This window comes from Pinus tabuliformis, chromosome J (assembly GCF_031772625.1).
Source record: "Pinus tabuliformis cultivar Carrire ecotype Pingquan chromosome J, CPIR1, whole genome shotgun sequence".
In the NCBI taxonomy this organism is placed as follows: Eukaryota; Viridiplantae; Streptophyta; class Pinopsida; order Pinales; family Pinaceae; genus Pinus; species Pinus tabuliformis.
Window position 1 is genome coordinate 1,217,498,650 of NC_142295.1, and position 72,089 is coordinate 1,217,570,738.

The window sequence follows — 72,089 nt, forward strand, 5'->3', positions numbered from 1 at the left end:
GCATAACCTGTTGAGTGTCAGTCAAATGTGTGATCAAGGGAATGAAGTCGTGTTTCGATCAAACGAATGTGTTGTTTGTGAGCTTGATACAAGAGAGACTGTGATCAAAGGTATAATAACTCTAAACAACTTATACGTACTCAAGGGAGGACAACAACAATGCTATCTAAGAAGAAATGATGAAAACTGGCTGTGGCATAGAAGATTGGGACATTTAAGCTTTTCTCAAATAAGAAAAGCATGTAGATTCAAGGTTGTTCATGATCTTCTTGATATCAGCATCCCAGAAAACACAATATGCAAACCATGTCAAATCGACAAGCAAACCAGAGTTCACTTCATGAAAAATAAGGGTCAGCTAGTCTGCCTCTTGGACTTGTCCATACTGATTTATGTGGACCATCAAGGAAAAAGTCACCTCGTGGAGAAGAATACTTTATTTTGTTCATTCATGATTTTTCCAGAATGTGTTGGGTAGGTCTTCTAAAGCATAAAGGTGAAGCTTTTGAAAAGTTCCAGGGCTTCAAAGCTTTGGTTGAAAATGAATTAGATCGAAAAATCAAATGCCTCAGATCTAATCTAGGAGGGGAATTTACCTCGGATGAATTCTTTGACTTTTGTGAACAACATGGAATAAAAAGGAAATTCTCCACCACAAGGACTCCTCAGCAAAATGGTGTGATAGAAAGAATGAATAGAATAGTTCAAAAAATGGCTCCAACTATGCTAGATGAATCTGGAACTCTTGCAACCTTCTAGGGTGAAGCTGCATTCGCTATCGTAACTATTCTCAACCAAGCAAATGTTCGGGTAAATAGCAATCAAACTCCACATGAAATTTGGTATGGCAAGACTCCTACTATAAAATAATTTAAAGTTTTTGGAAGAAAATGTTATATCAAAAGGACTGATGAAAAGATTGGTAAGTTTGAACCCAGAGCAGATGAAGGTATTCTTCGTGGTTATTCTTCTAGAAGTAAAGGATATAAATGTTATAATAAAAGACTTGGAAAAATTACTGAAAGCATTGATGTTGTAGTTGATGAAGCATGCAAGAATCCAAAACAGATAGAATCAACAAAAGATTATGACAATGAAGAAGATGGGGATTATTTTCCCACATCAAATCAAAATCATATTGAAGAAGAAACCAATGAAGAACCAAAAGAAGAAATAATGGTAGAAGAAAAGACTTTGTCCAGGTATGTTCAAAAATATCATCCAGAAACTCAAATTTTAGGGGAAAAAGAGGCAGATATATAGACAAGAATAACTATTACAGGGACCTCAAGCTATCTAGCATTAATATCCTCCACCGAACCTTAAAATGTAAGAAAACCATGCAAAGATGAATGTTGGGTCAAGGCCATGGATGAAGAAATTGAGCAAATTGAAAAAAATGATACCTGGGAATTAGTTCCTAGACCTCAAGATAAAAATATTATAGAAACTAAATGCATATTCGAAAACAAGCTGAATGAAAATGGAGAAGTCATTAGAAACAAGGCCAGACTTGTTTGTAAAGGGTATGCTCAACCAGAAGGTATAGATTTTCAAGAAACTTTTGCACCTGTTTCCAGAATTGAAGCCATAAGGATGTTTCTTGCTCTTTCTAGCTTTCAAAAATTCAGAGTATACCAAATGGATGTAAAATCGGCCTTCCTAAATGGAAATTTAGAAGAAGAAGTTTATATTGAACAACCAGAAGGATTCATTCTTGGAAATGATGCAAAACTTGTATTCAGACTCAAAAAGGACCTCTATGGTCTAAAACAGGCTCCAAGGGCCTGGTATTACTGCCTTGACAAATATATACACCAACAAGGTTTTACAAAAGGTTCACCAGATAGCAATCTATATACAAATATTGAAACTGATAAATTGCTAATTATGATTGTTTATGTTGATGATATCATTTTTGGTAGCAATGAAGAATCCATGAGTCAAAATTTTGTTTTAGTAATGCAGCAAGAATTTGAAATGTCCTTGCTTGGTGAACTTACCTATTTTCTCGGTCTACAAGTTCAATAAAATAAAGATGGTATTTTTCTTTCACAAACCAGATATCTCAAACAGATATTGAAAAGGTACGGAATGGAATATTCTGAACCTGTCTGTACCCCAATGGTAATATGATGCAATCTCAGCTCAAATGATGAATCAGTAGCAGTACATCAACCAACTTACAGATCCATGATTGGCAGTCTACTTTATCTAACTGGTACCCGACTTGACATCATGCATGCAGTAGGAATAGTTGGAAGATTCCAAGCAAATCCAAAGGAATCACACCTTCAAGCAGTCAAAAGAATTTTCAAATATCTTCAAGGAACTCAGGACTTTGGTTTATGGTATCCTAGGGATGCAGATCTTACTCTTCATGCATATACAGATGCATATTGTGTAGGAATTGTTGATGACAGAAAAAGCACTAGTGGTGGTACATTCTGTATGGGTTCTAGGTTAGTGTCTTGGTTTAGCAAGAAACAAAGTTCAATTGCTTTATCCATAGCTGAAGCAAAATATATGGCTTCTGCATCTTCCTGAGCACAACTATTTTGGATGATGCAAACCTTGCAAGACATTCAGATCACATATATTCCACCCATCTCCATTCTATGTGATAATACAAGCACCATCAGTATTTCAAAGAATCTAGTCATGCACTCCAAGACCAAGCAAATAGCCATCAAATAACATTTTCTACGTGAGCAAGTGCTTGAACAAAAGGTCAAATTGGAGTATGTTCCCTCCAAAGAACAGGTTGCTGATATATTCACTAAACCATTGCCCAGAGAAATATTTGAATATCTCATACAAAATCTGGGACTAGTTGTTGCATCATCCTATTGTTAAATCTAATTTTCCAAAGAAAGGTTGTTATACGTGAGTTTCATGAAGTATAGTCGTGTATACATGTGGGTTTCTATGGGTCAATGAGCGTATATGTTTTTCAGACAAGAAAAATAGTGGGGCAAGCTTTGATATGGGTTATCTATCTGATGTTGATGATTACAGTCTATTGATATGCTCTGTTCATTAATTTTTTCTCTAACTGACAAAGATGCCTTGATCATTGACTTCTTAATAATGCACAGGTAGCATAGGTTCAGGGGGAGCATTAGCCTTCAATCGCATGGTTGGCATTATGGTTGTTGAGTCCAGCTATGGCTTTAGATATTTATACTTTTTGTTTCTTAAAGTCATGTAAAAGTATAGGGTGTGATATGTCTTCTCATACATTTGAATGAGTCCTATTGGACAAATGATGTAATTTGTATCCCCACTTTGCATGGGATGGATGATGTAATTATATTTCTGTCATGTATAAACAATTGGTATATCCCCACTTGGTTGGGTGGATGAGTCAAATTTGGTATATCCCCACTTGGTTGGGTGGATGAGTCAAATTTTGTATATCCCCACTTGGTTGGGAGATGGATGTATGTATGCGTCATTGGTGATAGGAAGGGAATACTCACATAGTTGAGTTATAGAGTCATGTTATTCTTTTGGAGAATATTTTTGCAGACTCTGCTTATGTTCAGGGGGAGCATGGACAGTTTCAGTGCATCTTAGCATGTACAAAGAGGAGCTCAATAAGAGAATTCAGCATGTACTCAGGGGGAGCATGAACAGCATAGGGGAGAGAATATCTTGGTCTACCCTTTTCCCTTGATGTCAAAGGGGGAGAGTGTATCGGTTTTGCTATTGCCATCAAGTCTAAAGGGGGAGATTGTTGGCATTATGATACAGGTATCGTCCTTGATGACAACTCACTCAGATGAGAGTTCACAATGCAACAGATCAACAACAAAGGATTACATATCAGACTCCAAGGAATGAAGAAAGAGAGGTATACACCGGTTCACTTTGTCCAAGGCGCATATACACACGGTTTAACAGAAAAAAAAGTAGCGTATAATGTGTACACGCACTTTCACAGGAGAAAAAGCAGGTACATGTTGGAAAACCAAGTTTTGGTCCAATGTATTTAATCCAAGGTATTTTTGGTCCACGATAATTGGTCCGAGGCATTTGGTCCAAGGTATTGACCCTAAGTGGTTTTGGTCCAAAGCATTGAGAAAGGCATAAGAGTATATAAGGAGGAGAAGGTCATTAGGCCAATGTGTGCAAGCAATGAGATTCTAAGGAATACTTCTATCTGAAGTATATATTATGTTGCAGGGTTATGTTTGGGACTGGATCTGAAATATTCATGTTCACCTTGAGTTCAACGTTGGATCAAGAATCATGAGACTTGAAATGACTTATTCTTGAATGATCTGATATTGGTTGTGACCATATCTAATGTTTTGTGCATGTTCTATTTGTTATCTATCATGATCTAGGTTTGTCTGAAGTCTAGAATTGTAGCAAAATTCTGAGTCAAAATTTGTAGATCTATATGCAGGTTCATCTCGGCCAAAGCGCGTATACATGCAGGCTCGACTCTTCCAAGTAGTGTATACAAAAAGAAAAGCTTATGTTCAAATTTGACTGATCTATCTGACCAAATTCTATTATTTTACTGTTGTCTGTTAATTAAGTCCTCTTAGATCTGAACATAGAACTCTTGTATAAGGAAATTGAATCTGATTGATTAATTGATTAAGAAGGTTGGGTGATCCTTGTTGCTATCTGTTTTGAACTCTGTAATATGACAGTCGATCTTCAAAATGGCATTGATTGGTACAGTCTGTGGTTCAAAAGTGTATGATTTAGTATCTTTAGAGATATACGTAGGTTGGGTTAAAGGAGGTAACGTATACATGTAGGTTGGTTTCAACCAAGTAGCATATACACTCTAATGCATGGTTTTTGAGGTTACAGCTGGTTTTGGATGATGATGCAGGGTTCTGGGTTTAGCACAGAGTTCTAGTGTTAGTGATCTGATTGTTTAGATTAATTGAATATTGGTTGATGAAGTTTAAGTTTAAAAGGCTTTGATGGGTCCAGTGTGAAAATTTGATTAAATGTGGCCTTCAGTTTGTGGTGTTGTGATCCAGGAGTATCCAATCTGAAAATTCATGAAACATGGTCCCTGGTGGAAGAGTGGAGTTTTTTGTAGGCTAGCACCTACGTACTAGTAAACATATTGGCTAGTACAAGAGCTAGGGGGTTGTAGCTCCCTTCCAGTAGAAGCTGGAAAATGAGAGAAGGTTGTAACCTTCTGTAGGTAGAAGCCTGCATACTGGTATGAGTCTGCACTAGTGCAAGATTGTAAACATATTTTCTTATTATTAAAAAAAGACGGAGATGGCAGTAGCAGGTGGTTTTTACCCACACTAGGTTTCCACCTTAAATCTTGGTGTTCATGTGTGTTTCTTATGTGTGATGCTTTATTCTTATTTTTCTGCACTATCTAATAAATCTCTGATATACTAGTTAAAGCTCAACACATGATAAACTGTCTAAATCACAAGTTCTCTACAGATACGCTGGTTTCTTTAAGCACAATTGTGTGTACACGCTAGTTCACTTCACTGAAATAGGGTATATAAATCTATTTGGGAAATAAAATTATTAATCTAATAATACTGATTCACCCCCCTCTCAGTATTATTTCCAACATTTTTTAGAGTTGTAGGTTACATGCAAGGATCATTTCAGAAACCTCCCACCAAGTGTCGCTTTCCCTAGATTTATGGCATGCGCATCACAACCTCGATTTGATCAAAAATCATCAGTCGGACATTGCAAAGCTCATTGTTCACATCAACCTTGCAACTTTGACATCCCACATCACATCTAGGAGCTATCGGCACATTCAGCTCAGTTGTTTTTGGGTAAGCCCACCTTCCATGCCTTGTGTTGCATTTCTGGTGCATTTTGTGTTTCACTTCGTATGAATGTTGTTTGCATGATTTCTGTGAGTGTTTTCTGTCATTTTGATACGTACTAGCTTGTTCTAGCATTGTTTCAGTTTTCATTAACATCTCACTATTGTTACATGCATGCAACTGTTTTTCATGAACGATCGTCAATTCAGTGACTCTCCTCCCCAACATGCATGTTGTTCCATTTTCTGAATATTTCATTCACTATTTGCATGCATGATAATTCAGTATTTCTTACACTCAGTATCGCCATGCATTCACTTTCACATGTGCATTCAGTTGCCCGTCAGTGAGTCTGGGCAACCTTGGCCCGGACTCTACCTCACCAAAACAACATTGTTCAATCCTGGGAGGGAAGGTTTTGTCTTCCTCTCCAGAAATGTGCATTTCTTCCCAGGAGCTATTCTTTAGGCTTAATTTGCAGAAATCTGAGGGACAGTGATTGTTGGCCCAGGAAATTGTGAAAATGCAGTCAGTAAGCCTGCAACCATTGCCATTTGAGATTACGCATTGCACAATTCTAGTAGTCAGTAGCCAAACTCGACTTTGCATTGTGTGGTTCCAATAGTTAGTCAACCTCCTAGCAGCCCAAACTATACCTTGTGTAGTTTTGGCACTCACTCTCCTGACCTCTTGGCCGAAATTGCGCGACCTTCATGATCAGTCACACAAGTATGTTCCAAGTCAGTTCTTAAGTTCATTTTCATTCTCAACAAACATATTTCTTACTATGAGTGTTGCCATGTATCCAAGTATTGCAGGTGTTCATATGCCTCTTAGTAGCACAGGTATAACGGTTTCCATGAGAGGAGAGTCGAGGAGACTGTTCAGAGCAAACTTGGGGATGCAGTCGATCAAGTGTCTATGAGCTTGCCTACTCATGAAGACATCAAGTTATTCATAGGCAAGGACATCAGGATGTGATGGTAGCATCATCACAGCAAGAAGCATCATGAACAGTAGTTGAAGGCAGCATACCAGATGTGACAAACAAAGGAGGAAGGTTGTTGACAACACAGAGGTGGAACAAAGTTGCAGGCTCAAGCAGATCCACTTGTGGTGAAAGAAACTTTGGAGACTCAGGCTATGTGGTGACGACACAACATGAATATCATAGGAAGGTAGATAATAGAACAAAGAAGGAGTTGCATGTGTTGAAGTAGCAACTCAAGGAAGAACATGAGTTGCACAGACAAGTGAATGAGTTGTAGCAGGAACAGGAATAATAGGGGTTGCAACATGCACTCACGGATGAAACTGCACATGTACAAGTTATAGATCCATCCCAGTAGCTGGCACGGAGCAGACATGGTGAGCAGTGTTGCTTATCACATGCAAAGGAATGTAGAAACATGCATGTCATTATGTGCATGCTTACGATCCCACCCATTCAGTACACTCATCAAGGCGAAGACAAGAATCAAGTCCAACTGGATCTTAACATGTAGTTGATAGTTGATGCGCATGACCACCAGAACACATTGGAGGATCAACGCAGACACTATGCATCAGTGTGTTTCCAGTTCATTCACACCCCAGAAGACCATGCACATGTTAGCGGATGAGTTTGATGGAGGAACCATACCAATGCACCCGAATGCAACAGAGGAAAGAGTTCACTTCAGCAAGATGTCACCATGGAGCACATGCACACCATCTCAGACGACCAAGCTTGGCATCATCTCACCAACTTACCATCACAAGAATGTCAAAGAGTTGGTCTCACCACAACGAACTGAGTATCAGTGATGTCTTGCATGGATTGCTTTAGCCAGTTTGTCTCACATGAGCACATGTGCATTTTAATGTAACGTCTTGTCAAGTGGAAGTTCAAGTGTCGATAGTTGGATGTAACAATCATAGAGTAGATGAAGAGTCATGAGGGTAGATGAACTGTAATAAAGGGGAATGTCAAGGGTCACCCCACTCTTTTCTATATAACTCAATGTAAAGGCTTTTGGTCAGCCAAGCATCCAATAAGACTATCTTAGAGAAAGCTTAGACAGTGTTGTAACGACCCTTATCTTCTCCATTGTGCAAAGCTAGTACATCTCTTTGGAGGAGCATGCAATTGTGGTTGTAACGTTCCACTGTTGGAACTAGAGGTTGGACATGGATGTATTGTATGACTATAACTTACACTTCTTAATATAACAAAGCCAACACGTTTCACGAATATGTTGTATTGTATTCTCTTACGCATGCATGTATGGACTATTCTTTATAAGTATGTATGAATCTTTTTGAAATGTGTTGTTGGTTTAACCATCACTTTGGATTGCTCACTAACTTGCTTTCCATCTTGTGATGCATCTTCACTCGTGTGTTCACTTCCAAGTCAGGTACTATTACAGGTTTCCAAGGGGTGTACTTATCTCAACCCTTGTGTGTTAGAACCTCTCATGCACATTCTTGGCTCACTACAACTGTCACACCCTTGCTACCAACAAAGTTATCTTACTTGCCTCTATGCGAAATCACGGTCAAGGCATTACTGTACGACCCACTGTTGGGACTCCTACACAAAATAGTTTGAGGTATAATTCGGAATTCTTACCAGGGAGATCCCCTGACATGTTGGTGGGTCCAACATCATTGACATTTCTAGTGATAAAAGGAGGACCAGTTGACAAGTTGTGTCCTCTCATCCTGTTTTGAAACTTTTCATATCTTTCATGGATTCTTGCACTCTTCTCCCTCTGTGATGTTTTTCAAACCATGAAGATGTCACCATCATGAGGGAGTTTTTTTATCACTTGTCTGCTTACACATATGATGGTGAAGGCGAAGTGACCTGGCATGAGTATTTACATGACTTTCTTTCCATGCTTCATGAGGAAGATGGGTGTTCTAACGAACAGGCAGCTTGTTGCTTGCATACACACTTTGCGAATCTCCACGTCGATGGTTGTGTAGCATACTGGCTGACAATGTGCACTCACTTGAGCACTTATGTGATCTCATTGAAGACACTTTATATCATTTTGATCCAGACCATCTTGACCAAAAACTGTTACAGTAACGGAAGGCTTCGTATGAATCAATCAGTTTCAAGCTTTGAGGAGATAGATGAATTTTTTCTATATTTGGGACTGATTCAGGTATTGTGTTAAGAAAACTACTCATCCAAGGAAGATGTTTGAAATCAAGCCTTGCTCAACATTCTTCAGTGATGGAGTTGTGCAGTCTCAGACAGATGCGGTCACTGTCACGAGTGATTGTCTTCCATCTCCTCCTAAAATAGCTCCACCACTGCCAAGTGATGGTGAGGATCATGTTCACACACAAGTTGACCTATCACATCCTCCCAACATCACTTCTCTTAATTTTCATGCATATTTGGTTGTGATTCCATCGAGTTTTCATATGAATTTTATTCCACAACCTTCGTCTTTGCACTCAGTTGTTCCTCCAAATGATATTATCTTGTGTTCTTCCATTCTGGAATCTACACTTGTTGTGAATGAGGAACAAGCCACTAACGGAGTTGGTTTTGCACAGCTAACATGCATTTTCATTCATGAAGAGTATGAGTGGGAGCTTTAGCATCAACACTTAGTGAAGGATGACTCCCTTATATTCAAGCCTCCTCCATTCTTTCCTGACATTTTTGGTGAACCTACCATCCATGATTTTGCATGTGTATCTCCATCCATGGATGCACCGATTGTTGATCACTCACAGGACACACCAGATTTTGGTCCATCATTCGACAACAAAGAGGATGAGTTATTCATTGAAAATCCACTTAATCTATCATCTGCATTTCCTGGAGACACAGAGGATGAATTTGTTCTCTTTCCATCTACCCCTCTGTTTGATTCATCTGATCATGAGGATGCCAATGAAATTAGTGATTTTTTTAATCGTGGTTGTCATGATCCATTTACTTCCATATTTGATCATGATCATGACTCTATCGCAGTTGATCTTTTGAAGTCACCGATTTATGATGATCTATTTGATGATGAAGTTGAAACGCCCAAAACTGTCGAGGCACTTCAGCTTGAGATGACGGTTATGTCAGGTCCTCCCTCTCTTGGGGTTAGGGTCACTTCCGATCAGGAAATTGTTCAATCACCCAAGGCTCCTCATCACTCATTTGTATGCATTGAAGATCAATCTCACACACAGATCATTCTTCCTCCACTCGAACTACATGATCCAATCACTCATGCACTGGAGGAATCTTACATTGCAGGCACTCGTGCATGATGTAAGTTACCTTTGTTTCTTTCGTTTTCTTGCATGTCATAGTCAAAATGTGAATATGCTTCAAAGTTGCACATAGTGTCGCATAGCACCATGATAAGTCCATAGACTACTCGTCATGCACCTGTACTCACTTATGTCCTGTGGGATCTTTAAAACACAAAGTATGGTTGTCTTCATTCTTATATCTTTCTTGCTTGCTAGTTCACACAATTGGGTTGCTCGTAGACCAAGCCTTTACCAACATGGGCCAACTAATACGCTGATGGCTGCATTGGAAATATCACTTCACGTGATCAGTCCCATGCACCGTTAATGTAGGATTAGGAGTAGTGTTTGCTTTTAGTGGGTTTTCCTGCATGCTTGTTTGCTTACTTTGTTTTTTTGTTTGTTTGTCCACTTGGATTTTTGCTTACTCACTTTTCTTTCGCTTTTTCTTCTGCTCTTACCTTGCTTTCTTTCTTTGTTTTCTTTTTCGTTCGTAGCGTAGTTTGCATGAGACCATCTATGACTCTTGAAACAAGCTGGGTAAAGTACAAGAGGCCTTGTACAGCTATCACTACTTGGTTATCTTTCATCCTGCCTCTATATGAAGAACTTGTTACTTTTAGTCCATGATACATCGAAGGAAAATATGTACTGTTCGAAGTGAACCTTGGTGAAGACACAATGCTTGCATGCTAAATAGTATCATCTACTCTAGTCAGTTGTTTTTGGGTTAACCCTTGTCAGCTCAGTCAAGTAGAGTAAGGTGAGGGGGGAAACCTTAATAGGCACGCTCGAGGTATGATAAACTACTTCTTGCTAGAACAACCTCTTATGCTCTCAATAAGTCGGGATCACTCTTTCACCTCTGAAATGAATAAGTTCTACACACAATTACAAAAATAAAAAAATAAAAAATAAAAAAAGTGAAAAAAATTTGAAAAGATGAAAAATTAATAAGGCAAAAGAAGAGAAAGGCTTCCTATGTAGAGAGGTGATGCAAGTAACTCCATCAGGGTACTAACCAATCTCACTAGCAGTGGAACCATGCTTGTGTTCCTATGTGACTTCATCGGGGTAATGTCTAGGCCTACTGGCAATGGAGCAACACCAGATATGAAACTAAGACATTGACGACTATAATGCTTGTGCAACAATATACCCCTCGACACCAATTGAAGGGAATGTTTTGACTTGGCTTGGAATGTGTGTCCATCAACCAAGAGCTTGGTGAATGCTACATCTTAGAATCAAGCTAGTGTGAAACCAAGACAAGCTGAGAACTGAACAATACTTCCGAAGGTATTAGACTTTTTTTTCATGAACAAGGTCCATTCAGAAAGCTGGAGTTCTACCAGTGTGTCACCAAGTGTTGTAGCAGAAACAACCACCCTCCAAAATTTTTCCTTAGCTTCATTTTGGAGCCTCCCTACGAAACTTCATAGCAGCATGTCTTTCTTCGTTAAGTACACAAGATCTAGCGATTTTATTGTAGAAAGACAACCTATTGATCAAACCTTGATGCATTTCCCTCACAAGTTGTTTATCCGAACTTGGTTGAGAAGCAGGTTGAGAAAATCCTTCAAGAATTTACGCAAATCTGGAGGGAAACCAACCTTCCCTCCAAAAATTTCATAATCCTGAATGGCAACCTGCTGGGCCCTAGAATTGTGCAATTCTACTTAGAAATCTTCACCCAGAAAATTGTGCAATCCTTCCCAACTGGGCTGCTCAGCATAGAATTTGTGCAAATCTAGGCAGAAGTTAGCTGCTCTACCCAGAAATTGTGTAAATCGTTTGAGTAGATAGCACAGCTTCAAGCCAGAAATGCACATTTTCTCCCAGTAGTTGAGAAGCCTCTTCCATGTGTAGTGGAGTTGATTGGTTCCCTCCGGGACTAAGAAAAATAGACTTGCATGCATGGGCTGCTTCTCCCAAGGAAACATGCAAAGCCATCCCTTGTTTTAGGGATCTATTTTTGGTAGTTGAAGGTTACATGTAAGGATCATTTCAGAAACCTCACACCAAGTGTTGCTTTCCCTAGATTTGTGGCATGTGTGTCACAACCTCGATTTTATCAAAACTCATCAACTAGACACTACATAGATCATTATTAACATCAACCTTGTAGCTCTGACATCCCACATCGCATCTAGGAGCTGTCGGCACATTCAGCTCCATTGTTTTGGGGTAAGATACCTTCCATTTCTTATGTTTCATTTCTCATTCTTTTTGTGTTTCGCTTCATATGAATGTTGTCTGTTTGATTTCAGTGAGCACTTGCTATTGTTTTGATACATACTAGCTTGTACTAGCACTGTTTCAGCTTTCATTAACATCTCACTGTTGTCGCATGCATGAAACTTTTTTCATGAACGGTCATCAATTCGGTGACTTGCCTCAAGCACATGCATGTTGTTCCATTTTATCAATCTTTCATTCACCATTTTCATGCACGATCATTCACTATTTCTTACACTTAGTATCACCATGCATTCGCTTCCACATTCGTGTTCAGTTGCTCCTTTCTGAGCCTGGGCAGCCTTGACCCAGACTCTTCCTTCCCAAGATAGCGTTGCACAATACTGAAAGCGAAAGCTTCATATTCTTATCTCTCATCTGCACATTTCTTCCTAAGAGTTGTTCTCCATGCTTGCTTTACACAAATCTGAGCGATAGTGACTGTTGGCCTAGAAAATAATGCAATGTAGTCACTGAGCTTGTAATCGTTGCCAGCTGAGATTGCACATTGCATAATTCTAGCAATTAACAGCCAGACTGGACTATGCATTGCATAGTTCCAACAGCCATTCAACCTCCCAACAACCCAAACTTTGCCTTACATAGATTTGGCACTCACTCTCCCGACCTCTTGCTGAAATTGGGCAACCTTCATGATTAGTCACACACATATGTTACAAGTTAGTTCTCATGTTCATTTTGGTTTTTGACTGAAATATTGCTTTCCATGAGTGTTTCCATGTCTCCAGCTATTGCAGGTGTTCATCTACCTCTCAGCAGCACTTGTACAATGGTTTCCAGGAGATTAGAGTCGAAGACACCATTCAGAGCACACTTCGGGATGCAGTCGATCAAGTGTCTATGTGCTTGCCTACTCACAAAGACATCAAATTGTTCATAAGGAAGGACATCAAGATGTGATGGCAGTAGAATCATAGCAAGCAACATCATGAACAATAGCTGAAGGAAGCATACTGTATGCAACAAACATAAGAGGAAGGTTGTTGACAACGCAGAGGTGGAACAAAGTTGCAAGCTCAAGAAGATCCACTTGTAGTGAAAGCAACTTTGGAGACTCAGGCTATGAGGTGACGGTGTGACATGAATATAACACAAAAGAAAAGAATGAAACAAAGAAAGATTTGCATGTGTTGAAGAAGCAACTCAAGGAATAACATGAGCTGCATAGACAAGCGAATGTGTTTCAACAAGAATAGGAACAATAGGGTGCACAACATGCACTCATGGATGAAACTTTGCCCGTACGAGTAATAGATCCATCCCAGTAGCTGGCATGGAGTAGACATGGTGAGAAGTGTTTTTGATCACATGTAAGGGAATGCAGCATCATGCATGTCATTGTGTGCATGCTTGCATTCCCACCCATTCAACACACTCACCAACGCGAAGACAAGAAGCAAGTCCAACTCAAGCTAAACATCTATTTGAGAGTGGATGTGCATGACCACCAGCACACATTGGAGGATCAGAATGAACACTATGCATTAATGTGTTTCCAGTTCATCCACACCCAAGAAGACCATGCACATGTTAGTAGATGAGTTGGATGGAGGAGCCATACCAATGCACCTGAATACAACAGAGGCAAGAGTTCGCTTCAGCAAGATGTCATGTCCATGGAGAACATGCACACCATCACGGATGACCAAGCTTGGCATCAGCTGACCACCTTCACCATCACAAGCATGTCAAAGAGTTGGTCTCACTAGAACAGACCAAGTGTTAGTGATGTCTTGCATGGATTTCTCATGCCAGCTTGTCTCACATGAGCACATGTGCATTGTAATGTAACATCTTGTCGAGTGGAAGTTCAAGTGTTGATAGTTGCATGTAACAGTCATAGAGTCAAAGAAAAATACGTATTATTCAAAGTGAACCTTGATGAAAACACAACGCTTGCATGCTAGCTAGTATCACCTACTCTTGTCATTTGTTTTTGGGTTAACCCTTTTTAGCTCAGTCAAGTAGAGTAAGGTGAGGACGAAAACCTTAATAGACACATCAAAGGTGTAATAAAATACTTCTCTATTGGAATAACCTCTTCTACTCTCAATAATTTTTGATCCCTCTTCCACCTATGAAATGAATAAGTTCTATGCACAGTTAAGAATATAAAAAAATGAAAACTAAAAGTGAAAAAATTTCGAAAAAATGAAAAATGAATAAGGTGAAAGAAGAGAAAGACTTCATGTGCAGAGAGGTGATGCAAGTAACTCTGCTGGGTGCTGACCATGCTTGCTGGTAACGGAGCCATGCTTTTGTTCCTATGTGACTTCACTGGGGTACTATCCAAGCCTATTGGTAGCGAAACAATACCAGAGATGAAACTAAGACTCTGACAACTATAATGCTTGTGCATCAATATACCCCTCAACCCCAATCGAAACAAATGTTTTGACTTGGCTTGGAAGGTGTGTCAATCGACCAATAGCTTGGTAGATGCTACATCTTACAATCAAGCTAGTGTGAAACCAAGACAATATGAGAACTGAACAATACTTCTGGAGGTGTTAGACTTTCTTTTCACAAACAAGGTCCATTCAGAGAGCTAAAGTTCTACTAGTGTGTCACCAGTTTTTGTAGCAGCTACAACCACCCTCCAAATTTTTTTCCTTAGCTTCGTTTTGTAGCTTCTCTACCAACCTTCACAATAGCATGTCTTGCTTCATCAAGTACACAAGCTCCAGTGATTTTCTTGTAGAAATACAACCTATCGATCAAACCTTCATGCATTCCCATCATAGGCTATACATCCAGACTTGGTCTAGTAGTAGGCTGAGCAAGTCCTTCAATAATTTTTTCAAATCCGGAGGGCAAACAGCCTTCCCTCAAGAAATTGCACAATCTTGACTAGTAGTGGATTGGGCCCCATAATTGCGTAATTTTTCTGAGCAAGCTTCACCTAGAAAATTGCTAAATCCTTCCCAACTGGGATGCTCAACCCAAAATTTGCACAAATATGGGTAGCAGTCAGTTGCTCTGTCCAAAAATTGCACAAATATTCTGAACAACCATCCCAACTCCCAACTAGAAATGCACATTTTCTCCCAGAATTTGAGCAGCCTCTTGCATGTGCAGTTGAGTTGACTGGTTCCCTCAAAGACCAAGAAAAAATGACTTGCATGCATGGGCTTCTTCTCCCAAGGCAACATGAAAATGCATTGCTTGTTTCAGGGATCTATTTTTGGCAGTTGGAGGTTAATGCAAGGATCATTTCAGAAACATCCCACCAAGTGTCGCTTTTCCTAATTTGTGGCATGCGTGTCACAACATCGATTTTATCAAAACTCATCAACAAGATGTTGTAGAGCTCATTCTTCACACCAACCTTGTAGCTCTGACATCCCACATTGCATCTAGGAGTTGTCGACACATTCAATTCAGTTGTTTTGGGGTAAGCCTCCCTTCCATGTCTTGTGTTGCATTTCCTGTGCTTCTTGTATTTCGCTTCATATGAATGTTGTCTTCTTGATTTCAGTGAGTTCTTGCTATCGTTTTCATACATACTAGCTTATACTACCACCGTTCTGGTTTTCATTAACATCTCATTATTGTCGCATGCATGAAACTACTTTTCACAAATGATCGTCGATTTGGTGACTCGCCTCATCCACATGCATGTTGTTCCATTTTCTGAATCTTTCATTCACCATTTGCATGGCACATGATCATTCATTATTTCTTACACTTAGTATCGCTATGCATTCGCTTTCACATTCACGTTCAGTTTCCCGTTGGCTAGTCTGGGCAACCTTGGCCCAGACTCCGCCTCACCAAGACAACATTACGAAATCCTGGGAGGGAATGCTTTTCTTCCTCTCCAAAAATGTGCATTTATGCTGAGGATCTCTTCTCTAGGCTTGCTTTAGATAAATATTAGGGACAATGATTGTTGGCCCAGCAAATTACACAATGCAGTCACTGACCTTGCAACCATTTCCAGCTGAGATTGCGCATTGTGCAATTCCAGCAATCAACAACCATACTGGACTATGCATTGCACAGTTTGAGTAGTCAATCGGCCTACCAGTAGACCAGACTATGCCTTGCACATTTTTGGAGCTCAGTCTCCCGACCCCCCAGTGGAAATTGAGCAACCTTCTTGATCAATCACAAAGGTATGTTGCAAGCCAGTTCTCAAGTTCATTTTGGTTTTTGACTGATAGATTGCTTGCCATGGTAGTTTCCATTTCTCCTGGTATCATAGGTGTTCATCTACCTCTTAGCAGCACAGGTACAATATTTTCCAGGAGAGGAGAGTCAAAGACACCATTCAGAGCACACTTGGGGATGCAGTCCATCAAGTGTTTATGTGCTTGCCTGCTCACAAAGACATCAAGTTGTTCATAGGCAAAGACATCAAGATGTGATCACATCAGGATCACATCAAATAGCATCATGAACAACAACTGAAAGCACCATACTGGATGCAACGAACATAAGAGGAAGTTTGTTGACAACACAAAGGTGGAACAATGTTCCAAGCTCAAGCATATTCACGTGTGGTGAAAGCAACTTTGGAGACTCAGGGTATGAGGTGACGGCGCAACATGAAGACCATGCGAAGGAAGAAAATCAAATAGATAAGGATTTGCATGTGCTAAAGCAACAACTTAAGGAAGAAAATGAGCTGCACAGACAAGTGAATGAGCTGCAGCAGGAACAGGAACAACAAGGGGCGCAACATGCACTCACAGATGAAACTATGCCCATAAAAGTTATAGATCCATCCCAGCAGCTTGCATGGAGTAGACATGGTGAGCAGTGTTGTTGATTGCATGCAAGGGAATGTGGCATCATGCATGTCATTGCGCACAAGCTTGCGAAACCACCCATTCATCACACTAACCAAGGTGAAGACAAGAAGAAAGTCCAACTAGAGCTGAACATGTAGTTGACAGTTGATGTGCGTGACCACTAGCACACACTAGAGGATCAACATAGACGCTATGCATCAGTGTGTTGTCAGCTCATCCGCACCCAAGAAGACCAGGTAGATCTTAGCAAAAGAGTTGGATGGAGGAGACATACCAATGTAGCTGGTTGCAATAGAGGCAATAGTTTGCTTCAGTAAGATGTCACCATGGAGCACATGCACACCATCACAAATGACCAATCTTGGCATCACCTCACCACCTTCAGCATCACAATCATGTCAAAGGGTTGGTCTCACCACAATGGACCGAGTGTCAGTGATGTCTTGCATGGATTTCTCAATCCAGTTTGTCTCACATGAGCACATGTGCATTCTAATGTAATTTCTTGTCAAGTGTAAGTTCAAGTGTCAATAGTTGGATGTAACAACCATAGAGTAGATGAAGAGTCATGAGGGTAGATGAACTATCACAAAGGGGAATGTCAAGGGTCACCCCACCCTTTACTATAAACAAAACCTCATAACTCACTGTAAAGGCTTTTGGTCATCCAAGCTTCCAATAAGACTATCTTAGAGAGAGCTTGGACAATATTGTAATGAACCTTGGCTTCTCCAATATGTAGAGCTAGTACATTTCTTTGGAGGAGCACGTGGTTGTGGCTGTAATGTTCCACTATTTGAACTAGTGGTTGGAAATGGATTTATTGTATGACTGGAACTTACACTTCTTAATATATCAGAGCCAACACATTTCATGCATATGTTGTATTGTATTCTATGCTATTTGGTTTACTCTAAATGATATATGTATTGTTTTCTTACACATGCATGTATGGAATATTTTGTATAAGTATGTATGAATCATTTTGAAATATGTTGTTGGTTTAGCCATCACTTTAGATTGCTGGCTAACTTTCTTTCCATATTATGATGCATCTTCACTCGTGTGTTTCCTTCCAAGCCGTGTACTATTAAAAGTTTCCAAGGGGCGCACTCATCTCAACTCCCATGTGTTAGAACCTCTCATGCACCTTCCTTGGCTCACTACAGATGTCACACCCTTGCTACCAAAAAATTTATCTTACTTGCCTCTGTCTGAAATCGTAGTCAAGGCATCACTGTACAACTCACTCCTTGGACTCCTACACCAAAGGGTTTGAGGTCTAATTGGAACTTCTCACTAAGGAGATCCCCTAACATGTTGGAGGGTCCATCACTGCCAACCAGTTCTCAGTTTGTCTTGGTTCCCACACTTTCTTGATTGTAAGATGTAGCATTTCCCAAGCTCTTGGTTGATTGACACACATTCCAATCCAAGTCAACATAGCTGTTTCAATTGGGGTTCAAGGGTATATTGGTGCACAAGCAGTATAGTCATCAAAGTCTTAGTTTCATCTCTAGTGTTGCTCCACTGCGAGTAGGCCTGGACAATACCCTGGCAGAGTCACATAGGAACATAAGCATGGCTCCGCTGCCAATGATCCTAGTCAGTACCCTGGTGGAGTTACTTATATAAATGCTCTGCATAAGAAGCCTTTCTCTTCTTTTGCATTATTCATTTTCATTTTTTCGGACTATTTTCACTTTTCATTTTTGTCAGTGTTCATCTTCATAACTGTGCATAACACTTATTCATTTTAGAAGCGGAAGAGGGATGCCAACTTATTGAGAGCATAAGAGGTTTTTCCTATAGAGAAGTAGTTTATTATACCTCTAACGTGCCTATTAAGGTCTTTGCCCTCACCTTACTCTACTTGATTGGGCTGAAAAGGGTTTACCCAAAAACAACCGACTAGAGTAGGTGATACTAGTTAGCGTGCAAGCATTGTGTTTTCACCAAGGTTTACATCGAACAATACATATTTTCCATTGATGTATCATGGAATGAAGACAACAAGTTCTTACATAAGAGAGAAAACAATAGATAACCAAATGTTGATAGTTGCACAAGTCCTCTTGTTCTTTAGCCAGCTTGTACTTTAGTAAGAAAACAAGCAAGAAGACAAACAAACCAACATAGCAAGAAAAAAAGCATGCAAGAAAAAAGACTGAAAGCAAACACTACTCCCACTCCTAATCTAATGGTGCATAGGACATCTCATGTGAAGTGATACTTCCAATGCAGCCAACAGTGCATTGGTTGACCCATGTTTGTGAAGGCATGGTTCATGAGAAAGATACTTGTACAAACCACCAAACAAGAAAGATACGATAGTGAAGACAAACACACTCTGAGTTTAAAAGCATCCAAAAAACAAAAATGCGTGAAAGCGCATGACATGTACTCTGTGGACTTGCCATGGCATTGTGCTACACTGCATGCAGATGTCAAGTGTATGCATTCTCTTGAATTTGAAAAGCAAGCAAATGTGAGAAAGGTAGACCACTTACGTTGTGAATGTGTGATTTTTGTGTAAGATTCCTCCAAAGCATGAGCGATGGGATCATGTAGTTGGAGTGGAAGAAGTGAAATCTGGGTGTTTGGTTGATCTTCAATGCGAAGCAGAGAGTGATGAGGAGACTTGAATGTTTCAACAATTTCCTGAACGGAAGTGAAACCAACATCAGGACAACGAGGGCCTAACATAACCATCAGCTCAGGCTGAAGTGCCTTGACAACCTGGCGGGTTTCGATTTCATTGACAGAAAGATAATCGTAGATCAGTGTCTTGGACAAATTAACAATGCTTGAATCAACATCGTGATCGGATGAGGAAGTGGATAGATCACAACAACCAAGATTAGAAAATTCAAGATGTGTGTTGGCATCCTCATGATTTGATGAATCAGGCAGAGGGGTAGATGGGAAGCAAAGATGTTCAACCTCTATGTTTTCAAAAAAGATAGATGATAGATTGGACAGATTTTTTGAGGAAGATGTGTCCTCTCCACACTGTAATGATAGACTGACATCCAAGGTTACCTGTGAATGATCAAAAGTAGAAACATTCGGAAATGGATTTTCACAAGGAAAATTAGCAGTGGAAGAATCACAAGGGATGTTAGGATAAAGTGAATAAGGTGCAACTAGAGGGGAATCATCCTTCACCGTGGGTTCTTATTTAGATTCTCGCACACACTCATCATGAATGATGGTGTAGGTTGGTTGCATAACACCAACTCCGAAATGGGAGAAAACAAGATAGTAAAATCAGGAGGATCAACTGAGCGCAAGGATGGAGGTCAAGGGAACAAATCCACGTGACAACCAACAGGATTGCAAGCCAAATTTGTGCAGATATCAAGAGCAGGTGGGGTGGGAGGATATGACAGTTCAAAATATGTGTGCGCATGATCTCCCACACCACTCTACAGTGGTGGAGCTGTTTGATGAGGTGAAGGCGGACATTCACTTGTGACAACAACTATGCCTGCCTATGATTGCGTAGCTCCATCACCAAAGTGTTTTGAGCGGGGTTCAGATATGTGAAGAGGATACTCAAATCTTCCATTGAGAAATTCCCAATAAATATCATCTTCAAGGAATCGATATGCAAGATTACAAAAGCATGTGTAAAACTGATCAATGGATTCATCGGGTACTTTTCGTAATTTCAGAATTTCTTTGTTGACTGTTTTATGGTCAAAGTGATTGAAAGCATGGTCTATCTTTGCGGCCAGATGAGCAAGAGAATGAATATACTTTTTGGGCAGTGTGGCACACCATTTCATTGGGTGCCCTCAAAGCGTGTAGACGAACAACATGCATGTCATGTATTCTTCAAAGATTCCATTCCTTTTGCATGAGCCTACAATTCCGACCGCATGCCTAACCAAGGCTACGTGGCCTCCACCATGATATGTTTTATGAGACAAGTTATCAGAGAGCTTGTTTGAGATAATGAAATCATTTCCATAAGACATACACTCCAGAAGAGAAACTCGCTATTTAGTCATGATAGATATGTAGAGATTCAAAACATATGTGAGGACTCATCTTGTGATCTGGCCCTCCTTCTAGCACTAAAATGTTGATGGTGTTGGACCTGCCAACATGTAAGGGGATCTCCCTGGTAAGAAGTCCCAATTAGACCTCAGACTGTTTGGTGTAGGAGTCCTAGCAGTGGGTTGTACGGTAATGCCTTGACTGCGACTTCGCACAAAGGCAAGTAAGATGTTCCTATTGGTAGCAAGGTTGTGATAACTGCAGTAAGTTAAGGAAGGTGCATGAGAGGTTCTAACACACTGAGGGTAAGGTGAATGCACCACTTGAAAACTTGTAATATTACGTGGCTTGGGAGGGAAAACACAAGAAAAGATGCACCACAAGCTGGAAAGCATGTTAGAAAGCAATCCGAAGGGATGGTTAAACCAACAACACATTTCAGAAAGATCCATACATACTTATACAAAATAGTCCATACATGCATGCATAATAAAATAAATACATATATCATTTAGAGTAATCCATATAAAATAGAATACAATACAACATATGCATGAAATGTGTCGGCTCTATTATATTAAGAAGTGTAACTTCCAGTCATACAATACATCCATGTCTAATCGCTAGTTCCGATAGCGGAACATTACACCCACAACCACCTACTCCTCTAAAGAGATATACTAGATCTACACAATGGAGAAGCCAAGGCTCGTTATAATACTGTCAAAGCACTCTCCAAGATAGCCTTATCGAAAGCTTAGCTGACCAAAAGCCTTTACAATGAGTTATGAGGTTCTATTTATAGCAAAGGGTCAGGTGACCCTTGACATTCTACTCTGTGACAGTTCATCTACCCTCATGACTCTTCATCTACTTTATGATTGTTACATCCAACTATCGACACTTGAACTTCCACTTGACAAGAAGTTACATTATAGTGCACATGTTCTCATGTGAGACAAAATGGCTTGAGAAAGCCATTCAAGACATCACTGACACTCGGTACGTTGTGGTGAGACAAACTCTTTGACATGCTTGTGATGGTGAAGGTGGTGAGCTGATGCTAAGCTTGATCATCCGTGATGGTGTACATGTGCTCCATGGTGACATCTTGCTCAAGAAAAATCTTGACTCCATTGCATCTGGGTGCGTTGGTGTGGCTCCTCCATCCAACTCATCTTCTAACATGCACATGGTCTTCTAGGGTGTGGCCTAACCGACAACACATTGATGCGTAGTGTCCTTGTTGATCTTCCAGTGTGTGTTGGTGGTCACGTGCATTAGCTGTCAACTACATGTTCAGCTCCAGTTGGACCTGCTTCTTGCCTTTACCTCGGTGAGTGTGCTGAATGGGTGGGATGGCATGTGTGCACATGATGACATGCATGTTTCTGAATTCCCTTGCATTTGATCAACAACATTGCTCACCATGTCTTCTCTGTGCCAACTGCTGGGATGGATCTTTAAATTGTATGGGCGTAGTTGCATCCGTGTGTGCATGTTGCATGCACTGCTATACCTATTCTTGCTGCAACTCATTATCTTGTCTATGTAGCTCCTGTTCTTCCTTGGGTTTCTACTTGAGCACATGCTTCATGGGTAGGAAAATTCATAGACACTTGATCGAATGCATCCCAAAGTGTGCTTTGAATGGTGTATTAATCTCTACTCTCCTAGAAACCATTGTACCTCTGCTAATGAGAGGTAGATGAAAACCTACGATACCAGGAGACATGGGAACACTTATGGAAAGCAATCTATCAGTTGAAAACAAAAATGAACTTGAGAGTTGACTTGCAACATACTTGTGTGACTGATCATGAAGGTTGGGCGATTTCCATTGGGAGGTTAGAAGATTAACTGCCAAGACTATGCAAGGCATAGTCTGGGTTGCTAGGAGGCTGACCGGCTGCTGGAACTATGTAATGTACAGTCCAGTCTAGCTATTGACTGTTGGAATTGCGCAATCTAAACTAGCAATGGTTGTAGGCTCAGTGACTAAGTTGCACAATTTTTTGGACCAGTAGTCACTGTCCCTAAGAATTGCACAATGCAATACTGGAGGATAGTCACTAGGTAGAAATATGCATTTCCTAAGAGGAAGCTTATATTAAGGAGCTGAAGGGGTCACTGAGCAGCTTTTCTACATCAACCAAAGGAGACCTCCTGGGCCTAGACCATACCAACAGGGTATGCAAGGGTCATCCCATACATATTACAACCCCAACCAAACCACAACTATACATTCTTGGGGAACCCCTGCTCATCCTTCCTGGTCTACACCCCCCTCCTTGGTCCTATTCATCTTAGTATCATTCTCAACCAGCTAACCAATAATTTCAACCTTACGTTCTGCCAAAACCTCAGTGGAATACCCGACTCCAGGGGTGGAGGCCCCAATACAACAATGCTCCATCTCTATTGCCTCCACCACATACCCAACCACAAATCCTACACTCTACTCCACCCAAGAAACCCCAGATGCCTTCCTAGCCAAATCCGAACCCAAACAATAGGCAGAATCAACAAGTATACAGTGGAGAGACATCATACCTAGCTTATGCTGTAGAAATCCAGGAGATCAACCTAAGATCTAGGATAATTCTCCTGGATAACCAACCTCCCTCTCCACATTGGGAGGTTGAGGAAGAAAGAGAGGAAAGCAACCTTAAAGTAAATCCACCCTTTCTTGAGAGATTAGCCCAACCACTCCAGCCTACCCCAGAAGAAACTAAACTTCTGGGAGAATTGAAAAAACCATGTGTAAAGATCCCCCTTCTCCAAGAAATAAAAGATGTTCCCATTTACAATAAGTTGATTAAGGAGAAATTCTTCAAGCATCCAGGAAGAAAAAAAAGGGATGCCCCTACCATTAATGTCATTTGGCAGCTGTCTGACTTACTGCTGGGGCAGGTAATATGTCTGAAATATTTGGACCCTAGAAGCTCTACAGTAGATGTGCACATCAATGGCACCATCATCCCACACACTCTTATCGATCTTGGAGCTGCCATTAATGTGATTACCAAGGACACCATGCTCAAGCTCAACCTCCAAGTCATTGAGGAAGACAACAAGAGTTTTGCAACTTGTAGACCCTTCCACAGTCACCCCTGAGGGAATTGTGGAGGATGTGATGGTCTCCATTGAATCCTGGGAGTACCCTATAGATTTTCTAGTTCTCTAGCCTAAGGCTAAGCTTATTGGTTACCCTCTCACCCTTAGGAGGCCATGGGTGGCCATAGCCGATGCTTACATTAGCTGCAGAGTTGGGAATATGACCATCAAGAATGGGCATATGTCCAAATAGTTAGTCCTATACCCTCCTGCTCAACCTTCTCTAGAGCATGAATTACCTTTATGGTTGGAGGAGGAGGAAGAAGATGAGGTTTATTCCACCCAACTTTATGTTTTGGAAGCAACCATAGGAGGAGGACAGTAAGATGAGGGTGACTTAATTGAACACCTCCTCTAAAGTCCAACTCGTAGTTCATTACCATTAGAAGAAGAAGTAAGGGAAACCTAGAACAATCATCCAATTGACTTATTCTTGGCTGATTCCAACCCACTCCATGTCGAAACCATAGAATTCAACCTAGAGAAAACCTTGAAAAGTAATCCATCTCTTTCTGCTCTCGAAGAGAAAAATCTATGCAACATGTTGAGAGAAAACTTACAAGCCTTCACTTGGAGTTACAAGGAAATGAAGCGAGTACACCCCTTAGTGTGTACTCACCACATATAATCAAAGAAGGTTGCAAGCCAGTCGGGCAACCACAAAGGAGGATGAATCCAGCTCTTAAAGATATAGTCAAACAAGAACTGAAAAAACTGCTAGATGCAAGATTCATTTTTGTTGGTTTGTATTATATTATTTCCATGAATAAAACATGTAGTTAACCAGGGAGTTAGAGGGGGGGCGGAGCCCCCACTTCACTGATTGTGAAGCTGGAGGGGGGTTCTGGGGTAGCGCCCTAGAAATATTTCTTTTTGGACCCCATATTAGGTTTGGCGGACCTACCTATGGTTTTGTGCATGGTTTTCGCACATGGTTTTGGATGCGATGGTTTTCGGTCCATGGTATTGGATGCTTCGACATGTATAAATATGTATTGTAAAATTGAAAGGAACATAATGAAAAATCAAGCTAGTAGTCCTGATTTTGGGATCCAGGGGAAAATCTCTGTGTATATGTGTTTTATGTGTTATGCTCTCGCATTGTTTATTTTTTGTGTTTTAGAATTAGTATGCATGTAATTTCTATATGGGGTTAAACCTACATTTGGAATCAGAGCTATTTTGGCTTCAAGGGGACACCTTTATTGCTAAGGTGATCCACTCAGGCCTGCGGTAGACCCTGTTCAGTGGGAGATCTGCGAGATCGATTCTGGTGGTGAAAGAAGAGGGAATTTGTACCAATCTAAGTCTCTGGTGAATAAACTATTCCTATGGAAAAAGTTGTATAACCTGAGGATGAAAGATGGAGAGTGGGTGATAGAACATCTGAACACATTTAATATTGTGGTAAGTTAGTTATTATTTGTTGATATTAAAATTTCAGATGAAGATAAGTGCATCAGTTTGTTGTGTTCTCTATGAGATTCGTGGGATAGTCTGGTTATTGTAATAGGTAGCAATGCAACTGTTGAGTTGTGTTATATTCTTTCCACGACTAGCCCACATAGTTAACCAAGGGGTTAGAGGGGGGGTAGAGCCCCCCCTTCGTTGTTCCAATTGCATGGGGGGGTCACAGGGGGTTTGAGGGGTACAGGTAACCCTCCTCTATGGGGTCCAGGGTAGCGCCCTGGAAAATTTTGGTTTTGGACCCTATATTAGGTTGGGCGGACCTACTTATGGTTTTGTGCATGGTTTTCACACATGGTTTTGGACGCGATGGTTTTCAGTCCATGGTTTTGGACATGATGGTTTTCAGTCCATGGTATTGGATGCTTTGGCATGTATAAATATGTCTTGCAACATTGAAAGGGACATAATGAAAAATCAAGTTGGTAGTCCTGGTTTTTGGATCGAGGGGAAAATCTCTGTGTATATGTGTTTTATTTGTTATGCTCTTGCATTATTTCTTTTCTGTGTTTTAGAATTCGTATGCAGGTAATTTTTGTATGCAGTTAAAACATACATTTGGTACCATAGTTGTTTTGGCTTCAAGGGGATGCCTTTGTTGCTGAGGGGAGTCGCTCAGGCCTGTGGTACCCTGTTCAGTGGGAGATCTGCGAGATCGTTTCTGGTGGTGAAAGAAGATGGCGAGTAGTGGAAAGATAGAGATCGAGAAATTTAATGGTCAGATTTTTGAGTTATGGAAACTCAAGATGGAGGATCTGTTGGTGGATAAAGATTAGTGGATTGTGGTAGATCCAGGTACTAAACTAACGAGTTTGTCCGATGAAGAATGGAAGAAGTTGGATCGGAAGGCAAAGAGCACAAGATGATTGTGTGTCTCAGACTTAGTATTGTTGAATGTATCAGGGGAAGATATGGCGAAGGTTTTGTGGCACAATTTAGGGAATTTGTACCAATCTAAGTCTCTAGTGAATAAATTGTTCCTACAGAAAAAGTTGTATAACCTAAAGATGAAAGATGGAGACTTGGTGATAGAGCATCTAAACGCATTTAATATTGTAGTAAGTCAGTTATTATCTGTTGATATTAAAATTTCAAATGAAGATAAGTGCATCAGTTTGTTGTGTTCTCTACCAGATTCATGGGATAGTTTGGTTATTGCAATAGGTACCAATGCAACTACCTTGCAGTTTGATGAAATAGTCTCATCCTTGCTGATGGAGGAGATGAGACGGAAAAATATGGAAAGCCAGAATGGTGATGCCTTGTCTATACGAGGACAGTCCCAGAAAATAAACAAAAATAAGTCATCGAGTGGGAGATCTAAATCTAGAGGGAGATCTAAATCTCCAGGAAAACCTTTAAAGGTGGTGTGGTAGAAATGCGAAAAAGAAGGGCGCTTCAAAAGGGACTATAAATCTAAAGCTCCTGACAAAGGAAAGGGATCTGATGATGCTCCTTCTACAGAGGCAAAAACCGCCTCAAATGAAGGTGGGGATGTGTACTTAGCTTCTTCAAGTACACATGTAGATCATGAGGCATGGTTGATTGACTTAGGTGCATCCTTTCACTTCACTTCCCATAGAGAGTGGTTCTGCAAGTATGAGAAATATGATGGTGGTGAAATCTTCTTAGGGGATGACAAGAAGGCTAGAATCATTGGTCACAGAAAATTAAAGTTGAAGTTGCAAGGTGGAAGGGTTAGAACACTTCTGGGTGTTCTGCATATTCCTGCATTGGCCATAAATATGATTTCCGTAAGCAAGCTAGATGATGCAGGTGTACAAATAGTGTTCGAGAAGGATACCTGCAAAATGGTTCAGGGAGGACTAATATTGATGCGGGGAGTTTAGATTAGAACTATGTACAAGTTGCAAGGTAGCATTGTTATTGATGGGTGCAACAGTTCTGTGTTCTTGAAAGCAAAGCAGAAAATCTAGTGGTCTCTAGAGGGAAGACCATGCTCTGGCATCAAAGGCTTGGACATATTGGAGAGAAGGGCCTTCAAATACCTCATGGTAAAGGTATGGTAGAAGGTATGAGTAATAGCTCTCTCGATTTTTATTTCTGTGAAAATTATGTATATGGGAAGCAGAATTGGGTGAGTTTCCCCTCTAGTGGTAAGAGGGTGAAACATATATTAGAACTTGTGCACAGTGATGTGTTTGGACCTGTGAAGGTTCCATCATTGGGTAAGTCTGTGTACTATTTATCATTTGTACACGACTTCTCAAGGAATACATGGATATTTTCCTTAAGAAGAAATTTGAAGTCTTTGACAGGTTTAAAGAATTTAAGGCTCTAGTGGAAAACTAGATAGAGAAGAAGATAAAGGTGTTGAGGACAGATAACAGTGGAGAGTTTTGCAGCAAGGAATTTTAAGAATTCTGTAAGAAGTGTGGTATAGCATGGCAAAAGACTACTCCATAGACACCTGAGAAAAATGGAGTTGTAGAAAGAATGAACAAGATGTTGATGGAAAGGGCAAGAAGCATGCTTAGTGGTGTCGGGTTAGGATAGGAATTATGGGCAGAGGTGGTGGAGACAACATGTTACCTTGTCAACAGATCACCTTCATCAGTGTTGGAGGATAAGACTCCACAAGAGGTATGGTCTAGTAAGAAAACTTGTCTTTCACATCTGAGGGTATTTGGATGTGATGCATATATACATGTTCCAAAGGAGAAAAGAACCAAGTTGGATAGTAAATCTGAAAAGTGCATCTTAATTGGGTATAAGGATGGTTTAAAGGGTTATAAGCTTTGAAACCCAATAACAAGGAAGGTTGTGTACAGTCGAGATGTGGTGTTCAGAGAGTTGAAATATGTTATTAAACATGAAGTCCAACAAAAGGAAATTGAGAAGATATAGTTTGAGCTTAAGGAGGAAGAATTAGAATCTATAGCAGAGGAAGAATTAGAAGGTGAAGAGCCACAAAATCCAAGTGTGAGAAGATTAATTCGAGAAAGAAGGTAGAAGGAAAGGTATAGTCCATCTACTTTCTATTCAAATTTTGTTTTAACTGTTACTAATGATGATCCTAGAACTGTGAAGGACGCAGTAGATTCAGAGGATGGAAAACTCTGGAAAGAGGCCATGGTTGATGAAATGTCATCTTTGCACAAAAATGAGGCTTGGAATTTGGTCGAGTTGCTGGCTGGAAGGAAACCCATTGGTAGCAAATGGGTGTTCAAGAAGAAGATAAATGCAGAAGGAAAGGTGGAGAAATACAAAGCTCGATTGGTAGCAAAAGGTTATTCCCAGGTGCCAGGAATTGATTTTGGTGATATTTTTTCTCTTGTTGCCAAGGTAGCTTCTATTAGATTACTTTTATCTGTTACTGTTGCTTTCAATTTTTAGGTAGAACAGATGGTGTGAAGCAACACTTCTTCATGGGGATTTGGAAGAGGAGATCTACATGAAGCAACCTGAAGGTTTTGGGGTGAAGGGTAAGAAAGAAATGGTATGCACGTTAAAGAAGTCTCTTTATGGGTTGAAATAGTCACCAAGAATGTGGTATCAGAAATTTGATACATTTATACAGGGACTTGGCTTCACCAGAAGTAAAGCAGATCATTATGTGTATTTTAAATTAATTGGTGATCGTGTTATTTATTTGGTCTTATATGTGGATGATATGTTGTTGGTTGGAAATGACAAAGAAATTATCCATGATTTGGAGACCCAATTGTCCTCCAAATTTGACATGAAATATCTTGGTGCTGCAAACTATATTTTGGGCATGGAAAGTAAAAGAGATCGGGAAAAGAGAAAGCTCTGGTTAAACTAGAGGAAATATGTCGAGACAATATTGTAGAGGTTTAATATGAAGGATAGTAAACTAGTGAAGGTTCCTATTCCTGTAGGTGTGAGGATATTTGTTGAATAGTGTTCCAATACAAAAGAAAAGGAAGATGACATGTCCTGTGTTCCATATGCAAGTGCATTAGGTAGCCTGATGTATGTAATAGTTTGCACTAGACCAGACATTGCACATGCAGTGGGAGCATTGAGCAGGTTTATGTCAGAACTAGGGAAGGAGCACTAGCCAACAATGAAGCGGGTTTTCAAGTATTTGCATGGCACTAGTGATTATGGTTTGTGCTACCAAGGAAGACCAAGATTGGACAAAGTGTTGGATATTCATGGCTTTGTTGATGTAGATTGGGCTAGGTTGGAGGTCTGGATAAGAGAAGATCTACAAGTGGGTATGTGTTTAACCTCTTTGGAGGTGCAGCCAGTTGGATGAGTAAGAAACAATCTGTAGTGGCACTATCAACTACAGCGCCAGCATACATGGCAGCCACTCATGCAAGCAAGGAAGCAATTTGGTTGTAGAGATTGTGTTCAAGTATGGGGTTAGTACAGGGAACTACAAGGATAGATTGTGATAGCTAGAGGGAAATTTTCTTGGCAAATAACCCTGCATATCATTTAAAGACAAAGCACATAAATGTTTAGTATCAATTTGTGAGGGATATGATAGAAGACGGAATGGTGTTGCTGGTAAAGGTGGACACTTTGAAGAATATTGTAGATGCATTGACAAAATCTGTGAGCTTTAAGAAGTTCTCTTGGTGTAGAGAAACAATGGGAATTGCAGGGTTGGATAAATGACTAAGCTCTCTTGTGGCCCCCTATGGAAAGAAAACAACAAGTGGGTGAATGTTGGGTTGTGTTATATTCTTTCCATGATTAGCCCACGTAGTTAACCGGGGGGTTAGAGGGGGGGCGAAGCCCCCGCTTCATTGTGTTGATTGCGCACTGGGGGGGGTCATAAGGGGTTAAGGGGGGTGGGCAGCCCCCCTCTTTGGGGTCTGGGGTAGTTCCCCGAAATTGTTTAGGATGGGCATACCTACCTATGGTTTTGTGCATGGTTTTCGCACATGGTTTTGGATGCAATTGTTTTCAGTCCATGGTTTTGGACATGATTATTTTCAGTCCATGGTTTTGGACGCGATGGTTTTCGGTCCATATTATTGGATGCCTCAGCATGTATAAATATGTATTGTAACATTGAAAGGAACATAATAAAAAATCAAGCTGGTAGTCCTGGTTTTGGGATCCACGGGAAAATCTCCGTGTATATGTGTTTTACGTGTTATGCTCTCGCATTGTTTATTTTCTATGTTTTAGAATTAATATGCAGGTAATTTATGTACGGGGTTAAAACCTACAATTTACCCTATCTCCGACAGTGAGTGGGTCTTTCCTTTAGTGTTAGTTCCCAAGGAAAATGGTAAGTGGAGGATTTGTGTCAATTACAAGGAGTTGAACAAAGCCGCAAAGAAGGATCATTTTCCCCTACCCTTCATTGACCAAGTGCTAGATGGCATGGTAGGGAAGAAGTTTTTTTCTTTCCTAGATGGATTCAATGGGTACAACCAAATCCAAATCTACTCAAAAGATCAGTATAAGACCACATTCACCTGTCCTTGGGGTACTTTTTCTTATAGGGTCCTTCCTTTTGGCCTATGCAATGCTCCTGCCATTTCCAGAGAGCAGTCTTGAGTATTTTTGCTAAATTAGTACATGCTGCGGTGGAAATTTATATGGATGATTTTACACCTTATGGCTGTGATTTTCAAGAAGCCCCAACTAACCTAGGCAAAATATTGCACAAATGCATTGAAATGAACTTGTCTCTCAGTCCAGAAAAATGTGAATTCTTAATGACTGAAGGGACCGTGCTAGGTCATTCAATATCTCAGCAAGGACCGCAGGTGGACCCGAACAAAATAGCAATCATCCAAAGGGTCCCACCACCACAAAAGCATAGGGATGTCAGGAGTTTCTTGGGGTTAGCTGAATACTACTGAAGGTTCATAAATGACTTTAGCAAGTTGGCCTCTCCTTTATTTGGGTTGTTGGCCAAATATTTTGAGTTTATATGGTCAAAAAGCTGCCACGAGGCCTTCGACAATCTAAAGGGTAAGTTAGCCACTGTACCAATTCTCTGAGGCCCAAAGTGGGCCCTCCCTTTTCATATTCATGTTGATGCCTCACACAAAGTCATAGGAGCAGCCTTAGGTTAGATAGAGGAGAAATTTCCCTATGCTATCTATTTTATCAGTAAGAACCTGTCAAAGGCTGAGCTGAATTATACTATGACCAAAAAGGAACTCCTAGTTGTTGTGCATTCATTAAATAAATTTATGCATTACATTATAGGCTAACAAACATTTGTGCATACTGACCATGTTGCCATCAAATATTTAATGAACAAACCAGATGTGAATGCTAGGATTATAAGATGGTTGCTTTTATTACAGTAGTTTGATCTAACTATTGTTGATAAGCCTAGTAAGGAAAATGTTGTTGCAGACTTTCTATCTAGGATGAATCTGCCTGTAGGTGAAGAAGGAATGGTGGATGACCAGTTACCAGACGAGCATTTGTTTTCTATTTCAGTTCTCTCCCCATGGTTTGATGATATAGAAAACTATTTGGTATCAGCACAGTTCCCACCAAACTTGCCCTCCCAAGAAAAGAGCAAGATAGTCATGAAAAGCACCCCCTTCACCTAGATTGGGGGCAATATTTTCAAACTTGGCCCAGATCAAAGCTTGAGAAGGTGTGTAAGGGAAGAGGAAGTTTTTGACATCCTTCTAACCTGTCATGATGGGCCTTGTGGAGGTCACTTTGCAACAAAGAGGACAACTTTCAAAGTGTTACAAGTAGGCTATTATTGGCCCACTCTTCATGAGGATGTGAAAAAGTACCTTAGTCAGTGTGAGTGGTGCCAGAGGATGGGAAAGCCTACTCTAGGAGATGAAATTCCCCTACAACCTCAAGTGACTTTCGAGCCATTTGACAAGAGGGGCATGGACTTCATTGGGCCTATCAACCCTCCTTCAAAGCAAAAACAATACATTATTGTGTGCAATGATTATTTGACTAAGTGGGTTGAAACCAAGGCGATTAAGGAGGCAACAGAAGAGAAGGTGGATGAGTTCCTAAGGGAGATTGTATTCTACAAATTTGGGTACCATAGAGAGCTAGTCACAGACCAAGGCAACCATTTTACCTCCAACATGATTGAAGAACTTCTCAGCCATCACAAAATCAAGCATGGGACCTCACTGCTTATCATCCACAAGCTAATGGGCAAGTGGAGGTGATCAACAGGTTACTGGAGAGCATCTTAACCAAGGTAGTGAGCAACAGTAGGAAGGATTGGGTAGAGAGACTAGTTGAGGTCACCTGGGCATATAATACAACATGGAAGACCACCACTGGATTTACACCCTATGAGCTGGTCTATGGGAAAAAGGCTTTGTTGTCCATTGAGTTTGAATATAACACATTTGTGATGGTAGCCCAAATATATTTGGATCTCAGTCATGCATAGAAAGAAAGATTGTTCCATTTGAATGGCTTGGATGAGTTCAGAAAGCAGGCCCTCCTACATACATAGATAGTTCAGCTTCAGAGGAAGATCTTGCATGATAGACATATTAAGGAGAAGCAATTTCAAGAGGGCGATTGGGCATTGTCATATGATTCTAGGCATAAAGACTTCAAGGGAAAGCTAAGGACAAGATAGCTCGGACCTTATGTGGTGGAAAGATGCCATGATAATGGTTCAGTGCAAATCAGAACTATAGATGAAGAAGCCATTCCATTTCTTGTTAATGGACACCAATTGAAAATCTACAAGAGGCTTCTATCAAAACAAGAGTTCATTGACAATTTCAATAATATAGTGATGATGGTGGAGCAAGTTCTAGCTCCTCCCTCATCAGGTCACTGAAAAAGAGAAAAATAATAAGGATTTAGGTGAAAACCTCCATGAGGTGCCTGAGTCCCATCTTTGGGTTGAAAACCTCATGAGGCAGTCCAATGATGAAAAAAAAAATGAAAAAATGAATAAGAAGATTCCTAGGTGAAAACCTTCCTTAAGGAACCAAGGGCAAACATCTAGGGTGAAAACCTCTCTAAGGAAGCCTAGATGTTTTTCAAAAAAAAGAAAAAGAGAGAGAAAAAAGACATGATTGTTATTTGCAGGTGGACGGGAAAGACAATCAAGGAACCCTGCCTCACATATATTCATCTCCTCCACTCCTTACCATGCATCCCTTCATCAATTCCACTATTTTTTCACTTCATTGCTTCAATTTAGGCGAAGACTGTGTTTTCTATAGGATCCCCTATATTCCTACAGGATCCCCTGAAAACCTACAGGATGATCCTGTAGGAATTACAATGGCCCGGAAAACCTACAGGAAACAATCCGAGGGTGAATGGTAGGTTGGTTAGGTCCAAAAAATTCATTCTATACATGATCTAACCCCTCACCTTGTCCATTACCATCATCCCTGCACTCACCATTTGAAACAAAAAGAGATCAATTTCTGCCAGCTATGAAAAAGAAAAAAATAAAAAAAAGGGAAAACAGAGGAGAGTAAGAGCATTACCTGAATGTCCCTTACTCCCCACACACTCCTACTCCCTCTGTCCATTCATTACAGCATCCTCACAGCCCCAACCTACAACATGATTAAGAAATTATAAGGGAGAAGTAGCTACAAGACATCCTGTAGGAAATCATGTAGTAGCCTATCCCACAAAATATGAATCATTAGCTACAGGTCTTCACTAGGATGATCCAAGAGGTCCATAGTAGTAGCAGCACCAGATCTTCAATCACAGGCACCTGCAAAAGCCATGAAACCATCAGCAGATAGTAGAGGAGGAAGAAGAATGACCATGCTACAAATAATCAACGTAGCACCTCTGATCTTTGACAACTATAGCATGGCATCGAGACCACAGGTAAGTATCCCGCTCACTCACTCATATGCATTATTTGATCAAAAGTTGTAAAGGTTACGAGGTAGTTGGTTTATAAGTGAAAAGATTGCCAGTTAACTTGGCCACCTTCTTTCGGTCATCACATACAAAACCAGGTGTCCTCTCACACGTGGTTGCAGTCAACTCAAAGACGGACGAGGAGTGGGAATGATGAGGTAGTAGTGGGAACCAATGGTCCAAAAATGGCAACTTACCTCTACTATTAGCACACCACCTCACCCCAAAAAAACATAAAGGGAAACAAAGAATCATTTGCATGCATTCATGCATTCCACCTCTTCAAAACTCCATCACTCAAATCGCTCTCATAACTATGGCCACCCACCAGAAGCAAGGATCCATTGTTCTGTAAGAGAATTTCTATAGGAGCATGCACACAAATTCCCACAGGAACAGTCTAGAGGAGTAGTCTATAGGATACATAGAGGTAGTCTACAGGATAGGAAAAGAGGGGTTCAAGAGGGAATATCATGAGAATTGTCCACTGCCAACATTTTAAAGAGGTAGGATCTAAACATCCATCACCATTTACAAGAAAATGAACTAAGCAATTCTCTAAAATCTAGTGTATTTAAAAACTATGGGAGATGAATTGCATACACAAGAAAATCTGTTTTCTCCTGAATTTAAAATTCTTGTGTCAAACCTCTCATTTCCTCCTCAAGCCCCACAAGCAAGATGATAGGAGGGTTTAATACGCGAGAACCCACAAACACTGTGAGGATATAACAACACCCTGAAGTGCTTGAAATCTTTATAAGACATCAATGGATGGGTTTTTTCAAGAGATTCACAGGGTATGATGATGAGGTGGCTCAAGAATTTTCTCATTCCCTCACTCCACACAGCAGAATCCATGCCACTGTTATAGTTAAAGGGCTCACTATAGATCTCACCCCAGATCTCATTAGTAGGGTCACCACACATCCCCTAGGAATTCCATGGAGAAAAGAAGACAAAGGAGATAGTCAGGTGGTAGAAAGGAAATTCTTTTTAGAAGGTGAAGAATCCACAAAGGATAAAAATGGAGTAAGGAGGGACAGTTTGCCATAGCCATGGAGTGACGTAGGTTACCAACTCATCAAATATATCTCATGTGATGGTAGATACAATGTTGTTTATTGATACCATTTTAGAATGCTTGAAGAATTAAGATTTGGGGTGGAAACACCAGCTCACCAAAGACTCAGCATACCCTATTTCTTGATGCAATCCCTCATAGGCTCCGGCAACAAAGTAAAGGAAAGGAATTCACAACAATTGGTTCACCATGGGCTGATCAGGATCCTCATTGAGGATTCCCTCCAAAACCTCAGGATCCCTATAACATGGTCAGTCTTCAGAGACTTAACAACAGAGGATGACATCAAGACCCTCATCTATGATGTTAGTCCTTTCGTGAGTGAGGAGGAGGAAAAATAAGAAGAAGATACAGAGGTAGATGGGGATGAGTTGGATGAAGGAGAAACTAATACAGAGGAACATCATGAAGTAGAAGAGAAAGAGGATGATGCTGAAACAGAGGAGGAAATGAAGGAAGAAACTGATGGAGATGAGAAAGAATAGCAAGAGGAAGAAGATAAGAAAAACAGAGAGGAAGAAGGCATTGAAATAGAAGGGGAAGAAGACAAGGAGGAGTCACCTAGGGTGTCTCCAGAGGCCCTTGAGAGGGAGGCAGGAGCTACCCTCACTTCTCTCGGCACCCCAGTCAAGAAAAAAGGGAAAAGAAGGTGGCAAACCCCTCTATATTTCAGAATAATAAAGAGCACAACAATCAAGCAAGGGAAGCCACAAATATCAACAAAAATCCCTATGGAGATTGAAGATTCACCTACACCAAGAGACAAAATGCCTTCCCCTAAGTCACCATTCACCTATGTAAGGAGGTCTAGTACTAGATCAACTTCCTTAAAGGGTAAGGCCATCCTGCAGGATCCACAACAAAAACTACAGGAAGCACATAAATTAGAAAGCAAGGTAGGGGAGCAGCAAGAAACAAAAGAGGAAGACCTTGAAACAAAGGAACCAAGTCCCCAACCTAACCTAGATTCCTACTATCAGTTTATTGAAGGAGGCATGGTGATACCTCAAACATTTGCCATCCCATTATTTTTCAAACTTGAGATGGAGAGGGCCAGAACCCACAGATAGATGCAAATCACCAAGTCAAAAGGGGTGGAAGACAATGGGCACATGGAAGAGAATCTCAAGGAAATGGGCAAAGAGCATTGTGGCTTAAGGGACAGAGAAGCAATAATGAAAGATCAACCTGAGAGGGAAAATGCATGGCTAAGAGGACAACTACAAGAAAGGGAAAACCAACTAGCATGTATGGCCAACCTCTCCTTGGAGGCCATCCAGTGTAGGATGACAGCTAAATCCTATGCTCTTTACCTCATAGAACAATGGATGTAATTTTAGATTAAAACACTAGCACAAAGGGGCACCATTCCATCTCAGGACTACATGAATTTTATTGATCTTTATGACTAAAGTATGCTAGAGGATAGGGCCAAAATGGCTGAGTTTTACTTGCACAACATGGCCCTCACAGACATGAATGTTTGGAATCCTAATGCCGAGCTAAGAGATCTACAGTTAATGGCTTTGGCATCATGGATGAACCATGAGGAGTCAAGGGCTGCAGAGATGAAAATAATATTGGCCAGAGATAAAAATGAACCTCTTTTCATCAGAACCGAATAATCAAATCCCATGGCCCTAATCAACACCCATAATTTATTTGCAAATGATCCTCCACTTGCACCTAGATATCTTGCTGCCCAAGAGCAATCAATTTCACATTTTGAGGATATGTTTAGGATGTTAGGAGATGATAGTATACATGCTTGCTTAAGGAGATGGAACACACTGCCACACAGCTTGAAGATCAGAGAATATCAATCCCCTCAAAGGTTGAGAGAGTCGCTCAATAGGACACCTATGTATAAGAAATCAATGCAAAGGTTGAAGGTCAATTGGAGACGCCTAAAACATAGTCCACCACTACTCCTAGGGATGCTATAAGGGAGAAAAGAAGAAGAGTAAAAGAGGCAGTGGGAAAAAGTAGAAAGGAAAGTAGGCTTCAATGAACAAGAAGAAGAGACCATAATAGAGGCATGGGATGTCGGAGAGGCTACCAGAGCCATGAAGGACATGGACATTGACTAAGTTGCTCAAAGGATGAGCAACACTTTCAGTAGGGGGGTGATGATGAGCCTCATCATTAGGTAATTATATGGGCCTTAATTCACATCCTAGCTTAGTCAAACCAACTATTCTCTCAACTTATTTCTTACTTTTGATTATATTTTGTTTATGAAATGAGTTAGAGTTGGATATTTTGCTTTGTGGTCTAATGTGCATTTAATGTAGGATTAAAGGATAAAAGCAAGGAATTTTGGCAAAGACCTTGGTCAAAACTCAAATGGGACAAAGGAGAAGAATTATAGGAGGTAAATTCTCCTCATTTACTACCCCTCCATTTGAATATTCCTCCATCAGCTCGGAGTGCAAACAACCAAATCAGGAGGACTAGAAGGTAGCCGAGCAAGTGAAAGTCAAAGCACAAGTTTATCACAAGTTTGGGAGCCGAGCCTCCCTAATTTTAAGGAAGTCATTGGAGACTTTAGATGTATAAGGAGAGAGGCCTAGGACCTCAGTAGGATTCAGTTTTTTAATTGTAAAACTCTCCTCTATTTTCGAGTTGCAAGACTTGTGACAGTTTTTTATGTAATCCATGGTTTTGATAAGAAGAATGTGTTTTATTTTGAGCCATCACTGAGTTAACTCAGAGAGATGAAGCTCTTGGGTTAGGGCCAACCCCTAGCAGCCAAGGCTCTCTTTATTGTACATGTATGGTAGCATATATTTATGGTTTAATTGTCCATTTGCTTAAATAGCTGCATTTCCATTACAACAGTGTAGAGTAGGGTGGTTGTGTTCTAGTTTACTTCTATTTGTGCCTTCATTCAATTAGCAGGTTAGCAAGGAGAGAAATATCATCATAAGGTTGTCAGCAAGTGTCTCAGCCTCACCTCCTCCCTCTGGGACCATGACTTGAGGAAGGGACCCTTCAGCAACCCCAAAAACACAGATTTCTAGTTCTCGCATGAGGTTTGGAGTTTGTTGTCTTGATTCAATACTTGGTTCATTTCATTGTTGTCATGTTCCATCAATCTCTTTCTGTAATAAGATCTCGCTCATATTCTCATTTCCTTCATCACGAAATTCTTATGCAGAAGCTAATAAATCACGTCTTAATCAGATTATACCCATGGATTTCCTTACCCTCCAACTCACAACAAACCTGACTAATCACTGTCAATCACGTGTCGCATAGCTGACGTATTCATTTCAATGTTTGACTTTATGCAATCCAAATATCCACCGTTGATCTGTCTCACTTAATCCAATGGCTATCTTGTCATCTCGCGACTTTATGCACTCCAAATCTCCACCGGTTATCAATCCCGCATGATCCAATGGCTATTGCGCAATCTCGCGTGAATTCTTGCATAATCGATATCAAATCGAGAGCGCATGGGAAAAGTGGTTTTCTCATGGTACACGTCACCCACTGAGGCTAATCGCGTAAAATTTAGGAATTCCGCTTATAGCTTTGAGGGCATGGTAGAAACTACTTACCACCTATGAAGACTGCTCCATCATTCCGCACGTTTTCCACTCTTCTTCCGACACGTGACTTGATGTCATCCATCCATCTATTCACTTAATCTCTACAATAAGATCTCCACTACTTATCTTCCGTTAATCCTGTTCGTTGATTGATCCATCCATCTATTCACTTAATCTTCGTGATAAGATTTCTGCCGCTCACCTTCTATTAATCATGTTCGTTGATGGATCCATCCATCTATTCACTTAATCTCATGCAATAATATCTACATCGCTCATCTTCCATTAGTCATGTTCATTGACCCAACTGATCCAACGGTTCCTATGCACTGTTACTTCATTACTCTTTCCTTTCCTTGATTTCGATCTTCAATTGCTCTTCTGCTTGACTCCATCCTGAACTTTGTTCTGCGTGTTATTTAATCACTACCACTCCTGAGCTTTAATTTCGTTATTCAATCGGACTTCAACACTATCTGATCATTGCAAACACCAAGAAACCAAAAAAAATGAAAAAAAAATTAGTTTAGTTTCCTTTCTCACACATTCGTATGGTTTGATGCTCTTTACTTATGTAACTTAGATAGCAGTATTAGGTTAGCATTGATTTAGAAATTCTTCTTAGCATAGTTTTTTAAATGGTTAATTAGGATATGGTGTGATTTAGCATTACATGTTGTTTTCTTCATTACTGTAGTAGAGTGGCTCTCTTATAATATCTTTTCTCTTCTTCCATCAAACAATTAAGCTTCTTCTAACTCTATAAAAGTCTGGCTTGGAACCCCTGGGGTCTCTCACCAGATGAACAGTGAAAACAGGCAGGGCCTTCACTTTTACTTGTGCATATATCACTATCACCTCCAAGTTTGTATGAACCCCATGTTGATAAATAAAGTAGGTAGCCCAGGAATTGCATATCCTTGCTGCAATATTGGTGCTCATCACAAATTAATTGTTTTTGTGTATGTGACAGGTGGATGGAAGGTGATTGAGGATGGCTAGAAGGTGTATGGATGGTTGGATGGTGTGGAAGGATCCTAGGAGGATTTTTGTGAATTCCTGGAGGTTCCCCATCAATTCGGCCTCAAAACAAACCGTTTCAGGAAAACCTACAAGATGTACTAGAAACTTATAGGATGATCCTGTAGGAATTACAGGAAACCTATAGGATATAACCGAGAGATAATTGTGAGGTGTTGGAGGTGTGGGGAAGCTTGGGAAAGGTGTATGATTAGTGGAATGGGGTGTGATAAGGTCTATGAGCACTAAGGAGTCAATATCCAAGATAAGAGATGGCTAGATTCACTCAATGTACCTAGGGGAATTTCAGTGAGAAATGATAAAAACGCTAGTGAGGGTGATGGTGGAACAAGAGATGGCTAAGGTGGATGAAGTGGAAGGCGGTTGCTATTGATGAAGTTTGGGTCTCCTCCTAAAGTACCTACTCTGCTTAAAACATGTGTGTCTTCCAAGAACTATGCCACAAGATAAATTTTCATAAACTAGAAAATCATGAATCAATTGCCTATGTTATGTAGGAACAAATTTGATGAAGGGAATGAAAGCATTAGTGAGATCTTATTGCAGAAATGGAGATGGAAAAATATGACAATGAAATCTACCTTGCAACATGAACCAAATACTTAATCAAACAAACTCCAAAGCTCATGCAAGAACTAGAAATATGTGTTTTTTGGGCTGTTGAAAGGTCCCTTCCTCAAATCATGGTCCCAGAGGGAGGAAGTGAGGTCGAGACACCTGTTGAAAACCTTATGGTGATATTTTTTCTCCTTGATAACTTGCTACTTGAAAGAAGGCACAAATGGAAGAAAACTATCACACAACCAATCTAATCTACATTGCTATAATAGAAATGCATCTAATAGGCAAATGAACAATTAAACTATGAATCTACGCTAGAATACATGTACAATAAAGAGGATCCTTGGCTGCTAGGGTTGGGCCCTGATTGAAGAGCTTCAGCCCTCTAAGTTAACTCAGTGCCGGATCAAAACAAAACTCATTCTTATTACCAAAACAATGGATTACATCAAAAACTGTCACAAGTCTTGCAGCTCAAAAATAGAGTAGAGTTTTATAATAAAAAAGATGAATCCTATTGAGGTCCTAGGCCTCTCTACTTATACATCTGAAGTCTCCAATGACTTCCCTAAAATTATGGAGGCTCGTCTCACAAACTCAAGATAAACTACTTCTTTGTCTTTCACTTGATCGGTTGCATTCTAGCCCTCATCCCTCTTCCTTATCCCATTCGAGTTTTGACCATGGTCTTTGCCAAAACTCCTTGCTTTAATCCTTTAGTCCTGCATTAAATGCACATTAGACCACAAAGAAAAATATCCAACTCTAACTCATCTGATAAACCAAATATAATCAAAAGTATGCAATATGTTATGAGAATAGTTGGTTTCACTAAGCTAGGAGGTGAATTAAGGCCCATATAATTACCCAATGAGGAGGCTCATAAAATGCTTGAGGTACCATGAGATCATCTAAGGCAAGAAAATCCAAGTCTCTATGGTAGATTCAAAAAGTGTTCTGAAGAATACTCCTCATCAAACCAAAGTTTTTTGTGGGTTTAATCCATACAAGGCCACTTTCTTAGAGAGAAGAAACCATTTTGTGGATGGATGAGATTATTCTAGATAGAATCTGTGGTTAATATTGTGGGACAAATCTGTGATATCCTTTCCATAACCTAATGAACTTATACCATTGAGAAGAGAGGCCCCTCAGTCCACAATAAATCCTCATAGATTTTTGAAGTTTTTCTTCTAAATTGAGACAAGAGACCAATTATCCTTTTAGCTACCTCACTATGTTCCTGAGGCATCTCACATCACTTTCCTAAGTTAAGATAACATTTCATACAGTTACTTGTAACATACCAATGGCTTCTTCCTGAAGAATACCTGGCTAGAATTGTATAGGAACATAATAGGTGAATTTGGGTTAGTCAATACAATACACTATTTAATAGTAAACTCTATATGGAATAGATGTATTAATTTCCTAAACATAAGAATAATTTGGGTGAAGAAAACCCTAGTTGTTAAGGAAAAACCTCAGGGAAAATTCCCCTATTATAGTAGTGCCATTAGAACTGGAATTTTAGAAACTCGTGACGGTGTCAAATTTGTATGTTTCTAGGGGATCCAAGTAATGTTACATTTAGAAAAACTGCAGCGTGAGGTAATGCTCGAATTTCTAGTCAAGAAGTTCTTCAAATTTTGGTGAAGTGTGGGATCAATGAGACTTGAAAAAACATTGATAATACTTGAGTATGATCACACACTTAGATTGTCTTACGACACAACATTGATCACCTAGAAACACATGGACAACATACTTTCCTCAATGTGACAACTTTGTGACGACTTATACCAAGTGTGACACCAAAGATACATATTGCGATGACATTGACAACATTTGTGTGACAGTGCTTAAATCTTTGGAAATGAATGCGATACATTTTTACATGGTAATTAAAACTCATTAACATAAATATCATCCCTTGAAACCAATCAAAACCACACCAATAGAATGTGTGATAATTGCCTATGCTAAAAGATGACACTTTGATTTTCTCGCAATCAGAACAAGAACACTTAGAGAAAATACATGTGATGACTCTTATCACTTATGTCGACAACATGTAAATTCATAGTAGGCTCTGAAATTTGGATGTAGGCCAAACTTTTGGAGTGTGTTGCAGCAACAAAAAGACTTGGTGACACAATGTTATAATTCCAACTTCTTTACCTCGGTCAATTATTTTGTGCAGGGTCTGGTTCTTCAAGGAGTATTGATTCATGGTTTAGATCCATTTGGTTTCCCCACTTACTCTATGCATAAACATAGTCCCCTTTGTCCTTCCTCAGTTGAACCCAATTGCCATGTCACAATGTTTCGAATTAGGAGATGGGTAATAAAGTTCATGCGCTCAATATATTCAGAGTATATTTTTTCATCTCTAGTGTTTCTCTACTTCCAGCAGGCCTGGATAGTACCTCAACAAAGTCACTTCAGAAACACAAACATTTCTCCGCTATTAGTGAGTCTAGAAAGTACCTTGACAAACTTGCTTTCTTCACCTCCCTATGTAGGAAGCCTTTCTCTTATTTCACTCTTCATTTATTTATTTATAGAGAACTCTGCATCAACAATTATTAAGAGGAGAAGAGGTTGTCCCTTCAGAAGAGCATATATAAGACCTTTAATATTGTGTTTCCCATTTATATTTTCTGCTTCTCCCTCTCTGCTCGATTGGAGAAGCGTGAATAAAACTGAAACATAAAGAACCAAGGATAGGTGTAAGGTTTCCAAAATAGATACAAATATCATGGTTCAACACAAAGCTCTCTTCACACAAGAATCTTGTTTTCCATTAGAACACTATCGACCAAAATGTGTAACCAGGACGAAGAAGAAGGACTAAATATTAGCCAACTATTGTAGTTTCAAAAGACTCTTTCAATTCAACCTCATACAATGAAGCTAGAAAGCACCCTCACATGATGCTTATTTACATGAGCAAGAAGAAACCAAAGCAACCAACTCAATGGAAAAACGACAAGAATAAATACTATGTACATAGGGTAGGGAAACAACCCTAGACCATGATTGAAAATATTATTTTAAATATTTTCCATTAACAGGAAGAGATCCAATCTTCCCATGTAAAGATTGAACATTATAAGTGTGATGGATAAGATTCTTGTGCATGGTCTATAATTTGATCCATAGGGATTGGAACTTATTATGTTTTTCTTTTTCCCCATGGGCTTTATACCACTTCAAGACTAGGTTACCAATACTAAATTCAATCTTTCCTACAGAGTTCTTATCAAACCATCTCTTGATACGACTTTGATGAAGAGAAACATTTTCTATGGATTTATTTCTTTCTTCCTATAGCTTAAGAAGGACATTTATCCTAATCTAAAACAATAAGAAAGGCTTACCTTAGGATTCTTGTGAAAGCTGAAGGGAAGGAAGATAGATGTTCAAAGGTAGGATGGCTTCTTTTCTATACACTAAGAAGTAAGTAGAGGTATTAAGAGAAGGTTTTGATGTGACTCAGTCTGCCAATAGGGTGTTTACCAAAGCTGAGAACCAGTTCCTCTATTCATAGGAAACAATCCTTTTTATAATACAGATGAGGTTCTTATTGGCTGACTCAGGAAGACCATTTCCTTGTAGGTAGTAATTGGTTTATTTTTTCAATGAAATACCATTTTCCAATGCAAAATCATATAACTTCAATGATTAAAAGTACGTTTCATTGTAAAGAACAATCGAAGTCAGAATGTCGACCCTCGCAATGATATTCTATTTAATTAAGTTGGTGACTTCCTGATCATTGACTTTCTTAAGGGGAATTGCTTTTGTCCACCACATGAAGTGTCTATCTCAATGATAATATATCAGTGCTTATTCAATGAGTGCATAAAGATCTCACTTATTACATCTAAGCCAAATTTATGGAATGGTTCTTCTACGATGATAGGTTGCAATGGGGCAACTGACTTCATTTCTCAAATTAACACATTTCTAATAGACCAGGCACTTGTAGACATAGGCATGAGCATATATGAAAAGTTTGCGCCAATAGAAACTTCCCTTCATGACATTTTGCATTGTTGTGTCATCTGTAAAGTGCCCTCTGGTTGGTCCATCATGGAGGTCACGCAACACCTTTTCTAAATTTGGTACTTCCAAGCATCTAAATAGGATTTTGTTGTGGTGCTTTCTAAAAAGAACCTTATGTAGCAACTGGTATGATAAATATTTCAATCTAACTTCCCTCTTCTATATTACATATAAATGACAGGGAAGAGTACCATGCTCAAGATATTATTGTACGCCTACGTACCAATAGGTTGGAGTGTTAGTGGGGGTAGCTTGCTCTATTGAAAAATGAAATTAACTCAAACAGATTACTGAAAACACACATAAAATAAGACACAAAATATTGGAGGAAAAGATAGAAGCCTCATGCTTCCTCAAGTATTCTCACTCTCATTTTCATTCATTGAAATAATTGAATATAGTGTTACAAATAAATAGATGAGAGATAGTGTTCTCAAGATAGTGCGTGCTATCTTAGACACTTTTGGTTGAGATAATTTCTCCTTTGGTTGAGATAATTTCTCACCAGACACACACCAATATAGGAGTTACCTAAACTAACTCCTATCTTAGAGGAACAACCCAAGAGTTAGGCACAAATTACTAACTTGGAATATTTAATTAATTTATTTATTTTTGGATTTATTATTGTTTTATGAGAGAGGCTAACATTCCCCCCTTCAATGATAAATCCAAAATAAGAACGAGGGACCATCTTCCAAGTTCTCATGTTGATCCTCAAAAACATTATCTGAAAAAACCGCCAAATCTGGATGCTGAAGAAACTTCAATATGAAGAGAGTGAGTCAGCTGCATGACTGATTCATCTCAAAAGGACACTTGACAACTCCATCATGTGCCAAGCCACAAAAGGATCCAACTGTCCTTTTCTTGAAAACAACATCCGGTGTCCACTGACACAATTTGATGAAAGCCCACTGGCGTATTTGCTGATGATGATCGCCCATTGGCTGAAGATGTCGAAAAACAACTCAATGTTGCTTTTGCTATGAAGAAAGCTGCTCACTGCTGCTTTGGCTATCGATCGCCCACTGGCGAATTTGTTGATGCTCACTGCTGACGACAAATGCCCACTAGTTGATGAAGATGCCCATTGGCTGCTTCGCTGATGTTGTCGAGACTTTCAGTCTGACAACCACTTGTCAATTTCATTGACATTTTCCCCCCTTTGTTAGCTGAAAGGAGAGACAATCTTCTCCAAAATATATTTGAACTCCCCCCTTCAGGTGTAGGAGAGTTTCACTGTTGTACTCCCTCGGTCAACTGCATGAGAGTACCATCATCGGTGCACTGCTGGTTGCACTATGTGTGATTGTAGTCGGTTGTGGAACTGAGATAACCATTTGACTGTGGATGACCATTCCCAAGGATCGATCCATTCATAATGTATCTTCAATCTGGCTGACTTTTTTTGGTTGCGACATTTTGCTGAGGAATGATTGGGCTTGCCACAATGGCGACAAGGATGGAGATCAAAACATTGATCTTCCATATGACCAGTTCTTTGACAATGAGAACATTTCGGTTGGACATTAACTTCAGGTTGCGTGCAATTCTGTTTGTCTGCAATTTTCTCAGAACCTACTGAGGTGAGTTTCTCAAGAAATCCTGCACTCACAAACTTTAGTGGCTTGGAATAATCTGGGATATGTAAGTTGGTGTCATCAGTGACATATCCTAAGCCTCGTCGATTTTTGTTATTTTGAATCTCTTCCTAGGGCTTGATGATGGGTTTGGAAGAAATTTGAATTTGATCATGAACAACTTCGACACTTGAAGTTGTTTGGATGAGTGATTTGGAATCAACATCTTTATCTTCATCTGTATGGTTGAATGACTTGGGAGAAGCACTCTTTTGTTGCAGCTCATCTCTTTGTAGTTGTGACTCGAGTTGAAGAAACTCAATGGTTTCATGTGTTTGGTGTAGATGCCGCAAAAGATCAGCAAGAGTTTCTTTGCTGATGTGCACCATGTCTTCATCACTGGAGATGATCAAACTGTGAAGAATGTTTAACCACTGAATATGGTGCGCCATCTGAACTTGCTCACTTGAAGTCAGGCTCTCTTTTGTCGTAGATGTCGTACTTTGAACTGTTCTACTTGATTTTGTTATTTGAATGACAAGCTCGCTTGCTATGGGACTTGAATGACACACTCGCTTGATTTGTTTCTTATTGCACTTGCTGGGAACACTTGCTAGAGTTGTAGAACTTTCTTACTTAAACTCTGGAATTCACGCTTGCTTGATGACGATCGCGTTTGTGTGAACGCTCACTTGCCTTACTTGATGACTTCATGCTCACTTGAATGAATAGCCACGCTCACTTGATGTTGATCTCAACTTGCTTGATTGGTGTTAGAGTTGAACTTGTTTGGTTGCTTTGATGGTTGCTACAATGATCTTCACTCTGGCTCGCTTGAAAGTTTGAACTTTGTACTGTTTTGACGCAAATTACTTAAATGAATACTCACGCTCACTTGCAGGAGATTTGAACTTGTTGCTTGTTTCATTTGGAGTTAAAACTCATGGACTCACTTGATTGTGCTTTAAAGGAAGGGTGTCGAACACTGTCGAAAATGCACCCAAAAAAGCTTACAATGATTTCAATGATTCACTACAATTTGACTCAATTTAAGACTAGGGTGTCGGTTTCAACCGAGAATGCACCCTTACAATTCAATGTAATTTGAGTTTGATTACAAGTTCAATAATGTTGATGTAGATTGTGCTCCGAAACGTTGAAGTTTACAAATTCATTAACTTGATTATAGACTATGCTTTGAAATGTGGGAGTTTGCCGATTGATGAACTTGATTGTATTGAGTGAATTTGTTTGTCGAGGTAGAATGTCGATGTTGAAAACTTTGATTATTTGTTGTAGTGACGCAAATGCATGTGTTGAGCTTAATTATCCTTCCTTGATGCTCTTCTATTATAAGTGTTGTGCCTTCTTGCATTGAACTTTATGTGTGTTAAATGAGATCATTTATGTGTCAAAACTAGACACAAATAAAAAAAACAACAACATGAAGCATGCACCATCATCAATACACTCTTCGTGTACCTAAGATCCCCTTATTCAATTTTGGGCAGATCTAGGACACAATCACCACAAAAATGATATCTTTATTAAACTTTGGAGTACAAAATCGCTCAGCTTCACAACATCTTTATAGAATCAAAGTTCTAAAACTTTTGAAAGAAAAATATCTTCAAAACACTGACTCAACTTTCTAGAAATAAAATATTCACTTATCTCTCCAAATACAAAATACTTATAACTCCAAAAATTACAAAATATACTCCTTATTTCTCCATTACAAATAAATAATTTTATCCACTCCTTATCTCTCCTAAAAATCACTCATTTAAAATATACCTTTATTATTCCACTCACCTATCACTCAAAATAAAAACACACCTTATCACTCTAATAATTTCTTTTAAACTTATAAGGTGAATTAAAAAATGAATGGGTTTACTTTAAAAGTGAACTAATCTATTTTTCTAAAAGGTCAACCGAAAATTCAAAAACACACCTTTAAAAAAAAGGGAAGGAATTACATTCACTTGTTTGCGTGGATGCTTTTCACCACATGCCAATGAGAAAGGAATGGAGCCACTTTAAAAGTGAGCGTATCTCTTTTAGAAAAGTCAAAGCACACTTTTCTCTAAAAATGTATTTTGAGAAGTTACTTACAGCAACATATTGGATCTGACCCAATGTCCAGCGCCATAATAATTAATACGAAATGACGTCCCTGTGCTTTCGGGGTTGTCAATTCTCTCTGGAAAACAACCATCAGACCTTTCAATGCTTTGCCAAGAAAAACCGCTTCCGTTGTTCTGTCAGGATATGTCAACAGCCACACTCACTCTAGATGCTACGTGAAACACAGAAAACATAGTTTGAAGGTGCGCACTGAGCAAGCACAAACTAATGTCGTCGTGGAGGATGATGAACAACAGGACGTGATTGGAGCAGGAAAGGAAGGAGTGGAGGCTGCTTCAAATACCGAGAGCAATGAAATTGTTGACACCAAGGTGATGAAGTAAGTCATTAATAGTGTAAAACTACTCAAGAATGCAGCAAAGAGAAGAAAGTTCCACCATCTGAGGTTATCTCTGCTCTTGAGGTTCTCAGAAAAGCTAACCTCGATCCTTCAAATTTCTTCAACATACATGGAGGAAAAGAATCCCCTGGACGAACATGGATGCTGATTTTCACAGTACAGGCTAAAAAATATACCTTATGAAATGATCAATTCGACTGAAACGACCAATTCGACGTTCTTGCTAATCAATTCAGAAGACAGTAAAAGAATGCAGTTTTGAAGATCAGAAATGGTCTCAATTCAAGAAATAGACTCAAACCTCCAGGAATGGCGGATTCGCTTTGCGCTCAAGTGCTGGTAAATCCACTGATTCGGCCCTCTCCAAATGAATAATCCTCAAGGAATCACCTTTACGCAGCTCTCATTCAATAGCGGTCAAAGCTATCAAAATCGCGCTTAAAAAACTTGTTTTCCCTCAAACTGAAACTAATTCACCAATATTTTTTTAGCAGACCTACCACTGCTTTGATTTCGTATTATTGAAGGTGATCGATACACAAATAGTTGTAATTTCCTGCCATTGCTCCCTCAACAGCGTGATGGTTCTCCTTCTACTTTTAACCAGGCTCTAATTTCAGATTTCGTACTACCTTCTGCTGGGCGCATTTTATCTGCTAAAGGTCTCGCTCCTTCCTGGGCCTGATTTACACCATTCAGATGGGCGTGCCATCCTTGGCCCTTCTATTCATTCCACACACTCCAGTTTGGGAAATGACCCACGATCAGCAATGGGAACTGCTTTAGCTGATAATGAACTCGACCAGCTTCAGGAATTAATAAATTCGGCTTTATACAATCTGTGATGGCTCATTCATTGGAGAAGAAATGCGGCCCACGTCCTATACTCTTCGGCTCTTGCACCAGTTTTTAGGGTCTTGATGTTGTTTCCCATTCAATGTTCACAGAAATGGGGCCTTTGCTCCAGCGCTTTACCACAATGCCCCCACAATACTGACAAGGGCTCACTCAACAAAATCGAGCACCCAGCCTAATCTCACCTTGCTCTGATACCACATATTGAAAAATGAAATTAACTCAAACAGATTACTGAAAACACACATAAAATAAGACACAAAATATTGGCAGAAAAGATATAAGCCTCATGCTTCCTCAGGTATTCTCACTCTCATTTTCATTCATTGAAATAATTGAATATAGTGTTACAAATAAATAGATGAGAGATAGTGTTCTCAAGATCGTGCATGCTATCTTAGACACTTTTGGTTGAGATAATTTCTCCTTTGGTTGAGATAATTTCTCACCAGACACACACCAATATAAGAGTTACCTAAACTAACTCCTATCTTAGAGGAACAACCCAAGAGTTAGGCACAAATTCCTAACTTGGAATATTTAATTAATTTATTTATTTTTGGATTTATTATTGTTTTATGAGAGAGGCTAACATGCTCAATATTGTACATATCGATCTCACGCTCCCACCTAGAAGAATCATCTTCTAGTGTTTTCATTGTTTTTGTTGCGAGCTGGCATAGACCATGTCCCTTTATAGTGTGAATTGGTTTGAACTTGATATCATATTCTTGTAAATTAGTCATCCAGTTCGCTCTTCTTTCACCCAACTCCTGTTGAAAAAATAATGATCTAACCACTAGGTGTGGGACAAAGATAATTCAATGTTTTTTCAATGGATAGGGCCAAAAATATTGCATCGCCTTTTATATTACATAATCTTGTTTATCAATGGCGAGATAGGTAAGCTAAAGTCCTTCCAATCTGGCACCCATGATTGATATGGGCTGCTCATTATTTTGGTCATCTTTCTGTGTAAGCAGAAAGAAAAGAGAGCTATCATAAGTGAAGGTGTAGAGCATGAAATATTTGCTAAAGTTTGGGATATACAAGCTTGGTGCTTCTGCGATTTCTTTCTTTATACGGAATACACCTTTTTCCCTCTTATCCCACTTGTATATGTTAGGCCCCTATGCTACTAGTGTAGTCCCCTATTATTATTATTGCAACCCTATTATTATATTTTTGTACCCATGTAGTTCCCGTATTTTTATTAGTGTGCCCCATAGAAGCCCACCATTGTTATTGGTGTGCCCCTACAATATTACTTTTATGTAGGCTATGACTATATTGTGACCCCTTAGACTCCTATATATAGAAAGGATGTCTAGTCATTTGTATCATCCAAGAATTGTTCATTTGTGTAATTTAGAGGAGGTTTACCCCTCGAAGCATCTTGTTTTGAAGTCGTTAATCTATCTTTTCTTCCATTTTGTAAGTTGGTTGCATAACATTTGGTATAAGAGCTTTGGATTTTAGGGTTTCGTTACTTCAAAAGGGTCATCGTGGAATTTTCACTATAACTTTTTATATGAAGCTTCAGAAGCTGAAATTAAAACCCATTTTAGAAGAATTCTTGATGAAATTCTTATCCAAATTTTAGATTTTTTCACACTATATTTGTAAAGATAAGAGTTGAGGAAGTTAGGGTTTTTACAGTCTCCCAAATTCCATTTCAAACAGGTGACCTTGGTAAAATTGTCATAACTTTCTCTCTAAGCATCAAATTTAAATTTTGTAAGATGTAAAAGAAACAGGATGGAATGTAATTTGTTTTGTATTAATTTCAGGGCTAAAGGTCAAAAGAGTGACATGTGGAACTTCATACACATTCGCTCTACTGCACTAGTCTATAATCAAGTCATCGACAGATATTGGGCATAACTCTTTCTTGGAGAATCCAATCTCGATCAAACCTACAGTGTTGGAAAGAGGACTCAAAGGGCTACTAGACGTAAAAATTCCAGACCTTGGAGATTCGAAATTACAGAGTTATGTTTGTTTAAATATCAAGTTCCTAAAGGCAATAAAAAGAATGACTCGAATCAAGAAAATAAAAGAACCTAGGAAGAAAAATTGGCCAAATGGCTTGAAGAAAGTGATTGAAGCTAATATAAATGGTTTTATCTATGGCATGGAATATAACATCGATGTTATAGAAGAAAAATTTAAAGTAAACATGGAAGATTTGAAGAAAGATAGGTAAAGTTTGAAGGAAGGCCCGACAAAGTTGCTACAAGAAAGGCTTCCTAATGACAAAAAGGTAGTAAAGGAAACTCATGATGAGAAGAAAGAAATTTTAATCATGATTTCATAGAATCTAACATTGGATTGAAGACCCTCCATATTCCAATGATAGATATGAGGAAGTTTCATGGCAAGTATCTGATAACTTGGATAATACATATGGAGAAATATTTTGATCTACATTATGTGCAACCGCCATAAAAGGTGCATATTGCATCTTTATATTTAGAGCCGAATTAGTTTGTATGGTATAGAGGGATTTGTTCTTGTAAACCACTTTTTACCTGGTTAATTTTGATGGAGGAAATGATAGCACAGTATGAGGATACAAAGAAAAACACCTTCTTTAGCCAATTGATAAATCTCAAACAAAAGGGGCTCAATGGCAGAGCACATTGAGGAATTCCAAACATTGAATATAAGGGTAAACAATATTCGAGAGAAGCATAGGATTGAAGACCTCAAGGGGAATTTAAAGGATAACATCCAACATGAGGTTCACCTCTGGGAAACTTATTCATTGGAGAAGGAATATAGGTTGGCAAGAAAAAATGAAAGAAAAATTATGGCAACAAGGAAGCCTACCACTCACAACTATAAATATAGAAGTGTGGTTGCTCCTAGCCTTGCATAACCTACAAGGTTGATACCACAAAAATTGGAAGAAAAAAATCATAAGGGCTTCATTACAGTTGTGATAGGAAATACATTAAAGGTCATAACTGTGCTAAGAAGAAATTATTTTACATACATTTTGAAGAGGAGGACGAAAAGGAACAAGAAACATCAAAAGAAGAGGATATACACCAAGAACCAACCCCAAAGAAATAATAAATGAATCCGACCATATCTTGTAATGCATTGGAAGGAATTACCACTCAAACTCTAAAGGTATAAGGATATATCAAGAATAAAAAGTTAATAGTGTTGATTGATTCGGGTAGTACCAATAATTTTATTCATTGTAAGATCGCCAAGGAGTTAAATTTCTTCCTGTATCCAACACCAGAGTGTTAGGTGATGGATTCAATTGGAGGAACCATAAATTTCTATGGAAAGTGCCTTAATATCAAGCTATCTATGGGAGAATATGTATTGAATAGTCTAATTCTTTCCATTCCAATTGGTAGTGTTGAAGTTGTACTAGGAGTCCAATGTTTAAAATATTTGGGTATGATAGATTTTAATTTTCAAGAACCTTTCTTGAATTTTATTTGGGACGGAAAGGAATTTGAATTAAGGGTATTGTAGGGAAATCAGAAAAGATAATGATCTCTAATGGCATGACAAAGATTCTAAAGAAATAACAACGAGGTATAATATGTTCACTAGAGGTTCAAACATCGAAATAATCTATTTCTCCATATTTACAAAAAGTCTTGGATAATAATTCTAAGGTTCATGTAGTGGAATATCACATTGAGCATCAACAACAAGTTCTCCAATTCTTAAAGGATAATCTCACTTTTGTATAGAATCAAATGAAGCAATAGGCATATAAACATTGCAACGAAATAAGTTTTGATGTAGGCGACTAGGTATTTTTATGACTATAAGAATATAAACAAATGTACCTCAAGCAAGCTAAGGAGGATAATAAATTATCACTAAAGTAGTATGGTCCTTACAAGGTGTTGCAAAAGATTTGCACTATCTCATACAAATTGGAGCTTCCTACATCTTCCCGAGGGCGCTCAGTTTTCCATGTTTCATGCTTAAAGAAGGTTATAGGTGTCAAGCTCCCAGTTCAAACAATATTTCTAGAACTTGATGAGGAAGTAAAAATCATATTGGAACTACAAGCATTCACGGAAACAAGAACTCGATAGCTACGAAAGAGATCAATTTCAAAATATCTCATCAAGTGGAAGAACTTACCCGCTGAAGATTCCACATGGGAGGATGAGTTTTTTATAGAGAAGCATCCAGAACTAATCAAGCATTGAGGACAACACATTTTTGAAGGAGAGGGGAATGTTAGGTCCATATACTACTAGTGTAGCCCCCTATTGTTATTGTTGCAACCCCCTTATTGTATTGTTGTGCCCATGTAGTCCCCATATTGTTATTAGTGTGGCACATAGAAGACCACTATTGTTATTGTTGTTTCCCTACAATATTATTATTATGTAGGCTATGATTATATTGTGACCCCTTAGACTTCTATATATAGAAAGGATGCCTTTTCATTTGTATCATCCAAGAGTTTTTCATTTGTGTAATGTAAATGAGGTTTCCCCCTCGAAGAGGCTTATTTTAAATTCATTAATCTATCTTTTCTTCTATTTTGTAAGCTAGTTGCATAACAGTATATCGCATCCTTCTTGACCATCTCCTGCATTGGTTTCACTATTTGGGAATAGTCGAAGATGAATTTGCGGAGGAAGTTTATCTTCCCCAAGAAGGATGACATGAATTTCTTATTCATAGATAAGGGAATCTATGTAATAACCTTGACCCTATTAGGCTCCACCTTAATCCAACTCTTTGCCATGATGTGGCCCAAGACACTCCCGTCGAACACTATAAAAATTCTCTTCTTGGGATTAAGATGTATCCCGTATTTTTGACATCACTCAAAAATTTGCTTCAAATGACACAAGTGGTTGGAACTTGTTGAGAAATCCTTTAGGGAAGCAAAGTAGATGATTTATCTTACCTTGACATTTTATTATGAATTTTACTATTTTTCTTTCAATTATTAGGTTATTACTTATCAAGAAAAATGTAAAACAATCTTAGATGACAAACACAAAAGAGAAAGAACATAAGATGTAGGCACTCAGCCAGGGAAAAACCCCTATGGAGGGGAAAACCCAGTGAAAATGTTCCACTAGATTCAAACAAATCTGATTCAACCTTGGCCTAAGACAAATACCTTACCTCCATCCATCAAGTCAGTCATGAAGCCATCCATCTAGTTATTTGATTTCGACTTCAATTCTTCTGCAACTTCATCCTATAATCATGATCTTGTACCTTCATCCTCGAATCCCTTCAATTCCTCTACATGTGTGACAAAACAGATAAATTTCAAAGCTTCTTCCTTCTTTGTTGGGTATTTTCTTATTTTACAGTTTAGGAGATAGGTTCAATTATATCTTTGGATTCCGTCCTTTTTTTATTTCTATTGCAGGTCCAAGTTAACAAATAAGTCGACTTCAATTTTCTATATATAGTAGTTTGTCAATGTAATTTTTAGCCGACATGTACAATAAGTAGGATGACTTAAGAAAGATGGATTTGGAGCTGACTTTGAGGAGCTTGAGGCTGGCTTGATGGTGGATAGTTTAACATGATAAGAAAGATCAATTTATTTCTTTGATACAATGAGCCCAAGAAGGGTCTTTTACATAACAATTTGACTTTTGACTTAGTAAAAAAATCCTAGAAAACGCAATGGGTGCTTTGACCTACTAACCATTGAACCAAGCATGAAACCCATGCTTTAATAATTCAATTAATTTAACAATAAAATTTCTTTTGATAAGTACAATTATGAAGTCCGACATTAGTTACATTCTTCGACACACCCACTTAACTAGGGAGGTATTCATAATTATATATCTAGAAGGTACACAGAAGGTCTCAAAATGAAATGAACTACAAAGAGTTCTCTTACATGTAGTGATACGAACTAGATACCTAAATAGGGTAATCTATCCATATGGGACTAGGATGGACCCAATATTTTAGCCACTCTAGGTACAATCAAGCTTACTTTATAGCCATCAACCCAGGGATCTAAGTGTGTATCAGAGGTCGGAGCTCCATGAACAATGCCACCCTCCCTCTTTAGGATCTATACATCAACACATAGGTCAGCCAGATGTCCTCCTAAGCATATTTCCATAAGATGATTCAACTCTCCTTCTAAACCAAACGAGATATATCGATTTTTCCAAGCATGCTTCCAAAGTGTTCAATCTTCTAGAGGAGAGATTTTTCTGTACAAACATATCCCCAATCAAGAGTAAAATTTCGAATATATAACATTTGGGTTCCTCCATTATTGTGATGCTTGTATTATCATCATGTTATCCAAATACATTTTGTAAAAAATTTCTTCTTTTTCTTCTCCAGTATCACCAAATACAACCTCAGTACTTCTCAAGTATTTTATTTTCACCTTCATTTTGTAGTACTTTCATTCATTTTCCAACTTCATTCTTTATTAAAGGTATTATGACTTTCATGTTATGCTCTCCCTCTCAACTAGAGAGATATACCTTCCATTTTCATCCAAGATCCCTCTCAATGCAACAACTTTCGTAGGAGAGACTTACAATATTTCAAGGCTTTATTCTGTTCTCATTTCATCAAGGTCACCTTCATCATCATCAATCTTATACCTTCCTTCATCATTCTCACCATTATCAACTTCAACTATGAAAATCTTATGTACTTGCAAGACTTTAATAGAAAATACAATAAGTATACAAGAGCATGAAGTCAACTATATCAAATTCATGTTATAACGGAAGCATCAAAATATTCTAGATTTAGACATCAAATTCCAAAGCCTAATTAGGTTCATAGTCAACAAATATTACATGCTTTTTTATACTATACTTTATCTTCTTGCTAGGGCTTTGTTACAAACCCTTGAATTCATATTCAAAACATAAATCCATATCAATAACCACATCAAGTTAGAAATTAGATCTATGGTCTTGAAAGTATGACAGATTCAACAAGGGTTTTATTATATGCCCTAGATACAACATCAATAATCAAGTTAGCATACTAATATATGCATATCTAGGGTTTCATCAACATATTAAAACGTACTTTATTAAATCCTAGACATAAACATCAATGCATCAAAGTTAGATATACAACAATTTTAATCGATCTAGGGTTTTTAATATGCATAATAATACTCACCTAGGGTTTCATTCCTAGGACCTCATTTAGCTATTACAATGGTTTTGTTTATAATCCCTAATTCACCAAAGCATGAAAACCTAGTGTTTTGACTCATTAGTATCAAATCCTAACTTAAAAGATCTAAGGTTTTGGGTTATTACTAGAACAATAACAACAAACCGTAAAAGAGAGGGATTTTTCCATAACAATACCAAAACCCTAAGAATATACTTTTCATTATTGGTTATTTATTAACAACCCTAAGAGGACTAGGGTTTCAACGACAAACCCTTAGCATAAAATGACTTAGGGTTTTACAATGAGCCCTAAAGATTAGGATTTTATAAAAAATATTGAAATGATAGCATAATGAGGCTAGATTAAATCTAATGATTAATCAAACTTTACAAGAATATTTAAGATTCAAAATCCTAAATATAAGAAAGTTAGTAATATAAGGTAAATTTTAAATGAGAATAATCATACCCTTTAGAAAATCTTGCAACAAACCTTGTAGTTAAATACATACCTTGAGCGGTACTACAAAAACCTTGCATTAATTTTTCCTGAAGGGGATTTCCTGATAACAGGGCTTCAAGTATATCCTTTGACTTCACCTTTATGAGCTAGCGTTGTTCCGTTTACAACATTGAATAATTTCTTTTAAGGTTTCTTCAAAGTTTGTTTCTTCTTTGTAAGATCCCTCCTACTCAAAATCTACCTAAAAAATTATATTTCAATGAAAATATTTAAGTAGAAAAAATAAATCAAAGTTGAAATACTTATCTCCTGTGGGAAGGGCCTCTTCTAACATAAGTTCTTTATTTCTTTATGTACCTACAAAAGCTTAAAACAAGTATACAAGTACTATAATCTAGGACACTTATGAACATGATCCAATTTAATTCAAAAATTTTCCATTTACCTTGGATAAGGGAATAAGGATTCTCATACTATCTTGGAATAACAATTTTATACTATGAGAACTTGAAACTTCTTGAAGCAACTATTATTTTGTATCATGCTATACATATCTCAAAATTGCATACCTTTGTCTCTTGGTGAATCAATGTTTCACTTTGCTTGATGCCCTTCTATTCCAAACTGAAAAACATTTGTTAGATGCCTAAAAATCACAAAGAGTAGTGTTAGTACTTACTTTAGTGATGCTTCCTTTTGCTTAATGATGTTGCTTTTAAAAGATAGAAATTGTTACTACTTTTCACAGGTCGGCTTCTTATTTTCGTCATTCAAGTTCGAATAGTATATATGTACTATAGAACCTCATAACTTGATTTATGTACCACTGAAGAATATTTGACTAAGACTGTGACTTTAATTTTCATGATAGATCATTTTGTGAAGACTTAGTCTTGGGTATTTTCTGAGCACATATTTTGATTAATTTTAATGAATGAGATAGAATCTTTAGAATGCGACAAAAATTACTTCTTCCTGTATTCAGTTAGAAGTACTTTCTTCTTACAAAGATGCATAAGTTTGATTTTCTTGAGATTACTTTTCCTTAGATTGGCTTACAGTCCCATTGTTTAGGATCAAGCTATATATTTATATACTCAAAATTTACCACCAAGCTTGCTTGACATGTCCCTGTATTACTTGCTCCAAGATGATATCATGAGGGAGGGTGATATATTAATTTGATAACTCAATCTAGTTCACAATTTTGGTTGTTTTCTCAAGGTGATGAGGTCAGACTTGACGATTTCCAATTTATATTCTATGTTTAGAATTTTGAGGGAGATAAACCTCTTTCCATAGTGAAAGTGTATTTGTAAAATCTTCAAACTATTCTCTCCTTTCATTACTGATGTAGTCCTGAATTTTTTTATTATTGTTGTAGCACATAAATGATCTTTTAAATGATAATTTCAAATTGTATAAGGAAACCTTACACCTTAGATCTCCCCTCTAGAAATCTTGACCTTCCTTGGGCTACAAGATTAGCCCTTCGAACTTTTAGGATAGAGCATTTGTACTCTTGAATAGATCTCACTAATTCTTGAAGGTGTGTGGTCTTATCACATTGATTAAGAATAATGAGAGTGCAAAAAATCTAGTTATTATTGCCCTTAGTAATTCGATCCTACGTTGGTGTCATTATTTTCTTATTTTGAAACCAATGGTGACCTATTTGTTTCCCTTACACGAACTAAGCTATGATTCCATGTTGAAAAATCCTTTAAGGAGACAAAGTAGATGATTTCTCTTACCTTGACATTTTATTGTGAAGTTTATTAGTTCTTTCTTTTAATTATTAGGTAATTACTTATCAAGGAAAATTCCAAATAATGTTAGATCACAAACACAAAAGGGAAATCACACAATATGTAGGCACTCATTCAGGGTTAAGCCCCTATGGAGGGGAAAACCCATTCAAACTCTTCCACTAGATTCAAATCAATTTGATTCAACCTTGATCTAAGACAAGGACCTCACCTCCATCCATCCAATTAGTTGATTTCGACTTCAATTCTTTTGCAACTTCATCCTTTAATCATGATCTTGTACCTACGTCCTACAATCCCTTCAATTCTTCTACTTGTGTGACATAACAAATACATTTCCAAGCTTCTTCCTTCTTCATCGGGTCTTTATTCTTTTATAGGTCACATGATAGGTTCCATTATATTTTAGCATGCCATCCTTTACTTTATTTCTACTATAGGTTCGATTTCACAATAGGTCAACTTCACTTTGTTATATATAGTAGTTTTTCACTATATTTTTGAGTTGACATGTATAGTAGGTAGGTTGAATTAAGAAAGCTGGAGTTGGATCCGAATTTGAGGAGCTTGAGGGTAAATTGATGGTGGAGGGTTTAACATGATAAAAAATATAAATTTATTTCTTTGATACAATGAACCCAAGAAGGGTCTTTTACATAATAATTTTGACTTTTGACTTAGTACAAAAATATTAGAGCACGCAATGGGTGCTTTGACATACTGAACATTGACCCAAGCATGAAAAACATGCTTTAATAAGTCAATTACTTTAATAAAAAATATTTTGATTAGTACAATTATGAAGATCGACACTAGTTACATTATTCAACAAAACTCTTCTTTGAAAACATCGTTACATCATCTAAATACACCGCTACTCTTTGACCAATCAATCTATGAAATATGATGTCTATCGGACATTGAAAAGTTTTGCTGGCATTAACAAGCCCAAATGGAATTCTTCTAAAAATGTGCCCCACTTTGTTCGAAATTTTATTTTCAATCTGTCAATTTTTGACACCAGAACTTAGTTATAGCCAGATAATCCATCCAGCAAGGAAAACATTTCTGACCCTAATACGATCTGTAAAATCTTCTCCAATGATGACATTGGATAGTTATCCTTGTCTGAGGCACAATTAACATTACATAAATCCATGCACAGGTGTATTTCCCCATAATTATTCCCTACTTGGACCAAATTTTAACCCACATTGAATGTGACACTTTATAAATGATCTGAGCATCCAACAAATTCCTTAACTCTTTCTAAATCAGGGGCTCAAGTGTCAAATGACCTTTTTGTACCTTAGGTTGAAAAGGCTTGGCCCCTTCTTTAATCAGAATGATGTGCTGGATTATTTGTGTGTCATAAGTTTTAATATCATCATGAATCCACAGTATTCTTGATGGAAGGAACAATATTGGTCCTTGCCCATGCTTTCAACATTAATGTTTTATGCAGACTTAGCTGGATGATTATTATTATTATTATTGTTATTATTATTATTATAATTATTACATCTCAGGAACTTGTTGAATTTATGAGGCTTTCTATTGACAATGGTCTCACTTGTCCCTTGTTTTAACTCTGCCAACTCATAGGACAAAGACTTGATGGTCATGTTCAAACTTTCATGATCAATTGACTCTTTCTCCTTGTCCTTGCTTGAAGAGGCCCAAGACCTTTTTCAAATCTCCTTGGAGTCTTAGTTGATTCATCATCAACAATGACTATGGTCGCATGCAAGTGCTTTTCAATTGCGATCTCTTCTTCAAACTTTTGAGGCAATGTCTCTTTCACAACGATCTTAACGAATTGTGAAATTATTATTGGCAAGAAAGATGTTAAATAGTCAATAGTGATGGAGTAATGAGGCTTTGTGTTCGAGGGAAACTTGTTCAATATAAAATTAAACCTCTAATTAAAATATTTGAATTTCTCCTTTTCCCCATTTTCAAATTTACCAACCAAGTCCTTTAGTAACATGGCAAAGGTCTTATCATCGGAAAATATTTCAAGGAACAACTTTTTAAACCCCCTACAAATCTAAATTGAGGTGATAGGAAGAACATGATACCATACAACTGCTTTGCCATCTAAGGTACAAGGAAAAAGTCTACATGCAACATTTTCATAACATGTCTCGAGCATCTGTAGGTGTAAATATAAGTTATCCAAATGATCTTCTACCTTGATTGAATTATCATGTTCATATTTCCTTAATGACTTTTTCGAGTGTCTTGGCATATTATGTAAAATGCTTGGAAGATCGAGTGGGCCTTGCGTCATCCAATCCAAATCTTGGTCAACCATGTTATCATATCTATGTTCCTCCTCTTTAAAATTTGAGGAATATTATCCTTGACTATCTATTCTATGATATATATCATTGGTGAGAACAATCTTATCCTTTTACCCTTCATTTAAAGGTGGAAGCTACTCTTAATGGTCTGTATTGTCTGTGGAGTATGCTAACTCTTCAAGAGTGGAAAAAACCACATATTCCACTATAGAAACTAATATGCGGTATGAGTTGTTTCTTTTCTCTTTGGAAAGGGAGGAATATTTTCAACTCCATGAATTAATCTAATATCTTTCATGAATCGAAAAGTTATAGCTCAAGGTGCTTAGAAGATCCTCTTGCATCAAGAATATGAGTCAAAGAGACACTAGGTATGTTGTTTCCTTTTCTAAAAGAAGAATGATGTAGGTGTGTGGGGTTATCAGCCATAAATAATTGGTTTCCCTCCTTCTAGCACCAGAAATGTTGATGGCCATTAGGGGATTTTTGAGCTCTAAAATGGGCCTCCTAAGGAAATTATAAAATAATAGTGGAAATAATAAAATAATATTAGATTACATCATCAAATTTTTTAGGGAAAAAAGAAAAAACTATTCAACTCGTATTTCCAACATATCCCCCATAGGTTTATTCAAATTTTGAGTGGCAACACTCGTTGGATGAGGAATTTGATTGCTCATCCAAGGAGTACCCATGTTGCATACTTTCGATCGACTTTTCTATATGAAAAATGAGAAATACATGAAAAACGTGATTGCAATCATTTCATGTATTTCTCATTTTTTGTGTAGTAGGGTCCATTGAAAGTATGCAACATGGGTACTCCTTGGGTGAGGAATTAAATTTTGCATCCAATGAGTACTCCTACTCAAAATTTGAGTAAAACCTTAGGGAGATAAGTTGAAAATACGAGTTGAAAAAGTAGTTTTATAATTTTATAATTTTATAATTTTTTTACTTTTTTACTCCAAGAATGGTGAACCACCCCCCATGGTTGACATCATCATCTTGAATCCTATTGTTTTATTTAAGTTTTATTTTGGTTGTACAGTTTTCTTAGGAGGCCCATTTTAGACCTCAAAATTCCCCTAATGGGTGGCCCTGCCAACATTCAAGGGGATCTCACCGACATAAGGTCCCAACTAGACTCCACACCATTTTCTTTTAGAGTCATCCGGAATACAACCTGAATTACATTTAGTTAAATATTTTCCTCGGCTTTAACTACGAAAAGGGAGAGAGTGTGCCTGGTGAATGTTCAGTTGTAGGTGTATCAAGGTTCTTTTACTGTAAAGAGAGGGAAACGTAAGCCTCTAAGATAGATGTAACAATACCATCGTAGTAGAGGTGCACACAAATAGGAAAGACTCGTATAACATCATGAGAAATAATCCACATAGATGTGAAAATAATTACAGCCATTTCAACATATTCTCAATAAGATAAGCACTAAAATAACTGAAATAGTTCAACTTCTTTAGTATAGGTGAAAGGAAATATGAATCATAAACATTCACATAACAATCTCACAAATATTCACAATCCATGCATGGAAGTGTGCTGGCCATCTAGCATCAACTATTAAGTATAATTCCCAAGATACATGAATACAATGAACATCACTAGCTCCAATAGTGGAGTGTTGGAGCCACTACTTGCTCCCCAAAAGTACTAAAATTTTCTCTTTGTTGCATTATGGGAGAATCAAAGATGAAAATTCCTTTTCATGAACAATGAGGGTGTACATATAACAAATTGGATGATCATTCACCCTCCTTGTGACTCTTGGACTTACTTCATGATTGTTTGATTTCTCTTTGACTTTTCGACTCTTACATGACCCTTGATATTCTACACATGTTAGATCCCTATAACACTAGTGTATTCCCTCATTGTTATTAATGTGGCCACCTTATTGTTATTTTTGTGCCCATGCAGTCCCCATATATTTATTTTGTGCCCCATAGAAACCCACTATTTTTATGGTTGTGCACTTATATTATTATTTTTATGTCGGCTTTGATTATATTGTGAACCCTTAGACTCCTATATAGAGAAATGATGTTTTTTCATTTGAATCATAGAAGAATTGTTCATTTGTGTAATGTAGAGGATGTTTCCCCCTTGAAGAAGCTTATTTTGAAGTCCTTGATCTATCTCTTCTTCTATTTTGTGAGCTGGTTGCATAACATTTGGTATCAGAGCTTTGGATTCTAGGGTTTCACTGCTTCAAACAATTCATCGTGGAAATTTCACTATATAAAAAATTCTACGAAGCTTCATAAGATAAAAATAAAACCGAGTTGATCCAAAACATTGGTGAACCTTGTGTATGAATTTCCGATACTCTCTCGCTATATTTTTGGAGATATGATCTGAGGATGTTAGGGTTTTTATAGGCTCCTGAATTCCATCTCAAACAGGTGACCTTGGAAAACCGTCATAAGTTTCTCTCTAAGGATATAATTCAAATTTCAAAAAAATAACAGAAAGATGATGGACTATAGTTTGTTGGGTGCCATTTTTAGAGCCAAAGGGAAATGCAGGGATACATGGAACTTTGTACAAGTTCGTTGTACTGAACGAGTTAATAATCAGGTCATCTTGGGAGATTCGACATAACTCTTTCTTGGAGAATCCAATCTAGATCATACTCGTGGAATTAAAAATAGGGCTCAAGTAGATACATCAAATTCAATGTTGTGCTCCTACAAAGAAAAAAACAGTGAGTAGTATTTTTAAAAATTTGCATAAGTTTTGTTTAAAAAATTAGTTTGAAGTTATTCAAAGGGAATAATGAAGCATAATTATCATTAATTGATTCCCCTAAGAAATAAAATGGAAACACCTTGTAAGCAACCCGAAAGCTCTACTATGACTCATGGAGAAGAGGAAGAAATGCAGCATGATATATCAAATTATGAGACCAAGTACAACAAATTTCACTCTCACAAAAAGTAACAAAAGCTATGATGGATGGTTTGAAGAATGACATGGAAGCTAAGATGGATAGTTTGAAGAACATCATCAATTAAGAAAAAGGAAACATTGAATATTTGAAGAAATACATGGAAAGTTTGAAGGGAGGTTTGGAAAATTTGTTACAAGAAATGCTTCGTAATGACGAAAATGTAGTCGAGTAAACTAATGATGAGAATAAAAGAAATTTTAATCATGATTTCATAGAATCTAACATTGGATTGAAGACCCACCATATTCCAAAGATCGATGTGAGGAATTTTTATGGCAAGGATCTCGCAACATGGATACTATAAATGGAGCAGCTTTTTGATCTCCATAATGTGAAAAACACACAAAAGGTATGCATTGCAACTTTATACTTAGAACCCAATCATTTTGTATGGTATCGATGGATTTTCTCTCATAAATTTTAAATTGGTAAATTTTTACGAAGGAAATGTTAGCACCTTATGAGGATACAAAGAGAAACACCTTCTTTAGCCAATTGACAAATCTCAAGAAAAAAGGGTTGAGTAGTGGAGCACATTGAGGACTTCCAAAAATTGAAGATAAGGGTAAATTATATTCCATAGCAACATATGATTGATGTCTTCATAGGGACTCTAAAGGATAACATCCAACATGAAGTTTGCCTTTGGGAACCTGATTCATTGGAGAAGGAATTGAGGTTGGCAAGAAAATTTGGAAGAAAAATTATGGCAACAAGGAAGCCAACCACTCACAACTATAAAGGTCGAAGTCTCATTGCTCCTAGCCTTCCATAGCACCACAAAAACTGGAAGAAAAAATAGCAAAATGGCTTTGTTACAGTTGTGATAGAAAATACACTTAAGGTCATAAGTGTGTTGAGAAGAAATTATTCTACATCGATTGTGAAGAGGAGGAATAAAATGAACAAGAAACATAAAAAGAAGATGATATACACCAGGAACCAACCCCAGAGAAAGAAGAAATGAATCCAAACATATCTTGTAATGCATTGGTACGAATTACCACTCCTCAAACTCTTAAGATAGAGGGACATATCAAGAAGAAAAAGGTAGTAGTGTTGATTGATTAAAGTAGTACCCATAATTTTATTCATTGTAAGATAGCCAATGAATTAAATTGCTTCTTATATCTAGCACCAGAGTGTAAAGTGATGGTTAAAAATGGAGGAACCATATATTTCTTGGGAAAGTGCCATAATATCAATTTATCCATGGGAGAATATGTATTGAATAGTCCAATTATTTCCATTGCAATGGGTGGTGTTGATGTTTTACTAGGAATCTAATGGTTACAATCTTTCGGTACGATAACTTTTAATTTTCAAGAACTTTTCTTGAATTTTTTTTGGGAAGGAAAGGAAGTTGAATTAATGGTATTGCAGGGAAACCGGGAAAGATAATCAGCTTTAATGTCATGGCAAATCTTATAAAGAAAGAACAATGGGGCATAATTGCACAATTATGTTCACTAGAGGCTCAAACATCAAAATCATCTATTTCTACAGACCTCCAAAAAATATTAGACAATCATTATAAGGTATTTGAGACTCCCAAAGACCTCCCACCTATTTGTGATCATGATCATGGTATTCGTTTGATTCCAGGAAGTATTCCTCCAAACATCAAGCCAGCCTGATATCCCTATGCCCAAAAGAGTGAAACTAAACATATGGTTGCAGAAATCCTAGAGGTGGGTATAATTCAACCTAGTCAAAGTTCTTTCTCTGCTCCAATATTATTGATTTACAAGAAGGATGGATCATGGCACATGTTTCCATATTATAGGGAGCTCAACAAGATCACTATTAAAGACAAATTTGTCATTCCTGCCATTAATGAATTATTGGATGAATTACATGGAAAAATTTAATTGATCAAGTTGGATATCTGATCCAGGTGGATGTTGGTGGCCACCCACCTATCCCATTTGGACCCCCACAACTGTCTCTTTCAGTCTTTTCAGTTTCCTAAATTGCAGCACAGTTTACTAGTTTTAGCAGTTTTTCGGGTCCTGAACTTCCGGCGCTGTTTTGAGGCCCTAAACGACGTTTTTTGGGAAATCTGGGGCAACATGGGTCCATGGATTGATGTTTCCTCCCAAAGTGGTAGTGCTCAAATAGATCTTTCTAACGAGCTATTGTACATGTCAAACGGAGATCGTATGCCAAAGTTACGACCCCGGGAAATTGATGTACCAATTTACCCAAATGGGGCCCCCAATTTGGTGTTTCATCTTCTAGGGTTAGGTTTCGGGATGTGAAAGGTTTTGCATTGTTTCTCAACAATAAATAGGCCTTCGAGCCTCATTGTAACACAGTTTTAGAACAGTTCAGAGGCATGTAGCCACCACATCTCTTCTCAGAGATAAGCTACCATCGCCCTAGCTGGTTTATTTCCATTACTATTTGTAAACATATTTCAGTATTTTACATTAATGAAATGAAGTATTATTTCCACTGCATCTCTGTATTTATGGTTATCGTAACTTTGTATTTATGGTTATCTCTGTAATCTATTGCGTTCCTGTTTAAGTCTGGATCAGTGGTATTAGAGCGGTTTGCTTTTTCTCTGTTTTTCTTTGCATGTCCCCAACGAGGTCGGGATATAAGGAGTTAGGGCTTGAACTGGTCGAACCTTTGCAATTCCAGCCTCGCAAATCCCGACGGCCTCCCATGGCGGATGAGAAGAAAGATGAGGGAGTAAGAGATCCTATCAAAATCTTGCTCGAAGAAGCCCTCGAGCGACAACGGAACGCGATGATGGACATCTTTGCCCAGATCCTTCAGCGGCTACCCAAAAGCGACGCATCGGCTTCCAGCAGCAACTCTGGAAACGCCACACCCTTTAAGGTACAAGTTAATTTTGAAATCCCCATATTCGAGGGTCAGATAGACGCAGATGTCGTAGATAAATGGTTAAATCTGCTAGATGGGTATTTTTTTGTTCATGAATTTTCAAGTCGGGAAAAGATTGTTTTCGCTCTTCTCAAAGCATCCCCCCACGTCAAGGACTGGTGGGAAACCTACTGCGAGTAGAAGGATGAAAGTACAGGCTCACTATTTTCAGCCACACCCACTTGGAATGACTTCCGGGATGCCATCAAGGAGCAGTACTACCCTGTCAAAAGCTACGAGGACAAATACATCAAATGGACCACACTACGGCAGGGACGAGACCCAGATGTGCTGGAGTTCACAAACATTTTTCATACCCTTCACACACAGTTGGGTATTAAAGATTCTGAGCTGCATCTGGTACTCAAATACCGTGGCTGCCTACACAGATACATCCAGGAAGAGATGGGGTTCTTGAACATCTCCTCACTCGGCATAGCATACCGATACGTTGTCAAAATCGAGCAGAAGTTCAAACAGAAGAAGCGAGACTTTGGATCTGCAAATCCGAAGCCCAAAGGACAAAGCCAAGGCGGGGTGACCCAAGACAACCTTGCGAAGCTGCAAGAAAAGAACAACACCACGAAGCCGAAGAAGGACACAGGAAAGTGGTGTGAGTTCCACAAGAGTTCCACTCATAACACAAGTGAGTGTCGAACAAAGCAGTCGATGGTGGCCGAGTTGAAGGCTTCCGAATCAGATACATGTTCTGACCCTGAGCCAGAACCCAACAAGGGGAATGGCAAAGGGAAGTGTTACACAGTAATTTGTCACCGTTTCTCACCGTCCTAGTTACCCCTCTCCTGCACTTTGGAGGACACATTCCGGGACCTGTGAGAAGTGACATAGCCTGAAAACACTTGCATTAGATTCCTCTGAGTATGGACTTTACATGCCCTTAAGACATCTCCTGCAAAAAACCCTTGGAAAATGCCCTTTTTCCATTGGCGCGGTTTCCCAGTGTACTGCTCGCGCCAATGGGGGAAATCCAACAAAGGGGGCGCGCCAGTTGGCGCTCTGTCTCAGTGTTGTGCCCGCGCCAACCCGATTTGGTAAAGTTTTTAACAAACTGGCACGGGAATGTTCTTGCCAACTCATGAACTTTATCTGAGAACATTTTCCGAGGACGAAGCCAACTCGAGCGAGGATAGATCCAACTCAATCGATGATGTCTTTGATCTTATCTCCTGCAAGGATGAAGCTTATCCCATCTCCTCTCCTTGATCTATAAAAGCTTGGTCTGCTACCTTGATCAGGCTAGTAGTCATAATCATAATTATAGTGCTGGTTGGAATAGTGCTGCTGCTCCTAATCATAATAGTGCTATAGTGCTAAGGAGAGTGAAGATTAGCTTTGGAGGAGGATCATACTTCTAGAAGGCTAAGAGATTGCTGCAAGGAGCAAGGAGATTCTTGTCACCAAAGAGAGAGGCTTGTTTTACATCTCCAACAAGCTTTGCAAGGCATGTGCACCTGACGACCCAGCCAAAGGAGGATCCGACGTCAGAACATATGGTTGTATTCTTCTTTGATTGATCATTATTAATAGATGACTATCATTATGGTTCCACTCTTGTTGTCTATCGTAACGATGCTTGAGTTATATCCTTTCTGACTGATATATAGTTGCATCTATCGGTTTCTATGCTTGTTTTGTGTTGTTCTTTGCGTGTGTGCAGGTATCCATTCACGGGGATCGTGAGGATTGTGACCAGCCGGAGCAAAGGATCGACTCTCTTGCGACACTAGCGTTGGAATCCAAGTAAGCTCTTATCGCTTACCCATAGATTGCAATTAGGAACTTGCGTGTTAGCATTGATTGATTGTTGCTAGACCCGGCTTGGGCTAGTAGGGATCGCCTCTGTCCGCAGAGGGGATTTACCTTCACGACAGGAAGCAAATCATTGATGTGGATCCTAGCACCACTGTTGCCACCACCAAGATCCAAAAGAATGAGCCCGAAGACCCAGAGGAGGGGGAGCGTCTTTTCCACTCACAGATGTGGGTGAAGGGTTCGCCGCTGCAATTCATTGTCAACAGTGGCAGCCAAAAGAACCTCGTTTCAGCATAGGTCGTGAAGCGGTTGGGCCTACCGACTACACCACACCCCCAGTTGTACAGTATTGGATGGCTTCATGAAGGACGAGATCTCAAAGTTCGCCAGCAGTGCCGCCTTCCCTACAGCATCAAGCCCTTCACAGACGAGGTATTGTGTGATGTTACACCTCTGGATGTTTGTGATGTATTATTAGGCCAACCATACTTGTGGAGGAGACATGCTATGTATGAGTCAAGGCCTCGTGCTGTCATTATTTCTTTGAATAATTCATTATACAGGATACTAGAGGTAGCCCCACTTACTGCCACCTCTTTGATCACTACTAAGAAAGGTAGCAAGCTCATCTCCCAGACTAGGAAATTCATCTGTCTAGTTCACTCCCAAAGTAAGGGGAAGATCGTTGCTACATCCATGACCCCCGCAAAGGGTTCCTCCACACAGCAGCAGCAACAAAGGGATACGGTCATGACAGAACACAGGAACAACTTCTCCTCACCCACAGGGGTACCACATAAGTTTCAGGTGGGCGACAAAGTTTGGTTACATCTGCAGAAAGAACGCCTTACAAGAGCCCATCAGAAGCTCCGACCACTCCGACATGGTCCTTACACCTGTACTAAGGCTACGGGCAACAATGCTTTGAAGCACAACATTCCTCCATTCCTTCTCTTGCACCGAATGTTCAATGTGGACCATCGTCGACCATGCTTCCCACCATTTCTGGTCACATCAGAGATTGCAGAACAACTCACCAAAGACCCAGCTCAGCAGAAGCTTCCTCATCTCAGGGAGGAACTCAACGCAATGGGGACCATTGCTTCTTAAGGGGGGAGGAATGATCCAGGTGGATGTTGGTGGCCACCCACCTATCCCATTTGGACCCCCACAACTGTCTCTTTCAGTCTTTTCAGTTTCCTAAATTGCAGCACAGTTTACTATTTTTAGCAGTTTTTCGGGTCCTGAACTTCTGGAGCCGTTTTGAGGCCCTAAATGACGTTTTTTGGGAAATCTGGGGACCCATGTTGCCTCCCAAAGTGGTAGTGCTCGGATAGATCTTTCTAACGAGCTATTGTACGCGTCAAATGGAGATCGTATGCCAAAGTTACAACCCCGGGAAATTAATGTACCAATTTACCCAAACGGAGCCCACAATTTGGCGTTTCATCTTCTACGGTTAGCTTTCGGGATGTGAAATGTTTTCCATTGTTTCTCAACAATAAATAGGCCTTCGAGCCTCATTGTAACACAGTTTTAGAACAGTTCAGAGGCATGTAGCCACCACATCTCTTCTCAGAGATAAGCTACCATCGCCCTAGTTGGTTTATTTCCATTACTGTTTGTAAGCATATTTCAGTGTTTTACATTAATGAAATGAAGTATTATTTCCGCTACATCTCTGTATTTATGGTTATCGCATCTTTGTATTTATGGTTATCTCTGTAATCTATTGCGTTCCTGTTTAAGTCTGGATCAATATCCATTCAAGATATCATCAAATAAGAATGAAAATTGAAAACATTCCAAAAACAACTTTTAGAACACATGAGGGTCATTATGAATTTTTGGTCATGTCATTTGGCCTTATCAATGCACCTTCTACATTTCAAGGTTTGATGAATTCCATTTTCAAATCATTCCTTAGAAAAAATTTGTTAGTATTTTTGATGATATACTAATCTACGACAAGTCTTGGAAGGATCATGTTCAACATGTTGATAGGGTACTCAAGCTATTGGAGGAGAAGCAATTATATGAAAAAACCTCCATATGTTTCTTTGGGGCACAGGAGGTGGAATATACGGGTCATATTGTATCTCATGAGGGTGTTAAGGTAGAACCTAACAAAATTAAAGCCATTAAGGAATGGAAAATACCCACATCCATATATAATCTATGAGGATTTCTCGGGTTGGAAGGGTATTATCGCAAGTTTGTTAAGAATTATGGGAGAGTAGTAGCACCTCTAACAACATTTCTGAAGAAATATGCATTCTCTTGGACTCCAAAAGAAACTAAGGCCTTTGAGAATCTTAAAGATGAAATGTGCCAAGGACCGGCATTAGCTACACCAGACTTCACAAAAACCTTTATTGTGGAATGTGATGCCTCAGGAAATGGAATTGATGTTGTTTTAATGCAATAAGGAAGGCCATTTATTTTGAAAGTCATCCAATCAAAGGAAAGTATTTACACAAAGCTATTTATGAGAGTGAAATGTTGGCAATACTACATGCACTTAAGAAATGGTGACCTTACCTAATGGGAAGGAACTTCAAGGTAAAAACAGATCATGATAGTTTTAAATACTTTTTAGAACAAAGATTATCTTCAGAAGAGAAAAAAAATGGGTCACAAAGATGTTGGGTTATGACTTTTGAAATCATCTACAAAAGAGGGAAGAAAAATGTTGTTACAGATGCACTCTCAAGAAAGGATGAGGATGTAGAACCATTGGCTTATGTCATTTCTATTATCCAACTAGATTGGATAACCAAAGCAAGGGATGAATGGAAGAATGACGAAGAAGTGTAGGAACTCATTCAAAAGTTGCAACAAGATCCTAGTACATTTGATACATTTAGTTGGAATAATGATTTATTATGGTACAAATATCACTTATACTTTTGTAACAATTCCCAACTCAAACAAAATATTCTTCAAGATTTGCACACCTCTCCCTTAGGTGGGCACTTAGGATTTTTAAAAAATTACCACAAGGTTAAGAAGGAATTTTTTTGGGATGGCCTTAAATATGATGTTCAAAAGTTTGTGGCGGAATGTTTGGTTTTCCAACAAAA